This window comes from Rhinopithecus roxellana, chromosome 5 (genome assembly GCF_007565055.1).
Source record: "Rhinopithecus roxellana isolate Shanxi Qingling chromosome 5, ASM756505v1, whole genome shotgun sequence".
NCBI classification, from domain to species: Eukaryota; Metazoa; Chordata; class Mammalia; order Primates; family Cercopithecidae; genus Rhinopithecus; species Rhinopithecus roxellana.
In genome coordinates this window covers 170025543-170082082 of record NC_044553.1, presented here as the reverse complement: position 1 = coordinate 170082082, position 56540 = coordinate 170025543, and the positions used below count along the sequence as shown (strand labels likewise).

The 56540-nt window shown below is 48.4% G+C and overlaps 1 protein-coding gene across 1 annotated transcript; it reads right to left on the bottom strand.

The window, feature by feature from the left end:
- Positions 1 to 14611: 14611 nt before the first annotated feature.
- ANP32A (acidic nuclear phosphoprotein 32 family member A) lies at positions 14612 to 56199 on the bottom strand. Its single transcript, XM_010363637.2, has 7 exons — positions 55978 to 56199; positions 23487 to 23636; positions 23127 to 23249; positions 20122 to 20320; positions 18685 to 18782; positions 16114 to 16177; positions 14612 to 15846 (listed from the first exon to the last, which is right to left on the bottom strand). Exons 1-7 carry the CDS (start codon positions 56029 to 56031, stop codon positions 15785 to 15787), a joined length of 750 nt encoding a protein of 249 aa, XP_010361939.1. The 5' UTR covers positions 56032 to 56199; the 3' UTR covers positions 14612 to 15784.
- Between the last annotated feature and the right edge of the window lie 341 nt (positions 56200 to 56540).

The following is a 56540-nucleotide window of genomic DNA, read 5'->3' as shown; positions in this document are numbered from 1 at the left end:
TGTGATCTTGGCTCACTGCAGCCTCCACCTTCTGGGTTCAAGTGATTCTCCTGCCTCAACCTCCCATACAGCTGGGATTACAGGCACCAACCACAATGCCTGGCTAATTTTTTGTATTTTTAATAGAAACGGGTTTTCACCATGTTGGCCAGGCTGGTCTTGAACTCCTGACCTCAGGTGATCTGCCCACCTCGGCCTCCCAAAGTGCTGGGATTACAGGTATGAGCCACCTCGCCCAGGCTGTACTATAATTTTGCAAGATCTTACCATTGGGGGAAACTGGGTAAAGGGTATGCATAATCTCTCTATTATTTCTCACAACTACATGTGAATCTATAACTATTTCAAAATCAAAAGTTTAATGGAAAAGATAAGCAATAAGCTGAGAAATAGCTGTAGCAAACACATAAGGCATGAGATTAATACACTTATTTTACAAAAAGCTTCAACAAATCAATATAAAAGTAGTAACAGCCTCCCCCACATGATAGAGAAAGGATGTAAACAGATAATTCAGAGAAGGAATACAAATCGCTAGTAAGAATTTGGAAAAAAGAAATGTTTAAATTTAATAGTATTCAAAGAAATACAAACTACAATGATAACACAATACAATTTTCCCCCTAGATTGGCAAAAATAAAAATAAAAATAAATTTTAAAAAATACCCAAAGATACCAAAGTTGCAGGAAACAAACACTCTCGTATACTACACAGGGTATGTAACTTGGTATAACCTTTCTGGAAAACAATTTGTTAGTATTAAACATTAAAAATGTTCCTAACCTCTGACCCAGTAAGCCAAATTTAAGGAATCTAACCTAAAGAAAAATCAAAATGTAGTCAAAAATGTGTGCACAGTAATGTTCACCCTAGCTTTGTTTGGAATAGAAAAACTTGGAAACAAGCCAACATCTAACAATAGGGAGTGATTAAACAATTTATATATAGTACATACATGCAATGGAATATATTACCATCCAAGAATCATTTTTTTGAAGAACATTTAATGACAGTGGAAAAATTTCAAGATATGCTAAGTAAAAAAAAGAAATATACTAATATGTTGTAAGTGATTTTCCATGGGTCGTGAGAGTACAGATTTTTAAAATGTTATTTCTACTTCTCCGCGTATTTTAAAATTTCTTTTTCTATTTTCTTTCTTTCTTTCTTTCTTTTTTGAGACAGAATCTCACTCTGTCACCCAGGATGCAGTGTAGTGGTGCGATCTCGGCTCACTGCAACCTCCGCCTCCCTAACTCAAGTGATTCTTGTGTCTCAGCCTCCTAGTAGCTGGGACATACATGCCTGCGTGACCACGCCCGGCTAATTTTTGTATTTTTAGAAGGGACAGGGTTTCACCATGTTGGCCAGGCTGGTCTCAAACTTCTGATCTCAAGTGATCCGCCTGCCTCGACCTCCCAAAGTGCTGGGATTACAGGCATAAGCCACTGCGCCTGGCCTCAGAATTTCTATAATGAGTTTTGGGTTTTTTTGTTTGTTTGTTTTGCTCATAATACAAGTATTATGTTAATATTTTAATTAAATATAAAAACACAAAATTAATGTTTTCAGTGGTTTTTAAAAATTGGCCATAATCTTAATTCTGTATCTTTGTTTTGCATATTACCTTCACACCATTATTTCACCATGAAATTTTTCATCTATACTGAAAGCCTGAAAATATATTTACTACCTAGATTCTATAATGAACATTCTGCTATATTTACTTTACCATATATACATCATCTTATTTTTTATGCATGTCAAAATAAAGTGCAGAAATCAGTGCACTTCATCTCTAAATGCCTCAGCATGTATATCACTAATAACAGTTCTATATATTTTCTATTTTTGTAGTGTACACACAGTGAAGTGCACAAATCTTATATGTGTATGGTAAATGCACCTGATAGCAATAACTTAGGGGTACCCTGAAAATGACCCTGTATGGCAGACACACCTGAATGTGTGTTCTGAGCTAGGGAATCTGGGGGTGGCCAACCTGGAGATTTGTTCCTTGTCTATGAGGAACATCTGAGCCCCAGTACCACCCTGTGGAAGACAGCCCATAAGGCAGATTGAGTCTCCGAGTTCTGGGCTGAATGAAGGTTGCCAGGTGGAGGTTGTGGTGGTGCTAAGTGGAAATGCTGTATCAACTGCATGCCATTTGCAAGCAGTTGCAGTTCTTCTGCCTGGCCCACCACCACTGCACTCTCTCCCTTGCATGTAAGCCCCCAGTAAAACTCTGTGTCACATTTGGTGGCTCTGGGTCTCTTCTTTGGCCTCTTGAACCTGGTGCCATCCTCACTGGAGTTGATAGGGGTTAGCACAACAACATGTAAATTTTTTTTTTTTTTTTTGAGATGGAGTCTCGTTCTGTTGCCCAGGCTGGAGTGCAGTGGTGTGATCTCGGCTCACTGCAGCCTCTGTCTCCCGGGTTCAAGCGATTCTCCTGCCTCTGCCTCCTAAGTAGCTGGGACTACAGGCACGTGCCATCATGCCAGGCTAATTTTTTGTATTTTTAATAGAGACGAGGTTTCACCATGTTGACCAGGCTGGTCTCGAACTCCTGATCTCAGATGATCTGCCTGCCTCGGCCTCCCAAAGTTTTGGGATTACAGGCATAAGCCACTGCACCTGGCCAAATTTTGACAAATGCATACACACGTGTAAGCCACACTCAAATTAAGAGATAGAATAATTCCATCTTCAGGCAGTTCCCTCATGCCTCTTTTCAATCAGTCCCCATTCCCATGCTTGCAGAGGCTTGTTATTAAATTTCATATAAATGGATGTGGGATGTACACTTTTGTGTCTGGCTTGGTTTTGCTCAGCATGATGTTTCTGAGATTCTTCTGGGTGGTGCTTATCAGTAATTCACTGATTTTTATCATTGGGTAGTATTCTGTTGTATGGATATGCCACAATTTTTTTTTTTCATTCATCTGTTTTTGGACATTTGAGACAACTCAGTTGTCTCAATTTTGGGCTATTACAAACAAAGTTGCTATAAACTTTCTTGTACAAGTCTTTTTGTGAATGTATTTTACTTTTGTTGGGTCAGTATCGTGGCATAGAATGGCTGGGTCTGGCTGGGCACAGTGGCTCACACCTATAATCACAGCACTTTGGGAGGTCAAGGCAGGTGGATCACTTGAGCCCAGGAGTTTAAGACCAGCCTAGGCAATATAGCGAGACCCTGTCTCTACTAAAAATACAAAGAAATAATAGCTGGGTGTGGTGGTGCACAGCTGTGGTGGTCCCAGCTGCTTGGGAGGCTGAGGTGAGAGGATCGCTTGAGCCCCTGGGGGTCAGAGGGGAGTTGGGGTGGGGGCATACAAAGATTGCAGTGAGCTGAGATTGTGCCACTGCACTCCAGCGTGGGTGACCTAATGAGACCCTGTCTCAAAAAAAAGAAAAAAGAAAAGAAAAAAAAATTGCTAGGTTGGAAGGTATGTATACAATTCTAAAATTAAAAATTGCCAGAATGTTTCCCTAGGAGGTTGTACCATTTTCCATACCCACCAGCTAATACACAGCACTCTGATCGCTCCACATCCTCACCAACTTTTGGGGTTGTCCGTCTCTTTAATTTTCACCACTTTAGTGGGTGAGTGACAACCCATGTGGGTTTCATTTGCATTTCCCTGATAATTCATGATGTTGGGCACTTTTTCACATGCTTATGAATTTTGACAAATGTATACACATGTGTAATCCACACTCCAGTAAAGAGATAGAATAATTCCATCCCCCCAGGCAGTTCTCTTGTGCCTCTTTCCAATTAGTCCCCATTCCTGTGCTTGTAGGAGCTCTTCTTTTGTGGTCCGTTCCAATATTTTGCTGATTTTTAAATTTTTTTTTTTTTTGAGACGAGTCTCGCTCTGTGGCCTGGGTGGGAGTGCAGTGGCCGGATCTCAGCTCACTGCAAGCTCCGCCTCCCGCGTTCACGCCATTCTCCTGCCTCAGTCTCCTGGGTAGCTGGGACTACAGGCGCCGCCACCTCGCCCGGCTAGTTTTTTGTATTTTTTAGTAGAGATGGGGTTTCACCATGTTAGCCAGGATGGTCTCGATCTCCTGACCTCGTGATCCGCCTGCCTCGGCCTCCCAAAGTGCTGGGATTACAGGCTTGAGCCACCGCGCCCAGCCTTAAATTGTTTTTTTTATTATTGAATTTAGAGCATTTAACTTTTCATATGGCAATAAACTTTACATACTATCCCCATTTGTATGCACAATAATTGTTTTCTCTTCTTTTCAATAGATATTATAACATCCCTTCCTGTACCTTTTCCCTCCTAGAAAGCTAGAAACTGCATTTTAAAGTGTCAGAAGCCTCTTTCCATTCTGAGACAGTTTTAAGAATTCTCATTTTTGGTGGCTGCTGATCAAATTTGGCAAAATTTTGTCTGTCACTATAAAATCTTAAGGGACACCTCAAGTCCAAATCGTGCTTCAGTCTGCTGTCTTGAAACAGAGAGGAAAATAAACCTCCTTAAACTTTGTAGCCCCACCCAATACCTACTCCAGTGGTTGGTATGGTGGTCAGTGCCTGCTCTTGGCCAGGTGGGAAGGGCTCATGCCTGTAATGTAGCACTTTGGGAGGCCGAGGTGGGTGAATCACCTGAAAGCAGGAGTTTGAGACCAGCTTGGTCAATGTGGTGAAACCCCATCTCTACTAAAAATACAAAAAAAAAAAAAAAAAAAAAAAAAAAAATAGCCAGGCATGGTGGCAAACACCTATAATTCCAGCTACTTGGGAGGCTGAGGCAGAAGAATCACTTGAACCTGGGAGGTGGAGGTTGCAGTGAGCCGAGATCGTGCCACGGCACGCCAGCCTGGCGACAGAGTGAGATTTCGTCTCATAAAAAAAAAAAAAAATCTCTCTCTATATATCTTTATATATCTGCTCTCGTTTACCATTTTCTGGAGTGTGGTCCATTTCCTAAAAACCAATCTGTCGAGAAGTTTGACTCCACAATGTCAACAGAACCATGGGTTTATCCTCTTGTTTAAGACTCCTCACTGCAAAAACTCCATATTTCTGCCCCGCTTTGCCTGCTAAGGAATTGAATGGCAACAGCTTGGAGCTGGTAAGGAGCAGTAAGGACTGTGCCAGGAACCAAAATGACGGAGGTCAGAGAGACTTTCAGAGGCCAGTCAAGTCAGGTAAGCACCTGCAGAATATGAATAGGGTTCAAGGAAGCCAGCAAAGACAGGGGGATCTAGAGTGCTGAAGTGTGGGCAGCCAGACTCAGGCACTCTGCTGCCTTAGACAATCCGTGGAGCTCCAAGTGGTGAGCACGCCCACAGCCTCTTCTGGGAAAGTGGGCCCAGGCAGTTCTTTCTGCACAGTTGAGGGGGCCTATAAATTAAAGCAGGAGCCCCCTCACCAGATGATTGAAGCATGGGTTGATGTCCAAGCCAGAACCTGACCAATCAGGGAGCTTCCCAGTGTTGGTGACCAACCAGCTTAGGCAGCTAATTGTTGCCTGGGTCATGCAGAGAACAGCAGAGTGAACTGAATGCCTGTGGCCCTGGAGCTGCCATCATGTTTAGGTGACAGAGGAACTTTGGTTGCAGTTGTGCAAAACACCTGTTGTATGGTCTGGATGGGGCGTGGATGGTACTGTGGTGTTCCTGATTTCCCCCTGCCATCTGAATTCTAATGATGAAGTTTGGAACACTGGCCAGAGGTGACAGGGGACACCTGACTTATGTATCTGGAAAGTGGATGCTCAGTCAGTGAACTTCTTGCCAGAACTGGTCTGAGAGGGTGGGTGGATCGGAGGCAACAGGCGGTGACTGCCATCTGTTCCTGGTTAGAACAGAGAAGTGAGGGTGTGGGGCTGCAGGAAGTTGGGCAGCCCTCAAAAGGAGAGGCCAGCAATCTCCAGAGACTCAGAGAAGACAAGCAGAACCCAAGACAGCCAGCATCTCTGTGGACATCCATAAGCACTGGAACAGAAAAATCTGGCTCTGTAGCCTGCCCTAGCCCTGCCGCACCAGCAGCTTAAAAATACTTCCTTCCATATATATGCTCAGGACCCTGAAGCGCAAAGCCTAGAGCTGTGTTGTACAATACGATATTCACCTGTGTCTCTTTACACTTAAATTAATTAAATATAATTAAAAGCTTCATTCCTAGGCCAGGTGCAGTGGCTCACGCTGGTAATCCCAGCACTTTAGGAGACCAAAGCAGGTGGATCACTTGAGGTCAGGAGTTTGAGACCAGCCTGGCCAACGTGGTGAAACCCCTTCTCTACTAAAAATACAAAAATTAGCTGAGCGTGGTGGCATGCACCTGTAATCCCAGCTACCTGGGAGGCTAAAGCAGGAGAATCGCTTGAACCAAGAGGCAGAGGTTGCAGTGAGCCAAGACTGCGCCATTGTACTCCAGCCTGGGTGACAGAATGAGACTCCATCTAAAAAAAAAAAAAAAAAAAAAAAAAAAAAAGAAAAAAAAAAAGAGCTCCATTCCTTAGTCTCACTAGCTGCACTGCAAGCGCTCTGTGGCCAGATGCAGTGGCTCATGCCTGTAATCCCAGCACTTTCCCAGCACTCTGGGAAGCTGTGGTGGGAGCATTGCTTGAGCTCAGCCTGAATAACCTAGTAAGACTCTGTTTCTACAAAATATAAATAAATAAAAAAAAATCTGCCAGGCAGTTACTCGAGAGGCTGAGGTGAGAAAATCATTTTTGCCCAGAAGATAGAGGCTGCAGTGAGCTAAGATCACTCCACTGCTCTACAGCCTGGGCAAAAGAGCAAGACCCTGTCTCTAAAAATTAATTAAGAAAATACATGAACATTATAGCGGGAAAAACAAGGGCTATTTTCTACCCTTTTCATGTCCTCAACCTGCTGGGACCATGTGTGGTCCATTGATAAGCAGTTGATGAACCTCCTCTTTTGCTCCCTGCCTGATAACTCCACTCCCCCTGCAGACTTCTCATGAGGAAGCCAGAGGGACGGTTGCCCCTCCTTCCTGGGCCCCAGAGCCTGGAACTGGGGCATTGTTCTTTGTTCCACATTACTGCTTCCATGGCTCCTCCCTCCTCCTTCAAAGAGGCATGAGTGCCTCTTCGTTGCTGCAATTGGCCACTGCATGAGTGAGGACTAGCTTTGATTCATTTTTTTTTTCTAGTATTATTCCTATTATCATTCTCAGCAATGTCAACAATCTCAAGAATGAACTGTCCAATACCTCGACTTCTCAGTTCTGCAACCTCCTCATGTCCAGTGAAGGTCAGCTCCTCTATCCTATGAGACACCTGCTCCCATGGTCACATCCTTGACCTTCTCACCATCTTCTCACCTTGACCTTCTTGATGTTCCCACACCAGCAACCCTTCAGCCCTAGCACATCTCCATCTGTTGACCTTCCCCACCTTCTCACTATCAATGCGGACTCACTTCCTTCCCTAGCCAGCTTAGAACTCATGGTCCATCCTTACAGCCTTCTAAATGCCCTATCCTCCACGGCCTGCACTTTACTCATTAGAATCATCTGGCTAGTTAACGCAACTGTCTGCCTTCTTGGTGCCTGCACTCAAGCTGCTGAGCCATGATGATGGGCCTCCCCTTAACATCATGCTCACTGGTCTCAAATAAGTGGGCATTTAGCCCTCCCATGCCTCCCTGGTGTAGTAGTTTCCCGCCCCCAAAACAACTCTCATGCCTCCTATCTCTCAAACTTCCCACTCCCATTCTGCCCTTCTGTGCCCCCATCTCCCACTGATGACCTTGCCTCACATTTCCTTTAAAAGCCAACATGAACTCTCCCATCTTCCCTCTACCGAATCTGCCCACCTACCTGTACCTACAGTCTTTCTCCTACTCTCCTGTTATGAAAGATGAAGCGTCCTGTCCTTTTCCAAAGGTCAAACTTCTATTTATGTGCTAGAACCTATGCCTCTGAATTTCTTCAAGATTCTCCCCTTCTCGGCCGGGCACAGTGGCTCATGCCTGTAATCCCAGCACTTCGGAGGCCGAGGTGGGCGGATCATGAGGTCAGGAGTTTGAGACCAACCTGACCAATATGGTGAAACCCTATCTCTACTAAAAATACAAAAATCAGCCAGGCATGGTGGCATGTGCCTGTAATCCCAGCTACTCAGGAGGCTGAGGCAGGAGAATCGCTTGAACCCAGGAGGTGGAGGTTGCAGTGAGCCGAGATCGGGCCACTGCACTCCAGCCTCGGTGACAGAGTGAGACTCCGTCTCAAAAAATAAAAAAGATTTTCCCCCTCTCTCCTCTATCGTCGATGCATCCCTCTCTACTGGATCATTCCTATCAGCATGCATGGATGTCCTGTATCTCCTGACACTCTGGGAGGTGGAGAGTAGAGAGAGATAGTTAGTCCAAGGTGACACAGGCTTCCTAGCTCTAGCCTAGGATGGTACCACCGTGTTGCCTCTTCCTATTTTTCAGGCATTGAAAGGAGCTGCTGTTGATCTTTCACAACATCTAGTGTCCCTCTCTCCAGAAGCAGAGATCCATTATCCTTGTTCCTGAGGTTCAAAACATTTTTGTTGCAAGACATCTGTTCCCAGGGACTATGGAGAGACTGGTTTTGTCACAGGCTTGGAAGTCTGGAGAACTGCAGAGATGAGTGGGAGGACCGTGCTGGGCCTGAGAGCTGGATTCTTGAGAAAAGGTGTGAAATTAATCAAGCCAAGATTTGGGTGAGATGAATCTTGCTGCAGTTCATTGTAGGCTGCACAAGACCTAAAAATTGAGGAAACAGCTTCATACTTTAGACCAGGAAGCTACAGGTTCTAATACCAGCTGGTGCCTTCCTGGCTGTGTGACCTTGAGCAACTTAACATAATGTCTCTGAACATCAGTTTCTTCATCTGGAAAGTATAAATCATAATAGCTACTTCAAGTAGAATTCTGCTGTGAGAATTACATGAGATCATGTGTGTCAAGTTCTGGGCACATAAGGGGCACTCAAGACAGATTAGTTTTATCTACACTTCCTTATTGAGCCAGTTGGATTACCCAGGCAATTGTAGGTGTGTATAGACCAGGTTATCGGTCTACACTTTGAGACCTCAGAAAGTCGTTTTGCAAATTCTCCATCAAAACACTCCTGCCTCACTAGAGAGGCTACTATTTCTCCCATGTTGACCCTTCCTACTGCCACTGCAGAGTTTTGGCAGGGGAATGCTTTATTTTGTGTTCAAAATAGATGTAAATACAGGCCCCAGGGCAATGAGGGAAATAATACAACAAACTATCGACTAAGACTGTCAAAGTCATTTAGTCCGCATCACTGTTTTTGTAGGACACAGAGGTGACTTGGCGACTACCCAGCTAGTTAGTTTTAGAGTTAGGATGAGAATCCAGGTCTCCTGACTCCTGAGCGCCTCACCAAAATGTGTAACACCTGCAGAAGGCCATCAGCAAGATTTAGGATACTCCCAGAGGGCAAATCCATTGCTTTTTATAACCAAGATAGTCCATGGAATGTATCATGGCTGTGGTGGTTGATACAAATAAATTATTTAATGGATACAATGTATATTATTCAGGTGATGGTTACACTAAAGGCCCAGACTTTACCACTATGTAATATATCCACGTAAAAAAACCTGCACTTGTACCCCTTACATTTATAAACAAACAAACAAAAAACAACAGAGTGGATTTTACTAACGTAAATTTTTAAAGGGAGGAAAACTTCCAAGAAGCTTGTCTTAATTACCAAGGGCCATTGAAAATTTTGTTTTCTCCTTGTTACAAAAAATATTTGGGTTGCCTGGGCTTCTTTACCATACTTTAAAAAAAAATAGAAATTTTCACTTTCCACGGCTCTTTCCCATCTGGTATGGTTTGGATATGTGTCCCCTCCAAATCTCATGTTGAGATGTGATCCCCATTGTTAGAGGTGGAGCCTGATGGGAGGTGTTTGGGTGGGGCAGATCCCTCACGAGTGGCCTGGTGCCATCCCCATGTTAGTGAGTGAGTTCTTGCTCTGAGTTCACTCAGAGATCTGGTTGTTTAGAAGAGCAAGGCATCCCCCTTCTCTCTCTTGCTCCCTTACTTACAATGTGACGGACCTGTTCCTGTTTCACCTCCACCATGAGTAAAAGTTCCCTGAGGACTCATCAGAAGCCAAGCACATGTCAGGACTACACTTAATGTACAGCCTGCAGAACCATGAGCCAATTAAAACTCTTTTCTTTTTTTGACATGGAGTCTTGCTTGCACTGTTGCTGAGGCTGGAGTGCAGTGGTGCAATCACAGCTCACTGCAGTCATGACCTCCTAGGCTCAAGCGATCCTCTCACCTCAGCCTCCCAAGTAGCCAGGACTACAGGTGCACATCACCACACCTAGCTAATTTTTGTATTTTTTGTAGAGACAGGGTCTCACCATGTTGCCTAGGCTGGTCTCTTAACTCCTAGGCTCAAGAGATCTGCCTGCCTCAGCCTCCCAAAGCATTGGGATTGCAGGCATGAGCCACCATACCCAGCCAGGCATTTCTTTAGAGTGAGGTAAGAACAGACTGACACACCATCTTTCCATCATCTCACAGCCTGTGAGATACAAAGGTAGCTATTATCATCCCCTTTCTACAAGAGGTGTAAAAGACACGTTGACCCAGATTTGAATTCCACTTGCCACCTGTGTGATGTTGGGTGGGTCAGTTAACCTCTTTGAGCCTCACTTTTCTCAGTTTTAAATGAGTATGGCCATATTAGCTGTGGCTATTGAGTTTAATGCAGCATTTCCCAAACTTCCCTCATGATGAGAATCCTCTGGGTATTGTTAAAATCACAAATTCCTGGGCCCTAGTCCAGGGCTACTGAACTAGAATTCCCAGGGATGAGGCCTGGCAGTCTGACAGGCCCCAGGGATTATCAGGGAAATTTGGGAAACACTAGGTTGATTTTTATAAAGCATTTATTGTTGTGTCTGGCACTAAGCAGCCAATATTGAGTGCTTAGATGGGTTCAATCTTTGAAATGTGGATAATAATGATTACCAGATAGGGTTATGATGAAACACAAGAAGAATAACATATAGTGCCTGGCAAACAGTAAGTTCTAAGCATCTGTTGGAGTCCTCACTTCATTGTACTCATCGGGACTCCCAGGATGGGATGGGATCACCTGGAGGTTCGCTGGTTCTCTGTCCTGGCTCTATCCAAGTGCTGTGCCTCTTCAACTCCAGGCCTCCATCCTCTAGCCCAGCACCTCCCATGGGAAGATTCTTGTTTTCTAAATTTCAGGCAGCAAGCCTCATTTGACCAATTTGGGTTTCAGGTCCTTCCTTGTACCAGTCACTGTGGTTAGGATTTGGACTAGGCTGATTGGCCAGGACAAAATAACTTGCTTACCTAAGACCCAGAGGGATGCGGGCCAGCCCATCTGAACTTCAGGAGTGGAGAATGGTCCATATCCATGTGAGTCTTTCCAATGGTCCATTGGAGTTGTTGCTAGGCCAAGAAAAACGGATGGTTGGCAGGCAGTCCCATGGACGTTCCCTGCGTCAGCTCACCAGTTCGCAGTCAGCCAGCAGCCTCCAGATGCCTCAGTGACTCCGGAGTTTCTGGCAATCTCTCCTCTGCTAGTGCGACCACCGCCAGACTTGAGGGTCTCAGTCGGATGACCCAACCTTTGACCTAGCCTCATCGGTGCAACCATCTCCAGCCCCCTCCTTGGCCTGTTCACCCTTGGGCCAGCCTGTCCCAGGGGCCTGTCCAAGGGCTGGACCAGGGACTTAGAGCTGCTGTTGTCCAAAGCTGCTTATTAGAGACCCACTGTGGGAATTCTTCCAACCATGAACAATGAGTTTCTAAACCAGGATAAAAACAGCCTTTGCAAGTCAGCAAATGAGACAAACTGAATTGCTCAACCCCCCCTTCCCTCATCTGCCTGGTACTTTGAACACAGTGGCTAAGAACAAGGTCTCTGGAGTCAGAAGGATGTAGTTTTGAGGCCCTTCACTTACTAGCTGGGCTAGTTGTCTCACTTCTGAGCCTCAGTTTCCTCTGTGAAATCCACAAAGATTAGAGGAGGCAATGGATGGAAAGCACATGACACAGAGTAGCTCATAATCAAGAAGCATCGTCATTACTGTCCTCTCCAGGCACTGGTCTGCACCAGGAAACACGCAGCCCTTCAGTGGTGATCAATGTCAGATAGGACAATGTCAGGAAGCCAAATCCACTGTGAATAGCAAGAACCTATGATGCACTCCAAAGCCACATAAAACACATACATGGCATGGCACTCACTATATCCTGTTCACTCAAGGCTCAGCTGTTTCCTTCCTAGAAGACACACTGCACGGTGTGTCTTCTCACTGCAGCTGGCCTCCCCCCACCCAAACAGTACAGCTGTGTGTGAGATGGTGCAGAAGCCCAGGGATGGGAGTCCTGGTTTCCAGGCTTGGCTGTCACTCCCCTGCAGTGCCACCTTGGGCACGTCACTTGCCTTCTCTGGGCTTCGATTTCCTCTTTGGTCAAATAAGAGGGTTGCACGGGGTGACTTGGAAACCTAAGTCCTTCTATCTCAGGGGTCTGTCCTATGGTATTTACTAGCACACTGAGTGGTGAAACTTCCCTCGCTGAAGCCGTGATGGTCAGGGTGAGGAACTACTCCAACACACCTCACTCACACAAGTGGTCTGATCTGGGGAGCAGGAGTCAGGACGTGGGAGGCACTTATGGTACGGGCAAGAGGGCTGGCTCTGGAATTGCATACCTGGTTAGTTCCTGATGGTGCTCTTCTTCCTGGCTGTATGGCCTTGGGCATTACCCTCTAAGCCACTGTGTAGAAAGGGTAACAGCATCTACATAAGGTGGCTGTGATGATTCAGTAAGATTAATGAGATGTTGCATTTGAAGCAAAGGGCCTAGAACATAGCAAGAGCTCAGAAAAAGCCAGCCCTGCCCCTCTCTCCTCTCCTTTGTCTGAGCTTTCTGTGCCACTCGTAAGTTCCATGAAATGCAAACAGCCCCAGATGGGCCTGGGTTGCATGCTGATTCCACTTTTTCCAAGTGACTTGACCTGTTTTCCTTATCTGTTAAATGGGCATAATATGATCTTCCTCAAGGGTTGACACGAATGCTTGGCATGATCAATACAGAAAGGGTTCTCCTCCCTGAGGCCCATTAACATCAACCTGTTCCACCACCTTCCCTTTTTCCTTACATTTTTTAGTTCTTTCTTTGTGAGACAGGTCCTCAGCCTGTCGTCCAGGCTGGAGTGCAGTGGGGTGATCATAACCCACTGCAGCCTCAACTTCCCTTGCTCAAGTGGACTACAGGCATGCACCACCACGCCTTGCTAATTTCTGTATTTTTTGTAGAGACGGGATCTCATTCTGTTGCCCACGTGGGTCTCAAGCGATCCTCTGGGCTCAAGCAATGCATCCGCCTTGGCCTCCCAAGGTGCTGGGATTATAGGCATGAGCCACCGTGCCTGGCCTATGGTATTTATTGCTGTATCTGTTAGTTACCTGATCCTTAAAGGCCTCATGGAGGAAAGTCAGGGACAGAAAACCTGAGGCCAGACCAGAGCATCTCTCAATTTCACCCCACTTCCATGTTCTTTCACTCTGAGAGGCACAAGAACATGCTTGCCTAGTTCATTCTCACAGCCCAGGTGCTTATTAGCACAGCACTTGGCCCGGAGGAGGCCACTTCTCCATCCCATCCATCCCATGCTTGGAACCACAGGCAGCTTGCTCCAAAGGGCAGTAGGTGCCAGGGTACCACCCAGAGGGTGAGGTGGGTCACGGACTCTTCTGGAAACACTTTGCACTGCTGGAATCACACAATTAACTATAAGACATTGTAAGGAACTAGGGCTTGTTGTGGGTTCAAGGCTGTAAAGAATGAATACATAAGAATGAGTATATGTGTACATGTATAAACAACCACAGTAAATTGGCTTAACTCTTCTGGAAAACATGGAACCTTGTACATGAGCCTCATAAATGTTTTTAGCTTTTGGTCCAATGACTGTACTACTTCTAAGAGTTTATACTAAGAAATCCACAAAAAAGTATGAATAAATAGTAATGTAACAATATCCACTATAGGGGTAAGTTGGACATAACGAAAACATCTAACCATTTGGTTAGAATTAAGTAAATCAGAATATAGTTGATGGACTACTATGTAGCCATACAAGATACATGCTTTTGAAAATTAAAGGTATAAGGAAATGATTCTAATACTGTTAAGTAAAGTAACAAAATAAAACACCATATGTAAACCTCTGGGTTTGTGAAATAATTTGTTTTATAAACATTCCTGAGTTTTCAACCATACATTCTTTTTACAATACGACAAACAAAACAATGAAAGATATTCAAAACAAGGTTCCAAGGCTGGCTCAATTTGATTGTTTGGGTACTTGTTTTTTTAGTAACTCTAACTTTTTTAAAGGAAGCTTTTAATGAAGATACACCACTGAGTCTTGCTTTAAGACCAAAAATATCCAAACTTAGTATTACATTATATATATCTCTCATAAGAAAAGCTATTCTGTCAGGCAACAAAAATGAAGCTTCCCTTTCACCTAGCGGTTCATCTGGAATGCATCTTGACAAGATCAATGGCCTGTTGGACTCAAAGAAGCCATCCCCAAAAAAATTGTATAAAAAGATTTATTGAAATTTATCAATGACAAACAGACATAAAACTCAAAGTTTGGCTCTTCTGAGGGGCAGGAGAAAAACTGGTGCAGATGTTCTTTTATACAGATGAAACATGGGTTCAGAAATTACACGTCACTTCTAAAGCAACCAGAAGAGGGACACGAAAGCAAACCTGTACATTCACTAGGAATTTGCAGTCATTTCAGATTTCCACTAGGTAAGAAAATACAATTTTGCGTTAGTTTTTCCGTGCTTGGGTGTATGAAAAAAAAACCCAGCCGACATGCAGCAACGTCTCCAGCGCTTAGGTCTGTAAAAATGTTCTAAGCACAGAAGTACATGTGGAAGAATTCTCTCATCATTTTTGTAAAACAAAGCGTTCTAATATTTTACAGAACAAGATAGGACAGTATTTTTTTTTTTCTTTTAAAGAAGTTGAAGTTTGAGGGTGTGTTTCTTCTCTTTTAATTTTAATTACCAAATCCATTTTCCTTGTAACTTACAAGCCTGCCGTTTTCAGCTCTCTGGCTCATAAGCTCTCAAGAGTAACATCAGAGTCCTCTTTGTAGAGCGAAGCCCACCACCATCTGTGAAGGGGGAAAAGGGATGAGAGATGGGGAATGTCCCCAGACCAGTGCCAAAATACGCCTATAGGTTGCTATTTACAAACCAGGGCGTTGAATGCCTCTAGCAGGCCCAAGAAAAGCAGGTATCACGTGAACCAAAGCAAAAAACATGGCTGGTGCTCAGCCCCTCCTGGGCATTGAGAAACCAAACTGAGACCAGCCACAGCCTTCCACCCAATCCAAGAGACTTGGGAGATACCAGGAAACGTAAGAGAACTCCAAACCATCCTCTTTGAGAGTCAGGAACAAATGCTCACTTAGTGTGTACTTAGCTATCGCATTTACAGGGACAAAAACCGGACACAAAGAAAAAGTAGGGGGAAAAAATAAAGAGTGGCAGTAAAAATAGTATTTTATTCCACCCCCACCCACCCTCCCTCCCCCCGCAACCCCCAGTACACTTTTCCCCTCTCGTTCCCACAGCAACGTTACAATCAGAAAAAAATAAGTTTCAGGGGGCAGGATTGGAGGAGGGGGAGGGGATATGGGTAAAAACAGTCAAATCACAATAGGAATTTTTCAAAATAGGTTATTCCGCTTAGTCATCATCTTCTCCCTCATCTTCAGGTTCTCGTTTTCGCTTCTGACCCCTTTCTTCTTCTGGAAGAGCAAGAAAGTGGCATTTAGATTAGTTATGAATCCCACCTCTTTAACTCAACCCACCCAATGAGAAGCCATGGGGCCCACGACTACCAAGCTGTGCCATCCTTGGAAACCAAGGCAAGACATCTGCACAGCTGGAGGGGGAACCTGAGGCCTCTGACAGGAGTGTCCTGCCCACTGCCAGGGGCCTCAGAGCCTAAGCGATCTAAGGCCAAAGTGAAAGGGCCAGGCTGCTACCAGTTGAGAGTAAAAAGGCTGCCATACCACCAAGCTCTTCTTCATCTTCCTCGTCATCTACCTCTCCATCATTATAACCTTCTTCGTCCTCCTAGGAGAAAAGATGGACACCAGAACATCAGAAACGCCCCGCCTTGGGATATGCTGAGGAAGCCACACAGAACACAAAAAGGCCAGGGTCACCCCCAGCCTCTCAGAGCCCCCACCAAAACTTGCCATCTCGGGAGGAGTGTAAAGCAAAGGTTCTTAATTTATTTTGGATCTAGGACCCATTGGGGAATCTGCAGAAAGCTTTGAACTCCTTCTCCAGAAAATGTCTGCATCATTTATAATATTTGCAAGCAGTTTCAGGGGGTGATGGATTCCAGCACCCAGGTTAAGAACTCCCATCTGAAGTCCCTGTAAGGCAGGCAGCTTTCCAGTCTGCGCGTTCTCTGAAGGGAACAAGTTCCCGAGCAGACTCCCTGCCGTGCAAAGTAGGCCATCCTTTCTTGCATCTGTCCTCAATCTAGTTTTGGCTTCAAGGGAAGACCCCAGTTTCAGCAAATCCAGATTCTGTGGGCAAGTCCAGTGTCACCCGATCCAGTCCCTTCCCTAGCTTGCAAACTTGGACCACCTGGAAGGGATGAGGAAGATAAATTCAAGACCCCCTGAGGACATCATTCCCAACCAGCTGGAGGTTCAGCAAGGTATACGACTTTCATTCTCAACACAGGGCCCTTGCTTTCCTCTGTTCCTGAAAGTACATGCCAAGTTGAACCTCTGCTTGTTAAACCCAGTTCCTGAAGTTTAAAAGAACTTGGTGACAGACTTCTTTTTTGTCAAGGGAAATACTCTTTTAAAATGTCACCAAAGAGTTCCCTCATCAGTCTGTTTGCTAAGGTTCTGGGTTTTTCTGCATGTATAAGCTCTCCTTTACTGAAAGTTGGAAACACGCAGATGGTCAGTGAGATTATTAAAAAAAAAAAAAAAAAAAAAACAACCCCACAATCCTCCCCGCCTTGCACTGCCGCCAAACCCCACATGCAGCACTCCTGTGACAGGAAGGGGAAGACGAAACAGCTATTAGCCAATACAACTTACTGCCCTGTTCTAGGGAAACCTGTTTTACTAAGACTTTATTTTTAAAATACAGTATTTTTTAGAGACGAGCCTAAGAGTCTAGACCTAGGGAGAAGACAGAGCCAACAGCAAAACTAAACAGAAACCAAGCTCATCTCGCCAGCTTTTTTTTTTTTTTTTTTTGGACTGAGTCTCGCTCTATTGCCCAGGCTGGAGTGCAGTGGTGCCATCTTGGCTCACTGCAACCTCCGCCTCCCGGGTTCAAGCGATTCTCGTGCCCCAGCCTCCTGCATAGCTGGAATTACAGGTGTCCATCAACATGCCTGGCTAATTTTTATATTTTTAGTAGAGAAGGAGTCTCGCCATGTTGCCTAGGCTGGTCTCGAACTCCTGACCTCAAGCAATCTGCTCACCTCGGCCTCCCAAAGTGCTAGGATTACAGGCATAAGCCACCGCGCCTGGCCTCCGCTTTTCTATTGTCATTGGCCTGTGTCTCTCAAGCCTGGGCCGGCTGGCTGAAACGGGAAAACACTATCTGAGTGAGTCCGTGTGGCAAGCGGATGTGTCTGCATCCTCCACTGAGGGAGATAGGAAACTGTAGGGGGAGTTGGGAGGGGACACAGGTACCTTGTCCATGCTATTGTCACTTTAAAACTCTCTAGGTCTAACTTCTGCAATTAGCAAGAGTTGATTTAGAATTCTGAGCAAGTTATAGAAAATGACTCTGCTACAGAGAGACTCAGAACACACAAACACAAAACCCAACACAGTGCCAGGAACCTGGAGGAGGGTGTGAACGCCTACAATAAGCAGTCAGACACTTACCCCTTGTCAGACATTGTCCTTAAGCATTTTACTTACACTTCACTTTATCCTCTTAACAACCCTGTGAGAAAGCTATCATGATCCCTGTTTTACAGGTGAAGAAATAGGATCAGAAAGGTCAGGTAAATTGTCCGGGGACACACAGCTAGTGAGTGGTAGAGCTGGGACTCACCCCCTCACAGATCTTGTTAAAAAACTGGGAACCAGCCAATCTGTTTAGGAAAATGGCCAACTCCTGACGCTCTATTTCCATAGTGTCACTCTCTGATTTGGGATCCAGCAGTGTTATCCTGCTACCTATCAGTTCAAGGCAGTCTTTGGTTTTCCCCAGCACAGTTTAAGTGCTCAATGAATATCTTAATTAGCATATGAAAGCAAAAAGCAGAAAATGGGGTCATGCATTCTGTACTTCTTCACACAGAAACAATGGCCAGGCTTACCCCAGCAGGTTCAGTCCCTGCCTCTAAAATCCTCTTCCCCTCTTCTAATCCAGCCTCCCCAGAGCTTGCTGCAACTCTTGTCTCCCCAGAAACAGTCCAGTGAAAGGCTCTGAAATGGACTCACTTCACTACCCACAGGGGAGCGACTTTCTTAACTAGGGCCCCAGCGTTGCCAAGACTGATCACAGAGGCAGTCAGTGGGACTGCCTCAAAGGGGCAGACGGTGGCCCGGCCCTGCCCAGCCCAGCCCAGCCCAGCCCAGCCTCCTTACCTCCTCCTCTCCACTCACGTCCTCCTCTTCACCTTCCTCCTCCTCATCCTCGTCCTCCTCGTCTTCCACTACCTGAGCATCTTCATCATACTCCTCCTCTGTGCAATGGAAATGGGGAATGGAAACAGAACTAGTGGTGAGCTGGCTCCGCCCCCACACAGCACAGGCCCCTGTAGCGTCTTCAGTGTGGGGCTCACGACCCTGCCACACCCACCTAAGCCCAAAGATTGAACATACTAACTCTCATGAAAACAATGCCGACATAATTAAACACATCCTGAAGTTGTGCCAAAGATAAGCCCCCCTCACAAGTGTTATGAATGTGAAAGACCCCTTCTGGAGTTCTCTCACACTGAGACCACCAGGAAATTGTCGGAGCAGAACGATAAGTTCCAGGGCCCGGGAGAGCGGCAAGGTCAATCTAAACTCCTCACATTAAAGGTGAGAGATCTGAGGCACAGAGAGAACTGACTTGTTCAAGGTCACACATTGAGTCACTGGTTGAGCTGGGCCTAGGGGACCTGGTCCTGGGACTGCCAGTTTTGGCTCCTTTCTGCCATATCACAAGATCCCCACCAAGGCAAACACGGTCTCTGAGTATCTTGCAAAACACTCCCAATTGAACAAGGAAAACCAAAATCCCGTATCTGAATTAATCAGGCAAGTGTCTCCATTCTCAACTTTATCTGGCCATGAAGACCCACGAGAAAGCTGCACTGTGCTGGTGGCAAGGGAGAAGGGGAGGGAACAGGACGAAGAACCCCCTTCTTTTCCCTCCTTCCTTCCTGTAGTCCGCGACTGCACACCACACTGCCAGGGAACCCTACAGGCGGCCTGCAGCCCTCAACTTCCCAGCACTTGTGGCTCCTGAGCCCCTGAGCCAGTGCCCCTAAGTGTGGGGCTGTGGGCTGCAACCACCAGGGGGCCCCACAACCCCTCTAGCTCTGGACCTCCTCTCCACTATTGAATATCCAGACAGGAAAGAGGGGTCCTCAGGCCACACCCTCTTCTCTCTCTATCCCCTCCCTCCCTCCCTGAGAGAGTGTCTAAGTGCGGGTCACACTATAGAATGACAGTAGAATCCCACTCCCTGAAGGGCTTTGGAAAGGGACAAAAATTGAAGTGGGGATTCAGCGGGATGATTTTTAAAGGAGTTATTACGCAGTTGGAGAATCTCAGGATATTTCCATGAGCATGGGACTCATACTTTGTTCTTTTAGGGAAGACAACCAATGAGACAGGTTAGGGACTATGGAAAATAAAGCAGACAGCCCCACTCCCCTCCCTAGCTTTGGAAGGAGGTAGCTGTCAGCCAGCCAGCCTTCAGTAGCTGGGTGGGGGCCTCCCAACACCCAGCCCACCCACCTCTGCAAAGCCAAGGAGGAGCCCCAAGGCCTCAGCTGGGCCCCTGCAGCCCTGGGCCGCCCCGTCACCCACCATCCTCATCCTCCTCCTCGTCATCCAGGCCCTCCACGTAGCCCTCAGCATCCGAGTCAGGGGCCTCCTTGTCGTCTCGGTCGTAGCCGTCGAGATACGTGAGCTGCGGGAGGAGCTTGAACACGTTTTCTCGGTAGTCGTTCAGGTTGGTTACCTCGCAATTGAAAAGGTCTAAACTCTTGAGGTTTTCTAACTTTTTCTGCAAGTGGAAAAATGAAGCCAATAGTAAGTGATTTGTGGGAGGAAGGCGGGGGAACAGCCCTAGCAAAAAGGCAAGGATGCCATGAGATAGAGTGGACAGACCACGACTTCCAGGTGATAAGGAAGCTTGGATTTGGCTCTGCTTAGCCACGGTGTTTGCCCAGACATATCACCTGCAATTTGTGGGCCTCAGTGTCTCCATCTGGAAAATACGGGGTTGGACTGGAGGATCTTTGAAGCCTTATCCAATGTTAACACTTTTATTCTGCAATTACAGCTTCTGTCTTAACAGTGATTGACTTGAAATTAGCCTGGGGCTTTCTTGGTGCATGAGCCAAGAGGTTTGCTGCCTTTCCCTGAGACTAAGGAACCAGAGGGAAACCAAAAGCAACTTGAACTAACAAACTAACTCCTTCTGTATCTGATAATGATGATGATGAGGGCAGTTAACATAGCACTTCATGTACTGAGTCACTTTATCTCACAACCCCTGTAAGGTAGAAATAATTATTAGTTCATTTCACAGATGTGGAAATGGAGAGTACAGGATTTGGTAATTCATCAGGCAGCCCAACTTCAGACCTGTGCTCTTACTCTTTGAAATACTACCTGTCAGAAAAGGACAAGAGAAAAAGCGATGGAGGATTCCAATTCTGCCTGTAGTATCTGATATCATGTGCTCTGTCAAAGCTTCACACCAGACGGGTTCTAGCCAATGTTATCCCTGTTTGATGGTAGAGGAAACTGAGGCCCAGGAAGTGAAGGATCATAGTGCTTGAAAGTAACTGAGTTGCATTTTGACTTCCCACTTCATCCACCTTCGAGGCACCAAAAAAATCCCATCCCAGGCTGAGTCCCCATTCCAAAGGGGGCCAGGTCTAACAAAGGAGTAAAACCACTGCTCCTTGGAGTCAATGTCGGGAGCTAGGTTGCTCTCTCTCTACGACCTTGCAGTTGAGACCTGGGTCATTCTCAGCAGAAGCCAAGGACAGGGAGGAAGTCTTGACAGTGGACTGTGTAGGCAAGCCCAGCACCCCCTACAAAAAGCAGCTTCCTGCCCCAGGGAGGTGAGGCAACACACACTGACAAGCAGGGGCAGGGAAAGCACTGAGACACAGGTGATCTGGGCAGGGGGCAGTGGAAAGTGTGAACATGGGCGTGCCTGAGTGCCTGATCCCTAACGGTGACCAAATCACAATGTTTTACAAGGATTTTATATGCTCAATCCCCATACCTCGCCCATACACAGAACTTCAAAGATGTTTTCCTTTTGTAATAACATAAAATCAAGACTTCCAGACAGATCAGAATAGTTTGGCTTTCTCCTAGAAGACCAGTGGAAGGCCTGAAAAGAAGTTCTGTGGGAAGTACATTCTACTAGTTGGCCCCAATGCCATTGATGGACAGGTAAAGAGTTTGGAAAAGAAATGCCAGTGTCCTGTTCTGCCACATTGGCCACCAGCAAGTCCCATGAGCATTCATGGAGAGCAAGAAGTGCCTTTTGGGACAGAAACCCTGAAAACTCCAACCCAATCTGAGGGATACCCCACCTCCCCTATAAACCCAGAACAGAAATTTGGCAAACGTGGCCAATTGTCCTCCTGGCCTTTCCCCAATTCTAAGATGCCTGAGGTGCTGCTGCCGCCCTTTTTTTTTTTTGGGAGACGGAGCCTCACTCTGTCACCCAGGCGGGAGTGCAGTGATGCGATCTCAGCTCACAGCAACCTCCGCCTCCCAGGTTCAAGCAATTCTCCTGCCTCAGCCTCCTGAGTGGCTGGGACTACAGGCGTCCGCCACCACGCCCGGCTAATTTTTGTATTTTTAGTAGAGATGGGGGTGTCACCATGTTGGCCAGACTGGTCTCGAACTCCTAACCTCAGGTGATCCACCCGCCTCGCCCTCCCAAAGTGCTGGGATTAAAGGTGTGAGCTACCACGCCTGGCCTTATGAGGTGACTCTTGTATGTATATTCACAACAGGTGTATTTACTTCATGTGGTAATATTTCCTATTCCAAAAGAGTTGTTTTCAGTGACACATCCTACAGCTGATTTCCTTAAAAATCAAAGGAATACAGCAAATCAGATCCTGGTAATAAAGAAAACATTGTTCTGAACATGACCTGCCCCTTTCTGGCTGGTAAAACAGTGAAGCTTAGGGGATGTCTATCTCTACAAGGATGAGCAGAGGAGCCAGAAACCCTGCCCAGGCCCCTGAGAGCCTGTTCACTATTGCACCAAGGACTGGTGACCAGGGGTCACTCTTCTCCACACCACGTTGAGGAAGGCCTGCCTGCACAAGGCTCTCACACCACACAGCTCTCAGTCATTCCAGGGTTCTATGTCAGGATTGACTCATCTCCCACAGTTCAGGGACCAGCGACCCAAGGAGAAAACTGGAGTCCACCTCCAGGGACAGTTTAATTCTTGGATTGCTCCTCCCTTCCCAAAAAGGGGCAACAAGCCATGCCCTGAACCTGAAGACATGACAGCTCAGGTTTCCAAAGCTGAGCAGAAACTATGAGTTTTGGAAAAGCAGGAGAGCAGAAATTGAGACTAGGGTTCTACCCTACTCGTACAATAGCTGCCCGTTCTGTCTGTGTGACCTTGGTCAAGGTATTTAACTTCTCTGGGCCTCAGTTTCTCTATGGACTCAGCAGAAACAATAGCTCAATTCTATCTCATAGCACATCATGAGAGTCAAAGAAATTAAGTGGGAAAAGGACAAATGCAAAAGTAAAATTCGCTGATGCCAGTTCCTCCCACCTCCTACCCCTGCCGGGAGGGGAGGGTCCGAATGACTTACCAGTGGCTCTATTGTGCTGAGGTCTTTAATTTTGTTGCCACTTAAATTTAGATGCGTGAGGTTCGGACACTTTTCTGCCAATACTTCCAGGCCCCCTGAGACTCTGTTATCGCTTAGTTCAAGCTAAACAAGGCAGGGAGAGAAAAATCAGAAAAGGCTTTTAAAATGAAGGCTCCTGGCTCAGAGCTGCCTGGCTTTCCCCAGACGGGCAAGAAGGGAAAGCAGTCTCAGGGAATTGTCTGGCATGTTAGTGCAAGCACCTGGCTTTCCCTTCAATTACGCTTTCTAAACACAGGTAATAACCCTTCCTCTCCCCACCCCCGCCTCCCAGCACACACAGACTCCAAACACTCTATTTACCTTCTTAAGTTTGTTTAACTTTGGTAAGTTTGCGATTGAGGTGAGGCCTACGTTGATTGTACTTAAGAATTCCAGTTCTTCAAACTCATCTGTGAGGCCTTCGAGTTTGCCTTCATTCGACCGACTGTTGTCCAGGACAAGTTCTTTCACCTGAAAGAAGGCCCAACTGTGTGAGTGGGGGTGAGGAATGGGGCTGAAGCAGGGGAAGGGTGTTAGAGGACTCCTTGGGGGACAGGGAGACAGAGGCAGGAAGCAGTTCGTCATTCCGTCACTTCTTCTAGCTTTCCGGATCACTGTGCTGCCGACGACCACAGGATGGAGTTGCCCACCCTGACTTTTCTGCCTTTTCAACATTTGGGTGAGAGGAAGCCTGTGGTGAGCTGAGCTGCAGAACCAGGGGGCCACTCCAGACAGGAGCCTTGGCTGGACCGCAGAAGACAAACCCAGTAAGCCCTGCTGCCTTTGCAAGGTTGATGGTCTCATTCCAACCCTGTTCTCACATTATCCCAAAATGCACACACATCAGCCACAGCGTTGTCAGGGACTTCTGGGCTTGGCTCGCCACCCCAATGCCCCCACATGCCCATTTGCTTTCACCCACTCCTGCCATCACAGCAGAGCCCGCCCCTGTAGCTGGCATTCACACAGCAGTACCCATGTGGCCTGTCCTGAGGCAGGGGCAGCAGACCAGGGGCTTCTCCAACTCTCCCACCTTTAGCCCAGCACTGTCCAATAGAACTTCCTTCAAGGATGGCAACAGTTTGTACTGTCCAAGACAGGAGCCACTAGCCACGTGTGGCCATGGAGCACTTGCAGTGCAGCCAGTGAGACTAAGGAATGGAGCTTTTAATTCTATTTAATTTCAATTAATTTAAGTATAAACAGACACAAGTAACTATTACATTGGATAGCACAGGTCTAGACTTTGCTCTTCATGGTCCAGCATAGATGTGGAAGGAGAGCGGAAACCCACAAACCTAGGATGGGCCCATAATGAAATGCTGAGGTCTGTCTCAAAGTCTGTCTTTGGAGGCACTTCTGTGGCTGTCTTTTTCCCCACTCAGCTCCCTTACCCACAATTTGGGTCCTAAATCCTTTATTTCTAACGAAGTAGAAAGAACGAATAAAAGGCCACCCTCTCACGGGGCTGTTAAGAGGTAGACTTAGCTGAAGGTGAAACTGCAGGTTCTGATGAAGGTAAGAAGACAGGCCGAGAGGAGTAACCAGGTCGCAGGCACAAAATGACCCTTGGAGTAAGCAAGGGAGACCCGGCGTGTGGTAGCTGGCCCAGAGTTCTCCATCCTGCCCCAGAGCAGCCAGCTTCTGGGAAACCTGGCCTCTCTGGACTGGAAGACACCTTAAAGGTGATCCCGCTTGCACCCGGTATCTGAAAGAGTCCCTTCAGCCCAAGACGCAGCAGCCCAAGCTCCCTGCAGGTGCCAGGAAACACTTACCAATGTCAACTGGATTCGTTGCCTCCCTCCCTGGAACTTCCATCCACAGGCCCTGATTTCTCACCAATGGGTCACATGGTACAAGCCTGTCCTTCTCAACAGCAGTACGGCATTGTTCGAAGGGTTGCTCCTGCCCCTCAGGGCCTTTTCTTCTCTTGGATAAGCAGCCAGGCTTTCTAACCTGTCCCTGTCCAGGGCCGCTCCTGCTCCTTTGAGCAGGACGACATGCCTACCTTCTTCCTTCTGGGCCCAGAGTGATCAGGTACCCCTTTTACTCAGGCATCTCTGGGCCAAGTAGAGATATGGGTGAAAAGGAGATAGAAACAGAGTCCACGTGAGGCCTGCTATGGCCCTCCTCAGCCCCCTCTTGCCAGTGGGCAGAGCAGGGGAGCACTGGGGTACATCTGGATCTCAGAGTCCTGCAGGGCCCTGTCTTCATTCTTCACTGGTGGGTGGAGGCATGCCGCTCCACCAGGGACAGCAGCAATTTGTGGCTTTCATCTAGCACAGCCCACAGAGCGGGACAGCCAGGGAGCGCAGCCCTCTCCTGGAGCTAAGGAGTTCTCAGCCTAGGAAATGGTCACCAAGACCCACCTTCCTGTTTGGGTCTGGGAGGGGGAGGCTCAGTCCTTTCCCACCCCCCAGTCCCTGAGATCCAGATGTCCAGGTCAAGCCACCTTCTCAAGGTCATGGCAAGAGTGCCTGGGAATAAATTCTGAGGCCTTCTGCCCCAGGGCAGGAAAGCAGTATAGAGCCAGGAAGCCAGGCCTTAGGGGACCAGTGCAGATGGAGGGAGAGTAACTGTATTGGGGGAGGGGAGACATCTCCTTCATTTGCAGTAAACACTGGAGTCACATGGTCCACAGTCTTCTTTAGTAATTGGTTTCCTTGGAAGGCCTGGGAATTCTTGAAGCTCCACCAAAGCAAGGCAAATATGAGAAGAGATTCCAGTCTACCCTCAAAGACTGCAGACATGCGGTTTTTCTAGACAGGTCAATGGCTTCTCCTCTTACTGCTGTTTGCCAAGGAGAGGAGGACCTCAGAATGCGGTGCTGGGGAGCCCAGGGAATTCATCTAGGAAGTTGGCCTCCTTCCTGGAGAGGAACAGTGCTGCCTGTCACCCCTGCCCAGGAATGCTACAGATAGACATAGGTTTCGGAGTCGTGACGAGGCCAGTCCCTGGGTCCTACCACCGCACCAAAACTGGTGGCTGCTCCTCTCGAGGACAATAAGCAAGCAACCACTATTAGTGCTTTTATTAAAAATAATCATCGTACCTTTCTCGAGCACTCGCTAGGCACACTCTAGGTGCTTCATACACAGTCTTGTTTAATCCCCATAACCACTCCTTGGGGTGTGTTCTCTGTTTTAAAGGCACATCCGAACTGCTTATCCTAAAATCCCAAAAGAAGGTCACAGGAGGGTGGGTGCCTACTGCACTTAGGTGGCTGGTGTTAGCCACAAGATGAGGAGGGGCCCCTGGTGGCTTCCTGGGACAGGAGGCTTAGGTGCAAGCTCTCTCCAGACCCCCAAGTCAATTCTACAAGTTCTTGACTGTGTTGGGGCTCAGAACACAATACCCCAATGTAAGGAGCTTTGGCGTGCTGAGTACTTTGAACTAAAGAAGACTGGAAGGCCTCAGAAGCAAGCTCTGTGAATTTCTCTCACTCTGTCTCCCCAGAAGTCATAGAATCCAGAACTTCTCTTCCCCAAGGCAGGTCACAGAAAGTAGAATTTCTATCTCCCAAAGCAAAACTGAGAAAGCTACTGTCTCCTCTCCCTTCTCCCTTGAAGACCCTCATTCCAGAGAGGTCCTGCCCCATATCCAGGAGGAAGGAATGCTACACTGGAGGCCACAAAGAATCTGAACAGACAGGCCTTTCTGGGTTCCCTCTCAGCCTACACCCCTTTGTCCAGTCACATTTCTTCATGGCTGTCTTTTCTTCGTCAAACCTAAGTACAAAAATAGGCAGTTTCCCTGGGTCTTTGGGTCGTCTTCTCTGAAGGTTCTCACGTCACAACTTTAATTGAATAAATTTGTTATGCTTTTCTTTTGTTAGCCTTTCTTTTGTTAAGTGTTGGCCATGACTCTTATGATGGGTGAGGAAAGGGAATACACCTTTCCGCCCCTACGGCTGTAACTGTTCCTTTTCAGCTCCTCTTCTAACTGTTCTACCAACCAGGTGGGCACCACCCCCAGAGGTCTCTGCTCTGGTTACACATCCTTAGCAACCAAAGCACAGAGCCCAACCCTGCCCTGGCTCAGATGACGCTGCAGGAGTGGGCAAGGATACAGCGAGGGACCTGGGACCCTGCTGTTCCCCAAACAGCAAGAGGTTGCTTCCACTCTCTTGGGAAATCCCCATCCTTTTAAAGGTGAGGTCTTCAGAATCCCCACTGTTTCTGCATTTCCTCCCTGATTGGTTTCAGCACGGTGCAGGGTGGGATCACAGAGGGGAGGGAGGGGACAGGGCTTACACCTGAGGTTGCTGATACCACCAAAAAGCCCAAACCGCATGGGGGAAAGACCCACTGCTTCGCTGTGAGGTGAAAAGGGGTCCCAATGGGAGCAGCAGGTGAGCTGTGAAGTATCTGAAATGCACCAAACAGGACAAAACAAAAACGCCAGCCCAACAGCTGCCTGTGAAAGACATCCCATCCCCTTCCCTGCCTGCCTCCACGAGGGCCACACTTTCCTAGTGCTCTAGTTTCAAAGACCAGACCCACCCCTGAACTCTTGCTACAATACCAACCCATTTCCTCTGTACTTGGCTCTAACCCTTCCATGCGAAGAGAACATCCCTTTTCCATCCAGGGTGTGTTCTGCTTTAAAAAGGAAAAAAAAAGAAAAAAAAAAAAAATCAAGGCCCACTTCCCCTGCCAAGTCCTGGATGTGAGCGAAGTGCAAAGTTAAAATTAAACTGAAAATTTGTACTTTTGTAGACTTTTCCCCAATTCCACTGGCCATTTAAAAATATCCAAACGTGGTTACTCTATCTAGTTGAACTGAAATTACTCTGCTTGTATCAGGAACTTTTCCAACACCCCAAAGAGAAACCTACACAGGACCCAATGCTTCATTCCTCAAGTGAACACCTAAAAGGGGCCCTCATACTCGTAAGAGAGGTCAGTGAGGAGGCAATGAAGGTTCCCAAGATGTCAGATCGCTGGGGGTCCTGTACTTCCTGAAAAACTTGTCCCCAAAGCAAAGACCTGTCAGTCATTTTTCACCAATGGAACCTGAAAATTCCATGATAAACACAAATACGTGATTACTCTAAGGAACAACTTGTTGTTTTAAACTGAAATCTTGTCTTTACAAATCTCTCAAATTTGGCCTTTCCTCTCTGTTCCCAACATTGCACTGTCACCTCAAGTCACTTCAAGCCTGCTTTTGCCTCCAAACCAGGTCTCTATGACTATGAGGATGGAAGTGGTCAAGAGGCAGCCTGGATTACTGGGAACAGGCCTCGAACTAGAGGGCAAGGACCCAACTGGCTCAATGATCTCAGCTCTTTCCTCCAGGCCTCAGGCTTCTGCCTCTGTACAAAGGGGATGATGAGATCTGTTTAACCTATAAAGGGTAAACTCCAGCCTGAAAAACGTTCCTGGCTTCTCACTGCCTTGGGAAAAATTCAAGTTCCTACACATGACCTCCAAGGTTCTCCACTCTTGCAGCTCCCTCCCCTTCATCCAACCTCAGCACCCCCTATCTCTCACTCTTACTCTACAAATCCAGTTCCCCTCCCCAGGAAGCCTTGTCCAGCCCAGCTCTGTGCATCCTGGGGCACCAAGGGCAGCTGCTGCATGAATCATTTAATCGTGTATTAAGCATCCGATCCTCCTAGAGGTCAGGGACTGTCCTCCGTAATCAGCCTAGCAGGGAGCGGAGACCAGAGCAACTGCTTAACAAATGTCCTGTTTATTGCGCCAGGTATAACATTAGGTGCCGGGAATATAGAGGTGAGTCAAACTGTCATGAAACGTACTCAACAGTATGACGAATAAATGTTGAGTGAACCCTACCTTTTATAAACACCAGTGTTTTTTTTTTTTGGAGTCTTTCTTGTGCCCCAAGACAAGCATAAGCCCCTGAGAAGCAGGTCAGCTGTGCACACTCCCCCCGACCTGACTGACCCAGTGTTCTGCATGCAGGTCCCCAGCCCTCTCCACATGGGGCACGCCTGCGACATTGTTGGCTGAGGGGACACGTAAGAAACAGTAAGCCAAGGTCGGGGTCCTTGCCAGCAAGAGGTGTGGTGGCCGGCTGGGAGGAGACAGCCACCAGTAAACAACTCTAGTCCAGTGTGCCAGGTAGCAGGACATGGGCCGGGCCAGGGTGCGTTCTTCAAATGCCTCTACCAGACAGAACAGGCACACTAAAGGCAGATGAGGGGGACCCAGAAGGACCTACAGAGGAGATACACTGTATCAAAAGCCAGGACTGGCTTACAGGGCCCAGCATAAAATGAAAAACACAGAGCCCCTTGCTTAAAAATTATTAAGAATTCCAAGACAGTGACAGCAGCGCATTAAACCAAGTGCATGCTGCACGGGTCGCATGCCTGTGAAGCTGGCCCTGATTAAAGTGGACAGTGTGGGCCTGAAACAGAGCCCTTTGAAGGACAGGACCAGAGAGACGCAAGCTTACAGTAAGAACTGCTCCTTCTTTTTCTAGTACTTCCTGAGGCAACATGGAAAGGTGGACAGAAGGCAGGCTCTCAAGTCCAAGAGAACTGGCTCAAGTTCAATTTTTCTTCTTTTTAGCCCAGCTTACCTTTCTGAGCTTTCGTTTCCTTTAGTGACTATAATGTCCATCACCTAGAGTTGGATTAAATAAGAATGTACTTAGAGCATCCCCAGCTTGGAAAAAGCCACTTGCCTTCCCCTTTTTCCATGGCCATCTTTACTGTTGTGTATAGTCAAGGCACAAGAATGGAAACAAAAGGCAGGTTAGCAGATTTGAGTCAATTAAGCTGTCTGTATGGCTTCCTTACAGAAATACGAGGTCTTTTAACCTAGTGGGGAACCAGGAATGGTGTGCTCAAAACAAACCCGTTTGGATTTTTACATTCACACCTTGTTTTGTTTTTCACACTAACCCTGACCACCTTTGATTTTCTTTTCCTGCATGGAGCAAGAATTCAATAAATATTTGTAGCTTTGGTTTCAACCTTGTCAGTCCCTGACCAATCTGGTTTTCAGGTTCCAGTCTTTGCACACAAGAGAAGACTCATATCAAATTGACCCTGTGTTTTTTGGTGCTCGTGGGTTTTAAATAGGTCAGCTTTTAAATGGGCCATCCCCTGTTGCAGATCCCATTTCAGCTAGAAGGCCAAACTGTCTGAGACACCGAGGTTTTAGACTGGGGTGATAGATGCTTGTGATTTTGTTGTTTTAACCATAAAATCGATTGTTTTGCTGAACAGCCAGTGTGGCAAAACCTGCAAAAATCAGTCAGGTTCCATGTTAGGGAAAAGCAACAGCTCTGGGAGAAAAGTTAGACACTTTGAAAGCTAGAAGGGTCTTAGGGATCTCCTAGGCCAGTGGCTTTCCACATTTTACACCGTGGCTCAGTACACATGTTTTTATATGTATATAGACACACACAACTGAAAACAAAACTTAACACTTGCAATTACTTTCTTACGTTACTTAGAACAAAATATGTGTAGCGTGACCCACAGTCTGCAAAACTCTGGTGTAGCTCAGCTCTCTTTTTCCAGAGGAAGAAGCAAGGTCCAGAGTTGGGCCCAGAGTCACCGTGAGCGATTCGTTTCCTGGCAGAACACACCACCACCAGGCATCAGAACTCACATCCCCAATGGAAGACCACGGAATTAACAGATCACCCATGTAGCTTTCAAGTTTCTGCTAACAGGAGGCCTGTAGTCTCAACAGTAGTAGATCTGGATCTCCACACCTCTCAAAGATCTTTTAAAATCTTAACTAGGGGCAGAGTCCCCTATTACTTTAAAACAAACAAAAAATCTCCCCAAGAAAAAAGCATCCATGTCTCTGATATTTTTGTTGTTGTTGTTTGTTTCCTACAATAGAGCTCTGAAGGCAGGCGGGGAGCACATGGCCCGGGGAAGTCAGTGACGCCATCCTTATTATTTTAGGGAGCCAAGGAACACAAGCTGAGGCCCGCTGCAGCGGTAATTAAGCTGTCTGCCAGGGCCCCAGCTCATAGGCTAAGCCGCCGGCGCGGGGAGGGCCCTCATTAACATAAACCCTGTGACTTGCTCCTGCACCGCCTGGAACCGGCTTCCTCTCTCTCCTCCCGTGGGTGTGAGAGGGACTTGGGTTTCTGCTTCACCAAAGCAGAGGAGCTGGTTCCACTGCAGATGTTCCTCCAGCCAGAAACAGACTCAGGGCAGTACTCTGCAGGCTGGGGTGGCTGCAGGACCTGAGTTTTGGGCTTGCCAAATGGGCCTATTTAGCTGGTAAATCCCAGCTGGGCCCCTCCCTGATATTGTTCCTTTGCTTCCTCCCCTTAAACCTCCTTCCTAACCTACCAGCTGGTATAGACTCTACATCAAGGACCTGTCAGTTCTACCTCCTGCAGGAAGCCTTCCATGATTGCCCGGCCTCTAGCCCAGGCCTGACTGGTTTAAGAGCATGTATAGTGTTAAAAGTCTTAAAAGTGTTCACAGGAGGAGCAGGAACTGTTTTGGGGTCTGAAGAAGGGAAGGAGGGGTCTTGGGTCTAGCTTTGCTGGGGGATGTGAGCTGCAGTGTGGAAAAGGGGAGATGAAGGTTTTAGAACTGGCAGGTTACATGACCCAGTGAAAATCTCACAGACTCAATGACTCTTCTTTTTTTTTAATTTTATTTTGAGACAGTTTCATTCTTGTCACCTAGGCTGGAGTGTAGTGGCACGATCTCGGCTCACTGCAACCTCTGCCACCCAGATTCAAGCGATTCTCTTGCCTCAGCCTCCCAAGTAGTTGGGATTACAGGCACCCACTACCAGGCCTAGCTAATTTTGTATTTTCAGTAGAGACGGGGTTTCACCATGTCAGTCAGGCTGGTCTAGAACTCCTGACCTCAGCTGATCCACCTGCCTCAGCCTCCCAAAGTGCTGGGATTATAGGCGCCCACCACCACACCTGGCTAATTTTGTATTTTCAGTAGAGATGGGGTTTCACCATGTTGGTCAGGCTGGTCTCAAACTCCTGACCTCATGTGTTCCACCTGCCTCCACCTCCCAAAGTGCTGGGATTACAGGCATGAGCCACCACACCCAGCCACAGACTTGACTCTTCTAAATGGTTGTTCCTTCCTACCTTCAGTGAATGCTGGAAGACTGAAGTGGTAGGCACTGGAAGCAGAGTCCCAGCAGGTGGTGTGTGAACAGTAACCAGGGAAGAGAAGGAAAGGGGGCCAAGATGCACTGAGGTATAGTGCACAGAATACTTGTCAGGCACTCTGATGACCTGGGCTCTGGTCTGCCTTGCCACTAACTTGCTGTGTACCCTTCAGGAAGTCACTACCACTCTCTGGGCTTCTCCAAGTCCTCTAGTCCATACACTGGACAAGAGAGCCTGAGTACAGAAATAAGGTCCCTCTAGTTTCAAAATTCTCTCGGTACATACGCTTTCAGCCTGAGTGCCCACTCCACATCCAAATTCAGTCACCGTTCCTGAAAGAATGTGGCCAATTTCGTGGGCCAAGGGACCCAGGATTCATCACTGAGGGATGCCAGAAAGGAAATCTGGGACATGGGGCAGTTACCCTGGGTGAGTGAAATGGGAAACTCAATCATCTAATCTCTTAAAACATATCAGCACCACCAAAGTTAAGTACAACTACATCAATTTGTAAAATTAATTACAAGTTTTTAAGAACCACACATCAGGATATAAAAACACCCCCCAGAGGCCCCGGGTGCTGGGTTCCGAAAGTGGGAGTCCGGCATTGTCCCATCTGATGTCTTTCCTCTCACAGGTCATTGCGTGGCCTCCAAGATGCCTGGGGTGGGAGGAGAGGAGAGACCAGGATCACCAATCACTACTCAGATCCATGAGCTGACAATTCGGTGATTCACAACACAAACCACAGCCATTCTTGGTGATCTTCTTACCGAGCCACAGCACTGCACCCATGCAACAGAAAAGCCACAGAGAATGAAGACCAAGGCCTAGAGAGCAAAGAGGGCAAATCCTGCTCAATCTTCCTAAAACGTTGCTTTGATCACATCACATCATGTCTCATTACTCCCCTGTCCAAAAGCTTTTAATGGCCACAGGGATCAAGTGTAAATCCAGAGTAGGATTCCCAGGCCCCCCACCCATCAGTGCCCTCTGGCAAAAACCCGGTGCTTCCTTCCATCTCAGCCCTCTGCTAGCCTCCCTGATGTGCAGCAAAAATAATGACACAACTTGGTGCTGCATGTTACGGTTTACAAAGTGCTTCCCCTCATAGACAATGGAAATTTTACCCTTCTGTCCCTCCCAGGCAACCTGCCCCTGTCCACCAGGGCCCTGAGAGCTGCTGAAGGCCATTCTTCCTCCTATCTCTCCCCCAACACAGCCTTGCTAAGGTCCGAGGTCTCAGGGTCACCTTGGTGCCCTCCCCAGAGGGGCTGGCTTTCAGTAAGTGCCTGCTGAATGGCCAAACAGGCCAGGGGAGGGGTTGGGGTGGCAGTGGGGAATGGCTCTGGAGAATCATCTAGATTATAGAAGGCAAACCCTTTATTCACTTTCTGAGGCAAAGCTCTCCACTAAAACCACTCAGAAAAATCAACTGTCCCAGCTGACAGATACAGATAGGGTTAATTCTGGCTGCTGAAATCAGATTGGGAGATTGAAGCCCAACTTGGCTGGGACGCTTGTGGACTGCGGGAGCTGTCTGCTAAGGAAATCCCATTGGAGTCTTCGGGGAGCAGCCCAGGGTTTCTGCCTTGGAGTCTGGGATGGACCCCCGAGTGGAGGAACTGTCAGCAAAACAGAAGTTAATTCATTTCCTCAGTGTTACTATTCAGAGACCCCAGGAGCTGGCAGTTCAAAGTTTCTGCCTATTCCAGCCCCCAGCGTAACCCATCTAAGAAAACATGCCAATCAGACTCCGAGGCCGGGACACATCCCACAGCCGTGGTATGAGCGTCTGCTCCATTTTCAGATAGCTTTTAAAAAATGCTTCAAAGAAATAAAGGACCCCATCAATGCCACTTTTGGGGAAGCACTGTATCTAATCCAACTTCCCTAGCAATTGACGAAACTGGGTAGAAACTAACTCTATGACTCACCCAAGGCTACACAGTTACCCCATTGTAGAATCGAACCTTAGGACATTCTCTCAAGACTCCTAACTTAAGGCCCACACCCTCAAAGTTACAGGCCTCTCCATCCTCCTTGAAGCAAGAGGAAAGAAAGGTGGAAAACAAAATTAGCTGTTAGGAAGAGCCCAGGCCTGAGCTCAGCCCCTGCTCTCCCCTCCCACCTTCCACACACCCAGGCAGGGCTGCAAATGCAGAAGAGGCAGGGAAAGCTAAATGGCCTCAGAGATGAAACCTCGACCTTGGCCTCCTTCCCTGCCACCTCTATGCAAAATGACAGCAGCATCAGCAGAGCAAACGCCGCCTCGGCACTGAAGCCCTAGTGTCCAACCACCAATGGGAAATCGCTGATTTGGGCAGAAATGGGAACCAATCATGCAGAAGAACCTAAGGCTGGGGCTGAAAGTTTTTTCTATCCAAGGCCACAAAACAAATTAGCCAAGGGCTACACATAAGAAGCCATTTAACATTAGTTATTTCTCCCTTAGACAAGTGTGAAATGTGCAGCTTCCTTAATCTGTAAATTACACATGTATGGCAAAAAATATTAGTGATGGAAGTGCAAGAAATGCTAGCAGTATATGTTAGCTCCATATTTCTAATTGGAAGGAGGATTAATAAAAGCAATGGAATGAGGGAGAGCAAGGAAGCTATGGGGAAGTGAGGGGCTGCTGGAAGGAAGGGGAGAGGGAGACAGACGCAGAGAAAGATACGGAGAGGGAAGAAAGGAGTTCGAGGCTTTGCAGGTATTGCTGAACTTCCAGAGTTCCATCTCCTTCACCAGGGTTTGGTGATAGAACTTTACCTACACCCGCTGTTTTTTAAAAAGAGTGCAGGTTAAGTTTATTGTTGTTCACAAGTCTACGGCTGCTTTAATCTCAAAATGCTAAAGAACAGAAACAACCCCCAAACCAAAAAAACTATGAAGAGTCAGGGAGGGTCCACATGACTCGAGACAATGTAAAATGGAGCTTAATGATTTTAGTCTTTATCAGAGGCTTAAGAAGGAGGCTTCTACCATGGCAGCCAACACAGACGAGCCATTGAAGGCTGTGCTGATAGGAACATGTGGGATGGACCAGGGTTCCTTGGTCCCAAAACACTCTGCACTGACAGGACTAGACCTGAAACTCCAACATTTGAAGAACAAACTTGAGGAAGGCAACCAGGGTAGGAAGGCATCTGAAAACTGGGATACTAGAAGAACAATTGAGGGAACTAGTGATGTTTAGGCCTCAGGGTAGGGGAGACCATGCTCACTATCTCTCTCCACTTATTTGAAGGAGTGTCATGTATGTTTATTGTGTTTTCCAGTGGTTCAAGAACTAAGATCAGAGTGCAGGAATCATAGAGACAGCTTTCTCCCCAGTGTACTTTGTAAGAAGGTCCCTAGATCATTATGGGTGTCTCACAAAATAATGGGCTGCTCTGAAAATTTGGGAGCTTCCCGTCCCTGTATGAATCAGAAGGCTGTAAGTGACTGTCTGCAAAGAGCTTCATACATAAACAGTGCTGGATGCTTATTAGATGAATTAATAATATTGTATGATAAAGCCCTACAAAGAGAGCCCTGAGTCTTTTCCCCTCTTAAAATGCTATGATTTGATTCCTTCTTCTTAAATATTACTTGCTTTAGGACGCAGGCCTGATACAGTCATTCAACAGTCCATACAGAGTATTTACTACATGCCATGCTAGGTACCATGCTAGGCGTTAGAGATACCGTGGTAAACAAAACTAGGTGCCTGTCTCACGGGTTTACATTCCAATAGGGGAGCCAAATAATAAACCAATAAATGTATACACATGTATATAATGTGTATGAATGCTTCAAAGAAAAAAAAGGACAGAAAAGCAATAGTGACAAGGGATACTACTTTAGAAAGGGTAACCAGGAAGGCCTATCCAAAGTGAGCTTTCAGCAGAGACGTAAGGCCAAGTCTACAACCGGGAAGGGCCTTCCAGACAGAAAGAAGGAACAGCCAGGGCAAAGACCCTGAGTGGGCAGCACGCTTGGCCCTATTGGGGAACAGCTAGGAAGCCAGGTTGGTACGAGAGAATTTGTGGAAGGGAAGGAAAGGAGGTGGCAGCATGAGACTGGGGTGGAGAGAAGGCTGCTGTAGGTTACACAGGTTACACACACCTTTACCCACATGGGACATTCCGCATGCAACTGGTGGTAGGATAGTGGGTTTCACAGGCAAAGCAAAAATTGCTTGGACCACAGGAAAGGAGATAAGACCTGAGATCTGGCCATAAGCCTAAGAGTTACCTTGCTCTGCCTTAAAGGAAGAAAAAAAAAGCAACGGAAAAAAGTGAAGAAGAAGAAGCTTTAATCAGGACTGTGCTTGCTCCATGTTTCCAGGTGGAAACAGGCCTAATCTACACCTCAAACATCTCCTATGGGAGAATGTTTTGATTACGGGGGTTTGGACACGTGAGAAGTGGTCGGAAAATCTTGTTTGGTTCCAAACTGTGTGGCTTTGAGCAAGACTTCACTGCGAGTCAGTTTCTTCACCTGTAAGATGGGAAGAATCCCTACCAATCCCACATGTCTCCATGGGACCCAATGAGAGCACGGGTAAGCCAGGCTGTCCTAGAGGTTACTATGATGAATTTTATGAGCATGTTTCTTACTCAAGACTTTGCACCCCAGAAAGCAGAGGTGAGGTATTATGCAACTGATTCTCCCACACTGCCTTGCACTTAGCTTTACAACAAATGTTTGCAGAACTGAAAAGCATTAAAAATAACCCGGAAAATGTTCTGCCATTTTTTTTCTTCCTATTAAACTGTAGCACTTTGCCAGAATGCTCCAGAACAGTCTCTCTTCACTGAAATCCTTCACTTTGGAGGAAGAACCAACTGAGTCACATCAGAGGCATGTGCTCAGAGGATAAACTGAGGAAAGGGGACAGGAACAAGACTTGACTCCTCTGGGGAAGGCTCCTTGCTCTCTGTGGCCCCCAACCTTTCTCAAACATCCTGAGAGGGCCAGGCCAGGCCACCAATGGAAGGGACTAAAGATTACCCTAGCACAAGGTCAGGATCTCCTGGAAAAGTCCACAAAAGCCTGGGAAATACAATATTCACAACATTCCACTTCAGACTAAGGAGTCGCAATCTGGTCCAACTGCCTCACATACAGATAGAGAGACTAACGCCAGGTCAGTGGAATCGCTGGTTCGAGGTCACCTCTTTTATTTTTTTTTCTTTTCAATTTTTTGACTAGCACATTCATTCTAATGGTTTTAAAACCAAAAAGCGTAAGAAGATACACAGTTAACTCTCCCTCCCATCTTATCCTCTGTCTGCCCAGTCAACCATACTACCTGCTAAGTATCTCTCTAGAACGTTCACACATATACAAGCAAATTCAGAATCTTATTTCTTCTCTCTTTTATTAAAAATCTAGCATATTATACTAATCATTGCTTTGCCTTTTTTTCCATGGAGTTTGTGTAACAGAGCACATAAAAACCCTCTTCGTTTCTTATTTGCAACTACATAGTGTGTCATCATTTTTCTTAACCAGTCTCTTATTGATGAATATCTGGGTTGCTTCCAATCTTTTGCTGTAATAAATAATTTTGCAATATCAATAAGCTTGGGCATGTCAGTTTGCATTCCCCTAGCTTATTGATAAGAGCTGGAATCAGGTCCCATTTCAGACCTACAGGGTGGCAGTCATCGAGCCTCAGGGTCCTATTATCTTATTTATTTATTTATTTATTTATTTGAGACGGAGTTTTGTTCTAGTCGCCCAGGCTGGAGTGCAGTGACGCCATCTCGGCTCACTGCAATTCCACCTCCCAGGTTCAAGCGATTCTCCTACGTCAGCCTCCCAAGTAGCTGGGATTACAGATATGTGCCATCATGCCCAGCTAATTTTTTATAAATTTGGTAGAGATGGAGTTTCACCATGTTGGTCAGGCTGGTCTCGAGCTCCTGACCTCAGGTGATCCACCCACCTCAGCCTCCCAAAGTGCTGGGATTACAGGCGTGAACCATTACACCCACCCCAGAGTCCTATTATCTAATGTCTAAGTTACTTAACCTCCATTCATTCAATACACGCTCCTCAGAACCTACTAAATCCCAGGGACTACACCAGGTGCTAAGGGTACAATGATAAAGGTGTCTTTGACTTCTGCTCCCCAAGTGTCCAGCCTGGGAAGGACAAACAGAAGGGACCATTACAACACACAACGGCTGCTCAGTGTGCCCTGGAAGCCATCAGGACCTTTCTAGGCCAATCTCTGTCTGGAAATGGGTGGCCATACCTACACCTCAGGGGTGTTCTAAAAGGTCAAAAAGATAATGCTTGCCAAGTACCTGGCAAACAAGGACCATACAAAGCTCATGGTAGATAATAACGGGTAAGCCTCCTCTCATCCCAGAATGGGTGTTAAGTGATGGCCGCAGCAAGGTGCTCCAGGCAAAGGGACTGCATTGCCACGCCTGTTCCACAATGAGCAATTCTCTTTTCTTAGAGGAGTCTGGAATATGCTGCTACTTATTTTTTAAAGCAGCACTTAAGCCCCTAATTATGTCTTAGCCTACTTTTATTGGAAAACTATTTGCCTTTCTCCCACATTCCAGACCCTCTTCGGTATCTCTGAGGCACCTGGGGATGCTTCTCACCTGTGTGCACAAGCCCTGGTGTCTGATGGAGTGTCAGAGCCACAGGGGAAACCCAGACACATTTCTAAGGCCCTAGCACAGAAAGGCACAGGCAGGCACAGGGAAAGTCGCTTTTACTAGGATATCCCTGAAAGTATTAAATAATAATTTAAATAGAAAAATAGGCAAAAAATCATTAAATCTCACACATATTGTTTGGTTTTATGTGCTCTATTTCACAATCAAACTTTTTTTTTTTTTTTGGAGACAGAGTCTTGCTCTGTTGCCAGGCTGGAGTGCAGTGGCGTGACCTCGGTTCACTGCAACCTCCGCCTCCTGGGCTGAAGCAATTCTCCTGCCTCAGCCTCCTGAGTAGCTGGGATTACAAGTGTGTGCCACCAAGCCCTGATAATTTTTCTATTTTTAGTAGAGATGGGGTTTCACCATGTTGGCCAGGATGATCTCGATCTCCTGACCTCGCGATCCATCTGCCTTGTCCTCTCAACGTGCTGAGTTTGCAGGCGTGAGCCACTGTGCGCAGCCGTGTCTTCCTTTTTTTTTGAGACGAGTCTTGCTCTGTCGCCCAGGCTGGGGTGCAGTGGCCGGATCTCAGTTCACTGCAAGCGCCGCCTCCCGGGTTCACGTCATTCTCCTGCCTCAGCCTCCCGAGTAGCTGGGACTACAGGCACCCGCCACCTCGCCTGGCTAGTTTTTTGTGTTTTTTAGTAGAGACGGGGTTTCACCGTGTTAGCCAGGATGGTCTCAATCTCCTGACCTCGTGATCCGCCCGTCTCGGCCTCCCAAAGTGCTGGGATTACAGGCTTGAACTTGAGCCACCGTGCCCGGCCTGTGTCTTCCTTTTAGAAGCTCCAAGAAAAATATTAGGCATGAAATTATCCAGCCCTCATAACACTGGGAAGCTGTTTTCCTAACAGGCTAATTAATAAAGTCTTACTTCAACCAGAAGCTCCTTTCAAATTGATGTAGGATGCCTGCTTCTAGATGAAACTATTGGCCAATTATGGCTCAGCCTGGTCCTTGGGAGAGGTGGGGTCTGTTGCTTTATTTGTGACCTCTGATTTAACTGTGGGCCTCTTTCTCCCTGAAATAAGCCCTGGGGGCCCTCTGAATCCTGCCTCACCATCTCTGGTCAGAGGCATCAGCAGGGTCTCTCCAGCCTCTATTCAAAAGCACCTAACCCCCTAAACCAGGTCCAGATGGAATCCAGAAAGTACTAAGGGGGGGTCTTCCAAGAAACACTGCTATTTCAGAAACACCAATGGAAATTCCACTCTGACAGACATTGACAGCAGCTGGTGGTACAAAATTGGGCGGTGTCTCTGCCTAGGCAGGAAAAACACCAGCTCCAGGTAGTCAGCCCTTGCCTTACCTGGAGGGCTGATCAACCATCACAAATGTGTTTAAAATTTCTACCCCACCCCCACACCCAGCCACGAAAAAATACATTTATTATTGCTAATAAATGCAATTTGGAAGTCTAAATCTTTTAAAGGGCTGAGTCTTGAGGAAAACAAAACACATTCTGGGATGAAAAGGCAGAGGGCTAGAGCCCAAGGCTGGTGTGGGCAGAGCAGTGGCCAGCTGTTATACTTGTCCTTCTTGGGTATAATTTCATCTTTCCCGTGAGTCGTACCATGAATTCACACCTTAACCTCACTGGACCCTAGCTTGTTTACTGGGAAGAGGACTTCCAGAGGTACTTCTAGATTAGATATCCTAAGTTCCAGGTCATGGAGTCAGAAATCCAGTGTAAGTTACTTGAGTGCTCAAATGCCACCTCCTCAGAGAGGCCTTCCTGGACCACCCATCTCCTTTAACACAGCTTTATGGGTCTTCATGGAACTCATCACACCAGCAGCCATGCCTTTGCTTGATGGCTTACTACTGACTATCTCCCCTAGTGGAACAGAAGCCCCACAAGAACAGCATAGGTGATGTGTCTTATCTAGTTCCTAGAACAGAACCTAGTACAGAGTCGGCATTCATCAATGTGTGTGGAATGGAATGAATGAATGAATGAGTTAGCCAAGCCAAGGGTCAACCAGAAAGACAGGGATTCCAATCTTGCACCTTCATTTGCTATCTGGGCACCTCTGGGTAAGCCACATAACCCCTCCACAGTATTGTGTATTTGCAGAAACCACCCCCATAACTCTGGTTAACATCAGACAGTAGTGGCCAAGTGCTGCTCACCATCAGGGACATTTGTGGCCGTAATAAACCTCCTGGGGCTAACAAGCCATTTGCTCAATACAAGTCTAGTTTTTGATACAGTGGGCACCTCTCAGACCAAGATCCTCATCTTGTTGGAGTCTATGGCCACTGGTCAATCTCAGAGGCACATTCTTACTCCCACATCCAACCTTATCGCTCCTGATGATGACCACACTGGCTGCTGGAACTGAAGAAGGCTCCTGAGTGCCTACACATGCCAACTGCCTGCCCTGAACGAAGTAGGCTTTTGGCTTTAAGAGGGCAGCCAGCGTTCCATTTCTGATCCCACTACTCCCACCCCAAAGAGCAACCCTGGAGGGCTCTCCTCTAGGAGAAGCTTTCCCAGACTCATAGACCACACCTAAATGCACAGACACACCAGTACTTTTAACCAAGACACAGAAAGGCATGTCTGCAACAGAGTCATAAACTAGACAAGGGCTAAAAAGAACAGAACTGCTCATTATGGCTTCAGGCCAACCTCTGCAGATAGGCTTCATCAGGCCTACCAGAGAGAGCAGAAAGCTTCACAAAGTACATGCCTGCCCAGTCTTCACAGGCCACAAACAGGATACACCCAAATCTTCACGGAGAAAGGAAGACGTACAGAAGTGGAAGGAATGCCTGGGTGGCTGTGAAGGCCAGTTCCTGGCCCTCCATATGGAATAGGCCCCTGTGCCAGAGCAGACAGGCTATTCCCACTGGCAGCCAGGCCAGAGGCTGGAGAACCACATCTGTTATCATCACAGAGCTCTTCTATGTCCCCAGCTGCAGGAGAGTCACACTGGGCTCTGCACACCCTCAATGCTGCCCTCTGGCAGGGGGTATGGACATATAAAGGAGCACTGACCAGACACAGAGAAAGCCACAGATGGACACCTAAGTGAGTGGTACTGGACTTGGCTGAGAGGCGAACGCTGCTGCGTGCCCTGGAAGTCCCCAGGGTGGGGACTTACGTCACCTGGGTGGACACAATTTGCTCCCTTTCTTCCAATGAGTTGAGGAGGGCTTCCCAGAAAAGGGGACCTCTCAGGAGCTGTGTGAATGAAAGACAAAGGACTGGGAGAGGCTTGCCCGGAGTTCTGCAGCCAGAAGGGGAGTTTAGAGGCAAGAAGGCTAGGGTCACAGAACAACTGCTACAGAAAAGGTGAGCCAGGGCAAAAGCCCACACTCCAGAAGAGGCCTGGGGGCAGGTGATGCCTGCAGCTTGGCTGGTATCCCTCCAGCCCCAATGCCCCAAAAAACTGAGTGGTCTCTCCTTTGCCCAGAGCCTCCCTGCCCCCTCTCCTCCACTTCAACAGCTCTCCTGGGGCAGGCCGAGACAGCTCTTCCGACTTTGCTCCCACCCCAGCAAGCGCCTTCTGGATAGGGGCTGACTCCACCCCAACCCTACTGCTGACCAAACAATTCATTCAAGCCCTGACGGGTAGAATCTAACCTTCAGTCCTTCTACAACACATACCTGGCATAAAGGATATCTCTTTTGGTCCTAACAATAAGCCCTGGGAAGCAGGTATTACTGTTATTTACCATTTCACAGATGTGGCAACTAAGGCTCAGTGAGGTGACTTGCCAACATCCTCACGCTCAGTAGTCCTCAAGCACTACTGCCCACTGTACCTGATTGCCTGGGTCTGTGCCTGGGCCCCCGCCATTTTACAAAAGGTCCATGGCCTCTCAAGAGCTGGACATCAAGGACGGTTCAAGTCTAGTCTTGATCAGTAAGGCCCACTCGACACTTCCAGCAGCAGCATCCTGAGATACACGTAAATGAAAAATTCCAAGTGTGATGACCAGAACGTGCTTGTGTGAACCCCATGGTGGTGGGGATGTGGGTGGCAGGTCAAGGAGCGGATCCCTATACCCCAGCAGATTAAACCCTGCATCCTTCTTTCCTATTTCCTGGTTTCTCTGCTCCATTTTCCTCTAGTTTCCACTTAGTTACTTCTTCCTACCTGCTGTGAAGCTCTGCACCCTGCTCCATGGTGTGGTTCCCAACTGTACTTTAGAGTCCCCTTTAGAGCTTTCTAAAAATACATGGACTGGGGCACCACCCTCAGAGACTGACTCAGTTCAGGCAGAGCCTGGGTATTGCTTCAGATGTTCCCCTGGCAGTTCTGATCCACAGCTGGGGTTGAAATCTGCTTTACTAACCACACACCTTCCTCCCTCCAGTGTATGTGCTATGCTCCATCACCCCAGCTCCACCACGGGAGCCAGGCACCACCATCCTCTATAACCACTCTCCCCTACCCAGCCCAGGATGCAAGGACTGGATTCAAGAAATTGAATTTGCGCCAGGCGCGGTGGCTCAAGCCTGTAATCCCAGCACTTTGGGAGGCCGAGACGGGCGGATCACGAGGTCAGGAGATCGAGACCATCCTGGCTAACACAGTGAAACCCCGTCTCCACTAAAAAATACATAAAACTAGCCGGGTGAGGTGGCGGGCGCCTATAGTCCCAGCTACTTGGGAGGCTGAGGCAGGAGAATGGCATAAACCCGGAAGGCGGAGCATGCAGTGAGCTGAGATCCGGCCACTGCGCTCCAGCCTGGGCGACAGAGCGAGACTCCGTCTCAACAAGAAAAAAAAAAAAAAAAGAAATTGAATTTGCTACAAAAATACTTACATAGCATTTATACAACTCCTTGCCTCATTCTGGATGCTGGGCACACAGGCCATGTCAGTGGACCCCCCTCACCCCTCCATTCAGTTATACCACTTAGGCCTGCCCATGAAGCCAGTGGCTAAGGTGACAGTTGGTTACATAAAGTGAAGATGAGTCCCTCCTCCAGATGCATGGTCCCTGAAGAAATCTGAAAGTAATTCCTCTAAATTTAGAATGACAGGCCCTTGCCTCCACCCTATCACCCCCTGCACACGCACATGCATACACACATAGTTCTCATGAATTCTATAGGAGGCAGCAGAATCCAGAAACCCAGGGGTGGGCACTACTGGCTGCAGAGTCCCAGCACAACTTTGCTGAAATCTTTCAGCAAAGAGACTCTGCGGGCCTCTCTCTTTCAAGCTTCACTGTGTACCTCTGTCTCTGCCCTTCCAGCCCACACATCCTGCCTCTTACTTGTTCCCCACTCCAAGATAACTAGGAGAAAGCCACCTTCCCACCCACCCTGAGTCTATGGCTGTTGGAATCCTTATCATAGCTACTTCTTGGCCTCTCAGGACATGGGCAGAGAGAACCTGGGGGTTTACCAACATGGGAGCCCAGGGGTGACTGGAGGGGACTTTGGTGGATCTGTCCACACAGCCTAAACAAAGAGTACCAAGCTGACACACGATAGTGGAGCCTTGATTCACCAAGGATCTCGGGCAAGCTAGCTTATTATATTAAAGGGGGACTGTGAATGTCCCCCACCCCTACTCATCACACACTAGGGCTGGAGAGATCTTAACAAGCAAACAGTGTCTAGGAAGGTATGAGCATTTCTTTTACAGAGTGAACTTTAGTAACTGAATTTAAAATAAAACGTGCAATTAATTAGAACAGTAGTCTCTTATGTGGACTGCCCAAGACAAACCACTGGGATGCAAGAATTTCAGGACTTCTTAGATTTTTAAACATAGCCTTTTTAATTTATATTTTTGGTGTTACATTTTATAATGTACATATTTATAGGTAGTGTATGTGAATAATCCATAACTGCAAGATAGACATACTGGGGCTCAGGTTCAAATTGTTTACTGGTAAGGGATGTGATAATGAGAAAAAGGTGATGACCAGCGACCTGAGACAGTAGGCATCACCCACCCAGAGGCAACTCCAATCAGAAACTCACACCAGCATGGGTGGGGGTGGGGGTGCGAAGGTGTGGGCTTCGTTTCAGTGGCTTCCCTGCTTGATGTACCAACTAACTGGTAGGTGATGAAAGTGACAAGAAGGTGTAAGTACCACAGATCTTTCACTCCATCAGTACTTCTAGAAAGCTTACCATGTGCCAGGCACAGTGTGGAGCTCTGAGGACTACAATGATCAGCAAAAGCAAGTCCCTCAAATCGTGTAGTGTACCCACAAGGCAAGGGGACAGAGATGCTAATTAAACACTCATAATCTAGAATATGTAGTTATAAACTGAAGCACTCTGAGGGAAAAGTTCTGTAAGAGTTTTCTGGCAAAAGAACTAGATTTAAACCTGAGAGGAGGCTGGAGGCAGTAAAGATGACTAGATGCCAACTGGATACAGTGGCAGTCTCAGTGTGGTGCAGGTTTGCAGGAATGAGAGGCAGCCAGAAAGGCCCAGAGAGGGTGGGGCAAGGGAACAGATGACAGGAAGAGGCCAGCAGTGGCCAGACCATGCAGCACCTTGTTGGTGTTTATTAAAGATTTGGGACTTTATCCTAGGAAGAATGGTGAATTTTAAGTATGGGGTGACATGGTTACGTGTGTTTTGATAAGATCATTCTAGTCGAAGGTCGCAGCACGGCTTCAAGAGGACTAGACTATGATACAGGGAGATCAGTGGCAAGCAACAGAGCATGTTGTAAACAGACAGGACTTGTAATGGCGATGGATGGAAAGAGGATCATGAGTGTGTGTGTGGGCCGGTGGGGGGCAAGGGACAGAGGACACGGGTTCCCTTTGGACTTAAGAGGAGGACACTGTTGGAGCACCCAGCTGGAGACATCTGAGGAGTGACTAGAGCCGTGGAAGATACACCAGAGAAAGGGAGAGCCAAGTGGGGAACATCTTTCATAAAGTCAGGAAGACTGAATCCCGGCCAGGCGTGGTGGCTCACGCCTGTAATCCCAGCACTTTGGGAGGCCGAGGCAGGTGGATCACTTGAGGTCAGGAGTTCAAGACCAGCCATGCCAACATGGTAAAACCCTATCTCTACTAAAAATAAAAAAGCCAGATGTGGTGGTGGGCACCTGTAATCCCAGCTACTCGGGAGCATGAGGCATGAGAATTGCTTGAACCCAGGAGGTGGAGGCTGCGGTGAGCTGAGATCACATCACTGCGCACTCCTGCCTGGACAGAGCAAGACTCTGTCTGGGAAAAAAAAAAAAAAAAATGCTGAATCCCGCCACTGAGACATCACGCAAGATAAGAAATGAAGGCTGTTGGGATTCTTGGCACTATTTGGAAGCAAACCAGGCTTCACGGGGTGGAGTAAGAGAGGTGACAGGGTGGAGAAGATAGACAATTCAGAAAGTTTAGGGAATAGGGAGACGAGTGGGATGGGCAGTAACTATAGCGCAACACAGGATCAATTAAGGGAGTCTTTGCTTTAAGATGGGAGAAGCATCCCCAGCTGGAGGAGAACCCAAAGGACAGGAGTGGCTAGGTGCCCAGGAGGAACAAGGGAACTAGGCAGGGGTAGCCAAGACAAGAGGACCGCTGAACTGGGAGGGATTAAGGCAGGTTCAGCCTCACAGTTGCTTAGGAAACCAGGAGGTTTCCATTTTCTGTGAGGGGGACGTCCTGGCTGGGAGGGAATGGGTGGAGGCCTGAGATAGTTGCTGAGGGCAGTAAGAGCTGCCCAGAAGAGGGACGAGTCGCTTTATCCTCAGTAGAAACTACCTAGAGTCCAATGTCATGACTGTAGTGAATTCCTAGTGCGAAAAAGTAACTTCCGGTAAGTTTGAATCTCTAGCTTCTAAACCTCTTTTCCCATTGAAAGAAATGTCACTTTTTTATGTAATTTGTCTGTGAATAATGTAAGCTGGTTATTTTTTTGAGACAGAGTTTCGCTCTTGTTGCCCAGGCTGGAGTGCAGTGGCATGATCTCGGCTCACACTGCAACCTCCGTCTGCTGGGTTCAAGCGATTCTCCTGCCTCAGCCTCCCGAGTAGCTGGAATTACAGGCACCCGCCACCACACCCGGATAATTTTTTTGTGTGTGTGTATTTTTAGTAGAGTCAAGGCCAGGCTGTTCTTGAACTCCTGGCCTCAGGTGATCTGCCTTCTTGGCCTCCCAAAGTGCTGGGATTACAGGCGTGAGCCACCGCGCCCAGCCCTACTTTTTTTTTTTTTTTTTTTTTTAAGTGAATGCCAGTTATGGTATTCCAGCTATGGTGTTCTAACGGCAACAACAGCTAACATTTCTTGAGAGCTTACTGTGTGCCACACAGTGTGGCAGGCACTATTACCACCTCATTTTGCAGAGACAAAAAGGGAAAGTGCCCTGAGATGAGCATGTCCAAGTGCCACAGTTGGAAGCAGGGGAGGCAGGACTGCGTGGGGGTATCCCCACGCAGTCTATGTGGGGAAACCAGGTGCACTGTCCTCTCTCCACAGTCTTCCCTGACCCAGCGCGCAAAGTGTGCAATGCACTGAAGGATGGGTGCCCTGGGTGACAAGAGTGTGGAGAAGGGGCTGGGGGAACATGGCTGACGGGGGGCCACTGGCACCAGGAACTTTGGAAGGCACCAGTCTGGGGTAGGAGCTTAGGATTGAGCCCTTATGCTGTGAGGTTTGCGGGGAGAGGAGCAAGACATAGGAGAGCAGCTGGAGAAGATGGGGTGGGCTGGTTTAAAACAGAAGACATGATTGACCCTCAGTGGAGAGGCCTCAACAAAGTTACCAAGGGCATATCCATCTTTTAATGGGTTTCAAACATTAACAAGTAATGAGGCCGGGCGCGGTGGCTCAAGCCTGTAATCCCAGCACTTTGGGAGGCCGAGACGGGCGGATCATGAGGTCAGGAGATCGAGACCATCCTGGCTAACACGGTGAAACCCCATCTCTACTAAAAAATACAAAAAACTAGCCGGGCGAGGTGGCAGGCGCCTGTAGTCCCAGCTGCTCGGGAGGCTGAGGCAGGAGAATGGCGTGAACCCGGGAGGCGGAGCTTGCAGTGAGCTGAGATCCAGCCACTGCACTCCAGCCTAGGTGACAGAGCGAGACTCCGTCTCAAAAAAAAAAAAAAAAAAAAAAAAACAAACAAACAAGTAATGAAACTAATTTGTAGGTCCAAGCCCGTCAGTTTTCTTTTTAATGAATAAAAATATTTTACATGTAGTAAGGGAGGAGTGTGGCATCGGTTTTCCACAGAACACAGGAATGCGTGTACATAACGGGTAGCAGTGTAAAATGTATTTCTTACTATTAGGACCAGAAAGTTCGAAAGCCACTGATCTAATTCAACACTCCCATTTTAGAATGGAGAAAACAGAGGCCCAAAGAAGCCAAACAACTTGTTCAACTTAGTTAATAGCAAAGCTAAGGAGAGCATCCAAGTCTTTAATAGTTGTCCGGTAATTCCCTCACCAAACCAGAATCTCCAAATGTAAATACCTCTGGGAAAAACAGCACTGACTTTAATCCACATTAGAGTAAATAACAGTGGAGTAGTAAGTAAGCTGATCTTTTAGATCTGCTGCCTGGAGCAAGTTTTGGTAAAGGAAACAGTAGCTGAATGAATTCAGGGGGCAGCTGTGGAGCTAAAAACAAAATAAATCTGAGGGAAAGCAGGGGGTTGCAGGGTGTGGCCCAGCACAGGGCTTGGTGTGGTAGAATAAAGGGACTTCCATCTTCTTTAGAGTCTGTATATCATCAGGACAACTAGTTCTAGACAAGGAGGCTGCTTCCATGTCTGAGAAGGTGGCTCAGGGCCATGGTGCTTTGCTCATCTAGTTTCAACAAATTTTATTAAATGAGAAGTTTTGAATAACAGATGCCTTCACAAATCTCTGTCCCTGCCAGACTCCATCTCTTTAATGAAAACATCATTGTTGGGTATTTATCATTTGTTGTATAATTATATTTCAAAGCAATAGAAGATTCAGAGTCAGGTCCATGTTTCTCTACTTGAAGGCAGCGGTGCTGGCGGACTGGAGGAGGGTAGTTCCTAGGAGACCAGAGAACTAGCTAGAGCAAGGGATGGACTGCTAAAACAAGGAGGAGGGATCCTGGTGGCAAACGTTTCTAAAGAAATGCCTCTCTGGACACCAGAGCTATGAGCCTCCTCTTAAACTAAGTTAGAGGCCGGGCGCGGTGGCTCAAGCCTGTAATCCCAGCACTTTGGGAGGCCGAGACGGGCGGATCACGAGGTCAGGAGATCGAGACCATCCTGGCTAACACCATGAAACCTCGTCTCTACTAAAAATACAAAAACTAGCCGGGCGAGGTGGTGGGCGCCTGTAGTCCCAGCTACTCGGGAGGCTGAGGCAGGAGAATGGCATAAACCCGGGAGGCGGAGCTTGCAGTGAGCTGAGATCCGGCCACTGCACTCCAGCCCGGGCGACAGAGCGAGACTCCGCCTCAAAAAAAAAAAAAAAAAAAAAACTAAGTTAGAATTCAGGCCAGACAATTGGACCACGTTCATTGGCCCAATCACCAACAAGCTCCCTGCTCCTTTCCTAACTGACTGCACCAAAATAGAGAAGGCATGAGATGTCTGAAGAGTATCCTACACAATTTCCAGGAAGTTTTTAATTTCAATAATTTCAATGTGATGTAATTAATTTGGACCCAAGCTCTGGGATGGCCAGCTCTGAAAGCTCAAGTAGATGTCTTTCCAGTGGTATTGAAGAAGGGGGCCAGGCGCAGGGGCTCACACCTGTAATCCCAGCACTTTGGGATGCCAAGGTGGGCAGATCACTTGAGTCCAGGAGTTTGAGACTAGCCTGGTCAACATGGCAAAACCCCGTCTCTACAAAAATTATCAAATAAATAAATACATAAAGGAAACAAGTCTCATACTGCTAGAGGAAAAGAAAAAAAAAAAAGAAGGATGGCCAACTGTGTAAGTCTAGAGTAAGTCACCCTGAGAGGCTGCTGGTGCAGCAGCAGCACAAGAGAGGGAACTGGGGTTGTGGTTTGCTGTCATAACACAGGCTGCCGTTATGGGGACTAGAATTTGTCCCCTTGAATTTATCTCCTCCTTCCCTTGACCTGGCCAATTTTATAACCCTTCCTTCCATTCATTAGCTCAGGCATAAGAGGCTAGAGTGAAAAACTGTTCTGAAACTCAAAGCCACTATGCTGCTGGTTCATTCCCCAGGAAACACACATGGTAGAAAAGCAGCAGGCCAAAAACTAGAGATTCCAGGATTATCCGTTGTTTTCAAAGATCTGGGCTCTGAAAGGCTGCTGTCAGCCACTGGGTACACAGCTGCCCCACCTTTGGTTCAAGCCTCAAAGCTCTAACTGTTGCAATCCAAAGCTCCTTCTGTCTATCTCTGAGATGACATCTAGAACCTAAGAGTGACCATTCAACTACAAGATACACAGAAGGCTTTGACATGTTCTGAGTACACAACGAAGAATTTCAGTTGGCTATAAAGAACTCTAGATGAGAAGTGCTTCATATTAAACCAGTAACAAGGATAATTTCTCTTTCTGTGGAGGTTCCTGGGTTGAGGCTGATTTCCACTAGGTGCCAATTACTTAAAGGGCACAGAATACATAAAAGGACTTAAAAAGACCCTGAGAGTACCACCCAAATATATGGCTTGCCATTTGCTTAAACAAAGCAAAACACCAGATCCCAGGGGCCAAACTACTGAACCACCTTTTCAGCAAACCTCTTCTGCAAAGAAGACAGATAGTAAACTTCATCAAGAGCCAAAATTGAGAACACTACATAGGCACTTTACAAGAGAAAAATCTAACACATTTCCACAATTCTTTTATTGATAAAGTTCAGAATATATTGAGTACATTTTTTTTTTTTTTTTTTTGCAATGAGATCTGCTAACGAGACAAGTGGATTTCTTATTTTGGGGGGGAATAACATCTCTTGTCATTGGGATTCAAAGATAGTGTTCCATACCATCAGATTGACCGCAAAGTTTGTATGTATAAATAATTTTTAGCTCATGGCTGTACAAAAACAGGGAGCTCAGTTATAGTTTGGTGATCGCTGTGGTACTCCTGTGACTAGGGGTAGAGCCCAGAAATCCGCATTTTACATGCCTCTCACATGATTCTGGTAATGGGCCATGGACCCAACGGACTATCCAATCCTCGGAGTCTCTGTCCACTGTCCACCAAAGGGGACTGCGGTTTTGCAGTGCGAGAACCCGGCTGTGCCACCTACCAGTTGCTCAACCTCTCCAAAAATCAGATGATTCATCCTCACAACAGGGATGGCATTGCACTGCTTGGCCTACTCTTAAAGAGTTGCTGGGATGATTAAGTGAGATGATCCATGAGGTGTTATGAGTATACTATGTCCCAGATACTAACGACATGCCAATTATGTTAAGTTTTTTTTGGCTGCAGATGCACACTGCCTGAGCAGCTCCTGCTTGTCTTCTCCTTACTGCAAATGTGTCCCCCAGCACCTTAAAGGCCAGATCCACTTCAATCTAACCCACTGTGATGTGCTAAAGTAAACTCAATGCATGGCTTCATAAAATGGTAATCCAGAGCCCCTGGTCCTGAACCTCCTGGCCCTCTAAAATCTTCAACTAGGATGCTATCCACTCTTCATTTCAGCATCTTCAATAATAGAAAATTCATTCTCTTTCTAAGGTGGCACCACTCCAAAGCTGGAGAAGTAAAACCTCTTCCTTACAGTATCTTAAGAGAAAAGCGTGTTTCAAAGGAGTGTGTAGAGGTTGAGTATGCAGACTGGCTGAGTCTGAATCCTGGTTCTGCCACTCACTGGTCACATGACAACCCCTGTATGCCTCAATTTCCATATGCACAATGATGATGATAATAATACCTACCTCACAGTGCTGTTGTGGGGACTAAATTAGTTGATACATGTAATCCACTTAAGAAATGTGCCAGACACAGCGTGGCTGCCATGTAAGCATTAGCTAATATTGTTATTATCCTAAACCATGGAGGAGCTTAAAGTAATGCCTGGAAGCACCCTGATATGTCTCCGAGACTAACACTGTCATATAGACAGCATATACTGAGGGCCATATCAAACCAGTTTTGTCATCATTTACTGATTAAATGGAATTACTATGCCGTTTTACAGGTGAAGAAACCAAGTTTCAAAAAGGTAGGTTAAGCTCACCAGTCCAAGGTCACAAGGGCAGGTAAATGTATCCTACCTCTTGTGGCAGGGGGAATTCAAATCCAGGTCTGTGTAATTCCTAAGCCCATCTTCATCATGGAGCCCCCCAGACTCCAAACTATCAGCAGCAGAACTCAACTGACGAGGACCATACGGGAATTCAGGCTCAATTTTCTGCCTGTGAGTTCCTGGTTGGCTTGCATAAACTGGAGTTAATATCACGCTACTTGAACCCAATTAGGCAGTAAGTCAGTCTGGAAAACATCATGCGATGTATTCCAAAGGTCAAAGTAAAAGCTGGCTTCCAAGGCAGTCTCTGCTGGACACTGCCATGAAAGTTAGTCTCTGCACAGATACCAGAGTTCAGTTCGTGAGGTGCTTAACCAGCACCTAAATACCGGCTTTTAAAAATTCTCAGAGACGCCAGCACTGGAGGACCCTGGCTCCTAAGTCAACAGCCAGAGAAAGGCGGTTTACTTTTTTCAAAAGCAAACCTTCATCCCTCTCTTTCGGTTTAGGACCTCATTACTATTGTAGCTGTCTTCCCCCAGGCAAAAATAAAAGGGCGAAGGAGCAGGTTAAGACCGAGGAGGGTTCCCCTAGCCTGCAGGGCGCTGCAACATCCACCTGAAACACGGAGCTCGACCTACCTTCCCGGAGAGCCCAGCCCGGGAGGGCGTTTCCCCAACGGATCGACAACTCTTCCCTCCCGGGGAAGAGGCTGCTGTCCTTGGCTTCAGTCAGGGCCACTACAGTCGCGTGCGCGACACCCTTCACCCCCGCCAAAAGAACCTCGTGTTTAATGTTCCCCTTACTCTATCACTTCCGCCGAAAGAGCAAACACCAGAGCGATCGGTTAGTCCTTAAGGCCACATTTAACTACGTCTGAACGCCTGCAGGAGGAACAGCAAAACCCCGGAGAGGAGGGCGGGGGAGGCAGGGAGCGCGTGGGGGGGCACTTGCACAGAGGATCGTCGTCCTCCCGGCGCCGCGGCCGCCGTGACGCTCCAGCACAGCCTCAGGCCGCTGGCGCCGGGCGGAAACCCCCATCGGGGCTCAGAGCACAACTGGGGGTCCCCAATGCCGGCTCCCCCTGCCGCCTCCACGCGGGAGGCCGTCGGGGCGATGGCGCAAGACTCCGCTCCCCCCGCCCCCCACAGCGACAACAGCCACGGTGACAAAATGGCAGCCCGGCGCCCGACAGTCGTGCCACAGGCGCGCAGGGCCCTGGCGGCGGCTCCCGCCCCCCAGTAACGCCTGGGCGCCCTTCGGGCTCAGCCCCTGGTGGGCCTAGCCGTTAAAATTAAATAAACAAAAACAAATAATAAAAATAAAACCTGGAGCTCGAAACCAGCCCGGGAAGCCACAAGGCCGGCCCCGCGCGTACTGCACCCCCACCGCCCGCCTGCCCGCGCCCCGCGCCGCATGGAGCCCAGAGCCCGCATTCCGAGCCCCGCGCCCCTCGCCGGGGAGGAGGGGCGGGGCGTGCGGCGCGAGCCCCGGGAAACATGGCTGCTCGTCCTATTTCGGCGTCGCGGCATGGCCACCAGCTCCCGGAGCCCAGTTGGGAGAGGTGCCGAAGGTGGGTGTGTGGGGGGCCCGGGAGCAGCGCGGCGGGGAGGGGCGCAGGGGGCGCGCTCTGGGAGCCATTTGTCTTAAGAACGTTTAAAAAAATACAGTTCCTCCTCCCCCACCCCTTTTGTCCCTCTTTCGCTAGCTTTCTCCCCCACCCCCGCAAATGTGCAGAAAGTACCCCCTCCTCCGCCACCCGCGCTCCACCCCGCCTCCAGGCAGGGGGCAGGCGTGTGGGCCGCGAGGCTGGGAGGCGAGGGGGCGAAGCGTGAGAAATCGCTCCCAGAACGGCGCGGTGCGCTCCCCTCCCCAACACACACACACACACTCGGGGAAGTTTAAAGCGCCGGTTCGACCCGCTTTCCGGCTCGCTCCCGGGGGGCCGGCAGCGTCAGTCGGGTTCGCCAGGCCAGCCGCGCCCCCACACCCACCCGCGGCGACCCCGACCCCGCGCTCGGCGCCCTTCCCCCTCCGCGCAGGGGGCTTCCGGAAAGTACGCGGGAAGACCGCGGCCCCGGCCCCCTCCCCCATCACCACACCCAGCCCCCAAACGTAAGGCGCCGGGTCCCGGCCAGGACGAAAGCGGCCGGAGAGAAGCAAACCAACGGTAAATAGTGCGGGGAAACTCCGGCCTCCTCCGGCGGCGCCCCCTACTCTCCCGCGACCGCCCCCTCCCCGCCCTGCGCGCCATAAGGCACTCGCACGTCTCCAGTCCACAGCTGCGTTAAGGCGGGGAGGGGGTAGACAAAAAGGATCTTGTTTTCAAAAGTCTCACTCAGGTTTGGGGGGAGGAACTAGGGAAAAGAGGAAGCGAGGCCTGTCTTCGCCGGGATTCGGGTTTAACGGGCTGGAGGAGCGACAGGCCAGCGCACGGTGCTGCCCAAACTCCCAACTCCGTGGAGCTCGGGCCACCGAGACTGGGGGCGTCCTCCCGCCAGCGCGTCCCCGGTCCCCCCGAGGGGCCAAGAGGGGAGTTGGCCGGGGTCTCCGCCCCAGAGCCGCCAACTCGCCGAAAACACTCAGGTTTGAAAGCGAGAGGGAGGCAGAAATAAAAACCAGCGTTCGAGTCACCCACCCTCACCTTCCCCCTCCTCGGGGGTGGGCTTTCGCTCGAGCCTGGCGATTCCCACCCGTGTAAGTTTCCTCCGGCCGTGCTCCCGCCGCTGCCCAATCAATAACGGCGGCTAGCGGGCAAACTCCCATCCTAGAGCTGCGTGTTTGCCATGCCCGCATAAACGTGGACCCAGCCAGTACCCACCACCGGCGCCAGCTCCGGGCAGCTCGCGTCCTGACAAAGTTTCCCGTGCCCATTTATTAAGCAGGCGCCGAATGGCTGCCGACGAGCCCAGCCCTGAGAAAGACGGAACGGGGGTTCGAGCTGGGGGACACCAGGGCCCAAAGGCTGGCATCTTGGGGAGGCCGGAAGGAGCTGGGGCGAGGGGGGACCGGGACGTAGCCTTTGGGCAACTTGCACCAGCGATCAGTGGAGGCAGGGAGGCGCGGGGATTATCTGTGCCTTTGCACGTTCGAAAATCCCTCCCCCTCCTTCGAATTTATCCTCCCTTCGGAAGGAAAGGAAGAAACATCAGCATCTGGCCCGAAGGTGGGGTGGAAAGAGTGAGGGAGAAAGAGGAGGAGAGGAAGGGAGGCAGAGAAAGGGAGGGAGGGAGAGAAAGGGCGCGTTCACGAACACTACAAAGTTACAAATATGGCTCCCCCGTCTCTCGCCTCATCACTGCAAAGAAATGAAGACGCACTTTAAACTCCAGCCATTCCCAACTCCGCTGCAGCCCCCTCCCCACGCGCTCTCCCCGGGGCCCTCGGCCCACATTTATCAGAAACTAAACCGGACTCGCGAAGCCCCAAACTTATTGTGTGTGCGAGCGAGCGAGGGAGCGAAAGGGAGGGGGGAGGCGCCGGTGGGGGGCGGAAGGGGGGATACATTTATAAAATGTAAAACCCCCTTTTTTTGTTGTTAAATTCAGGAGGCAGCCCCTCTCCTCCTCCTCCCTCGTTAATCTTCCCCCCAGACGGAGTCACGGGAGCAGCGATCTCCGAGGGTGATTTCGCCTCATTCTCTCCGACCCAAACGCGTGCGCCCGCTGGCCCCCGATGGGTGCACACTCGCACGCACACTCTCGCACCCACACTCGCACACGCGGGAGCACACGCACAGGTAGTCACACACCAAGGGCAGCGGCGGCGGCAGCCGGAACATGCTCGGATGGCATTGCAACCCCCCAGCCTTGCCAATTCGCTTGCAGTCCGACCCCCAAACCCGCACCTCCCGGGCGCCCCCCCCAAAAAAAGTGCCTCCCCCCAGCGCGCACACACACACACAAAGTAGGAGAATGGACCGACAGAGATATTTTTGGCAAATGCTCACATCAGAGGGCGTCCTGTTCCGCAGCTCTAAATGAATCCGTCTGCCCATCTCCATCTCTGGCGCTCTCTCTCTGCAGAGGCTCCCGCGCCGGCGGAATTCAATCAATAAACCCCGAACCCACGGCCGCGCGTTTTAGGACTTTGAAGGCTCAACCAGCTCCGCTCGGTTCTCGAGCCCCCAGCACCCGCGGCGCACACTAACCTGATCGCCGTGGAGGCGGGATCTGCGGCCCCGCGGAAGAGCGGCAGCGGCCCGAGCCAATCGCCGCCCAGGGTCTCCGGGCAACAGCCAATGGCAGCGGCGGCGGGGGGGGAAGGGACCAATGGGCGGGCTGCGCAGCCGGCCAGGGAGGCTCGGCCATTTGGTTGTGGTGCCGGAGACGGACCCCTTTAGATTTCGGGGCGGCTGAGGAGCGCGGCGGCTGCTCTGTGGCTGAGTGAGGGGGGTGGGCGGAATGGCGGGGGAAGGGAAGGTGACTGTGCCTCGAGGGCCGAGCCGCCCGGCCTCGCCAGCCTGCCGCCGCCTCAGCGTTCGGCCGGGGGCGGGGCCGCAGGTGCGTTCTA

What these genes read in the sequence shown, in the direction of transcription:
- ANP32A (XM_010363637.2), bottom strand. Translation starts at nt 56,031, where the DNA reads ATGGAGATGGGCAGACGGATTCATTTAGAGCTGCGGAACAGGACGCCC. An exon ending in GGAACAGGACGCCCTCTGAT is followed by an intron (nt 23,637 to 55,977) that starts GTGAGCATTTGC and finishes GCCTTCTTTCAG; the next exon opens with GTGAAAGAACTTGTCCTGGA. An exon ending in AGATGAAGAAGAGCTTGGTG is followed by an intron (nt 15,847 to 16,113) that starts GTATGGCAGCCT and finishes TTGCTCTTCCAG; the next exon opens with AAGAAGAAAGGGGTCAGAAG.